The sequence below is a fragment of the Gymnoscopelus braueri genome, assembly GCF_963280865.1.
Source record: "Gymnoscopelus braueri genome assembly, contig: SCAFFOLD_170, whole genome shotgun sequence".
Lineage (NCBI taxonomy): Eukaryota > Metazoa > Chordata > Actinopteri > Myctophiformes > Myctophidae > Gymnoscopelus > Gymnoscopelus braueri.
In genome coordinates this window covers 63,828-135,916 of record NW_027660629.1, presented here as the reverse complement: position 1 = coordinate 135,916, position 72,089 = coordinate 63,828, and the positions used below count along the sequence as shown (strand labels likewise).

Genomic DNA, 72,089 nt, shown 5'->3' with positions numbered 1-72,089 from the left:
TCCTGTACAGTATTTGTCATTCCTGTACACTCCGGAGGACAGCGAGGCATTGCCAAATACAGAGAATAAAGAGGTCACCTAGATCACCATACTGATATTCATTACAATGGGGGTGACATCTAGTATTGAGGGTTCTATCTACAATAGACTTATAACCCTTGTGAATACTGTAATTGATCAATATACAAAGTCCGGTGATATTGTATACCCACCAGAGGGATATGATATTTTTAGAAGTCATATTCATTATGTAAAAACTAGGAATACTACATATAAAGAGCTAATATCAGGGTACCATGGTCATAATAGGCGTGTCATTAATGATAGAAACGTGAGGGCCGTAGTTGATAGTTTTTATGATGAAAAACAAGGAGACTCAAAAGGAGTATGTCATGTGATGGTCCTGTGTACATATATCATTGATATGTGCGTCTTAAAGTATCAGCAAGGTATACGTGATTGGTCTATGCGTAATGTTGTGTATGTTATACAGAGAATGATTGATTTAGATGAAACCTCATGTTTGTTGTATATGAATATAATTGATAATGGTATATGTTTTTAATAATAATCATGTAAATAAAAACTGTGTATGCCATATAATCTATTCATCGATGTTCACGGTGTCATGATGGAAAGGAGCTTTACAGAAGATCTATTACGTTGCGGATGATAAAAATCGAAATGTGACCAAATTTAGCTGTTTCATGAATACACGTACAGCAATGATATTATGCCCACTATAATCGCATTGTGGTATATTCCCCAATCATTCATTTTCTCAGAGTTTTCTTTCACTGCTGAGGAAGATGTATTGTAGTTTTATACATCCTAGTTATAAGGGTTAGTCAGCTTGATAAAATGTCTTCTTAACAACTAATAAATAGGAATGAGTACTCAGATATCCACTATTGGGGCCCAAATCAACATACATTCAAAACCCCACCTTCTCTCATTGGTCCATGTATGTGAGGGGTGTAATTACCCATCATGCATTGGGGTGACACTAAATAATTGTTTTTTCTAAGGCTATGTATACAGTAAATAAGTTAGTTTGAAAATATATATTTATTAGGAGATGTTTGGTGTAACATTAAGCTTTATCTAACCTAGACTTCAAAATTATAATTTAGATTTTTGAAAACCGTGGATTAAAAAGAGTACATGGCTGAATAATGAGCAGCCTGTCATCTGTTTACAGGTTAACTTTAATCCTGGCTAACCTTCCCCTGAGATTAATATGTTAAAAAACACATTAATAGCTCAAGAACTAATTTCCAGTTTAAATCATCAATTTATCACACATTATATAATATAAATATATTTAGTTTAAAACAATCTAGGGTAAACTAATAGTATTTAACAAAATCAGTGACTTACAATAAGTAATACAGATCTTAGTTTCAAGAAATGTTATTTGGAAACATGTACATAATACAAAATATTTGACCTATTGGGAGAGAACATATTACATGTTCAATAGAATGAACACAATACGGTACACCCCTGTGCTTGTCTCTGCATACTATTAATAAAAGTATTCAAAAACACATAAAAACACTATACAAGACATAAGACAGATAAAACATGAAGCTTTTAAAAGTGCGTAAATAACCACACTTTTGTCCTGGAAAAGAGGTGGGTGACACATTATTTTCAAAATGTTTCTAAAATAACTGATCAACTAGTTCATAAAATGTGTGTACGTTAACATAGTAGTGTGTGATTGAGCGTGTTGTATGAACCGTAAGTGTGACTTGTACGTGGGTTGGGTGCTTCCCTCCACGAATAGCGTGAGGAAGTTATACTTACCTGGCCGGGGGAGCCATCGTAACCAGATTCCTGGCTTTGTTACCTGGCAGGCTGGTGCGAAACTATGATCTAATGCACACAGTGTTTACTGACCCTCCCATTGGTTAAAAAATAATTACCCACCATGCATTGCATTATGGCCTGACATCCTGGCTTACTAAAGCTATGCATGTAGTAAATAGTTTATAAATGTTTAACATGGTGATAATTCCACAAATGTGGGAATTGTGTGAAAGTGGAGAAATGTTTTTAAAGATGACATTTTGAGAGATACAATGTGAGTAACCTGATATAGACATGGGTGACACATTATGTTATAAAAGGTTTCTAAAATAGCTTAAAATAGCTTCCAAAAACAATGCATAATACAAGTCTATTTCCTTCCAATCCCAACATTCAACAGCTATCATCACCTAGCTTCATAAAATGTGTGTACGTTAACATAGTAGTGTGTGTGATTGAGTGTGTGTTGTATGAACCGTAAGTGTGACTTGTACGTGGGGTGGGTGCTTCCCTCCACGAATAGCGTGAGGAGGTTATACTTACCTGGCAGGCATGCGGGAGACCATGATCCAATGTACTCTGTTAATTACTAATTCACAATAGGCCTACGGAGGTTACTTCTTCTGGGTTTAATATAGAAATGGTGTAGTGTTTCAGCCAAAAACATTGAATTCATTTTCAGAAAATATGTTTCTTCACCAAACTCTTGTTAATATGGAGTTTGAGTATGTAGATATAGCATTGTATAGATAGCTTAGCACCTTTATGTATACATTTTTTAGGTAAAAGTAATACACAGAGAGAAGAAATATATACTACATGATACTGCAAGCAAAAAAAACTAACAAACAGTGAGACACTATGATCCTCTGAGACGGTGAGTAAGAAGTAAAAAATAAAAAAATACCCAGCATGCATTGTGGTAACTTTTAAATACTTGCTTACTACAAGCTATTGCAATAAAAAAGATATAAATGTCTTATGTGGTAAGGTGGTTAGGGGTTTGTCTTGTGTCACATCTTAAAAGATGCAGTAAGTTAGTTAGAAAATATATATTGGCTGGGGGTCAGTAAGTTAATCTACTCTTTTGTTTAGTAGTAAGACATAAAAAGTGTCTTAAAACAAAATGAAAGTGAAACAGTTACTGTGTAAGCTCTCCAAAGATGGATCAACCACATCAAAGCTCAGCTATTGGTTAAAAATAATTACCCAGCATGCACTGCGGTAAATTCTGAATACTTGCATGCTATGGCTGTATATGCAGTACTAAGTTAGAACATGTTTTTGTATGATGTTGTTCAGTGTTGTGTCACATTAAGGTTAAGCTACCGTTGCTTTAAATTTTTTTAAAAAAAAGATTTTTATTTTAATCAAACCGTCAGTGAAAAGGTTAGAGACTAGAGCCAGTTGCCAGCCTGTCTCCCTTTTAAAGTGCAACCTGAGTCCTATCATTACATTAATCATATCAAGTTGCACTCCACTTGTAAAAAAAAAAGTTATAAATGTTTAATATGGTGATATTGTTAGGGTTGTCTTTGTGTCACATTAAGGTTTAGCTACCATTAGCCTTTTAAAATTTAATTTATATATATACATTTTTAAAACCTGCAGTGAAAGGACTAGAAACTAGACAGTGGTACCAAACCTGTTAGACTTTCAATGTATCCTCTATCCTGATGTGTTAACATCTTTTAGAATCACATTCAAAGTGTTCAAACCTTTTTGTTAAAGGACTGTGTACTTTAGGGAATTAAAAGAGTAGCGAGTAAATGCAGCTTTAAACACAATACATAGGTTGTGTCAATGGTGCATTCTACTTGTTTACACTGTATAATAACACCCTGTGAGTGGGGCATTTTCAACCATCTATGTCACTAGGGGCCCCCTCCCATTGGTTGAAATAATTACCCAGCATGCACTGGGGGTATTTTTAAATACTTGTTTTTCTAAAGCTGTGTATGCAGTAAAAAAAAAGTTATAAATGTTTAACATGGTGATGTTGTTAGGGTTGTATTGTGTCACATTAAGGTTTAGCTACCGTTGCTTTAAAAAAAAAAGATTTTTATTTTAATCAAACCGTCTGTGAAAAGACTAGACTAAAGAACCACTTGCCAGCCTGTTACACTCTTAATGCACCTTGATTCCTTTGCATGTTCCCCCAGTTTAACTACAAGGGAGTAAGGAATACTGTTAGAAAATAAAACCCTGCTACGGCATATGTTCTAAAGTCATTATAGGTATTAAAGTTATTATACCCTTTAAGAATAATTTATAAAAGAGTGATTTTTCTGAAATAAGACTATAATGTGCCCTAAGTCAATCAAAGTTACATTTTAAACAACCACTTGAAGCCTGTAAATCTCAAGCGACATTGTAGCAGTCAATTACACGCAAACATTTGATCAAAGAATAACAATTCTTATTCTTTAAGAATAAAACAAAACAGAAACCCCACTAGCCTTTTTGAGTGTATTCAATTATCACTGTCTAGGTTACCCAACCACATCCCCCTACACCCCCCACTCCCTTCACCTTTCAATACACGTTATCCTGTCTGGGACACACCCACTCAGACACAGTAATTGAATTAACCCCCCTCCTACTTCATCCCCTCCCCAGCAGGGGACGCCAAACCCCCCTCCACTCCCCCCCTCCACACAGCAGGGGGGTCAGACATGTCCGGGCATGCTTGGGCACGCCCCCTAATGATGACGTCACTAAAAACAAAATGGCGGATGCTAACATAATTAGCATGTTAGCATGTTGTTAGCTTAGCATTTAGCTACCGAAGTGCCCATTACTACTACTCATGTGATATGTTGTTGTTGTGTTTGGTGCGAAACAATGACACGGGAAAAATGATGACGGACATCTCTCCAACGTAATAATAGATATACAAAATAGGTATACAAATGAAAATAGCAGATCTACAAGCTCACAATGTATCGCTTTGTGAAGCGTTGTGAACTTGTATATCTGCTATTTTCAAATATCCAAAGTATAGGCCTGAAGTGGTTAATGTATATTTTGTAATAATAATCTAAATCTACAAAGTAACTAGTAAGGGACCAGTCGAAATTTACAGAAGGGGGTCCTTGGAGGAAAATAGGGGAGGGTCATGCCTTTCTAATTTTAGTCCAAGGGAGGGTCAGCTAAATTTACTATGAATCCAAGGGATTTTGAATTGATAAAATAATCCGTTTTTTATATACCTTTTTTTGTCAATCGTGGATCGGTGCTTGATGTAACAGGCAAGGTAAAGAACATTAACCCTTATAAACTGTGTCTGATAAAATGTTACCTTATATTACACTGACACATGATACACTACACTCTGTACCTGTATGTCAACATAGTGAGTTGTTAAATGGTAACATATTATTTTGTATTGACTTTTATGATGTTGTATTGTCATCTAGAATGGTGCTTGGATGTGGAGTGACGGTCGCCCAATGACCTTCACAGACTGGGGGAGGGGAGAACCCAACAACGCTGGAGGACAACAGAACTGCATGGTTATGAACTGGGCCAGTAAGTACCTTTAATAAAATGTTTGTTTTAACAACCAAAAAGTATAATAATAATACAAATTATCACACAAGTGGAAGTTACAAACAGGAAGTTACCTCACTAACATACACTGCATGCAATTGTGTACAGACAGAAAACAAAGATAGACTCACCCTTTCGTGGTCACACTTCCTTTTATGCCAGCGGAGGCATTCATTGTCCTGACTCAATTCCTCTTTCTCCATCCTCAGACTCACCTTCTATTTTAATCTTCTTAGTTGTATACTTATGATTTGGCTTCCTATGATTTGAAGCACCAGGACCAAAGAGGACACACACACACGCACACACACACACGCACAAGCACGTGCATGCGCACGTGCACGCACACGCACACACACAGATACAAATTCAAGTTCAGCTGGGTTCAACTTCCAGATACAAAGATACAAAACTACAACTGTAGCTCCGATGCACGCACGCTTGATGACGTCAACGACCGTGTTGAGCATCACAGATACAAAGCGATAGAGCGACAAATATGCTGTGTGTCGTCTTTGTATCTGCTCGTGTGAACGCAGCATGCAGCATGCGTCCATGCATGTGTGTGTGTTTTTTTTTGCAGAAAGAAGTTCATCTGAAATGGCAGCACTGATCATATGGAGTTTGCAACATATCTATCTCCACATCATCCCAAAGGTGTTGACCCTGCTATATAAATAGAAAGATAAAGCATCTAAATGGTTTAAAGACCACATTAATTCAAGTCATATTGAGTTGTTACTTAGAGGTAATGTTAGTGATGTGTTGAGTTGAAGTCTTGAAAACAGAAACAACAGTTCAAATACATATATCAAGATGCAGAGAGAATTCACATGAGCAGGAAATATCAATGTTCTTCCTTGTGTTTCTAATCATGATAACATTTGACATATTTGAAAACTTTCCAAGAGCTTACAGTATAATATGCAAAACCTTGACTTATTATCTTGGTGGTGTTTCCCCATGAAAACCCCACTCTGACATTAGTACCTTGTCACCTCTACCTATGAATGATTGAATTAAATCTTTAATTTGAACCAGTTAAAATGTTAAGCGGTTGACAATGGATGGATGTTAAAATTAGACAACAAAGTAAAAAAAACAATATAATACAAATATAAAACAAATCAAAAACTGCCGGTTTCAGACTGGATCCGTTTGAATCGAAGCGTTCCCGAGTACGCTTGGCTTCTCCCAGCTGGTCAGCATTCACACTGGCCAAAATCCTTTCGTACTCGACCATTTAATTTAGCAGTAATGGTAAATATGTGCCTCATGGGGGCGCTGTTGACTATGGGGCTTTGGAAGAGAGAATGTCATTCTCAGAAGAAAAGTCACTCTAGAGTGAATAATAAAGTTTGACTGTGTTCCTGACGATGTCTTGAGTTATAATAACAACAGATCAACAATACACAACCAAAGCAGTGTGTGCACTGGTCTTTGAAACCTCGAAATGTAACGTTGTCTGTTAATATGATATTGGCGTCACGGACGCATCCTTGGTATGACGTCACAGACTAACCCTTGGTGTATTTATCCTTATAAATACGTTCGCCACACATGTGTTTTTTGTTTATTATTTTTCACGGCTCGTGCTACTCAAACACTAGCGGGATTATTATTTCTTGTCAACATTCAAGTAGAACAATGAGAAGGTATAACCCAGCTAAAATAATGCGTCATTATAACAAATATAAAAATGATATATGATTAGCAGTCCAGTCTGTCCACTTCCTTCTCTTGGTACGGATGGATTCACACTGCCGCGTTCCGTTCCCGACTCCGCAGCAATCGGACCCGAGACTACCTCCCCAGGTGGTTTCGAGTACGGTACGGTGATGCGTTACGGGGAACGGTTCGCTACGTTCACACTACCACAACATCTGCCATGTGGTCTGGAGTGCGCACCCGGGACCCGAGTGTGAAACGGCTCCAACAAAATACTAAATGTTCTAAAAAGGAGTAGGATGAAGTATAAAACGTATTCAATCCTACCCCTTTGTTCCTCTTACTTCAGCGTCATTGCTTGACATCTATATGTGTACATATACCAACATGGTATACATTGAAATAAACCAAATCTTTCACCACAGACAAATTAAACAGATAATTGAATAATTTAATGTCTGTCGGTCCGTGTGTCTGTCTGTATTTATACATTTTATTATTACATGTATCAACAATTTCAATGATTTCCCTCTCCACTACTGCTGTAAGAAACATTGAACAGGAATTATTTTCTACAGTATGATATTATCAGTGCATTCTTCAGATGTCACAGGATCAGAAATATTTTCAGCCAAGTTTGGTCCCACATTTACAAAGAAATTATGAAAACTATTAACAACATCCTCCATGTTATAATTATTAATATCATTATCAATAAAATATTGAGGATAATGTATATGTCCTGAGTCATTTCTAATAATACAATTTAATATATCCTTTAGTGACCCACAGTTGGTCTGTGTAATTTTGTTGTCTACTATATTGTTTTAGTGGACAATTCTTATCAAATAATATTTTGAATATCCTTAAGAATGTATCATAATGCACACTCAATATCATTTTCTGTATAAAGACTCCTAGTCTTGTGTTAATAAATCATACTTATTGCATTAATGGCTTCCTCTGTCCTTACTCTTCTGAATTTGAGTTTGCAGTCTGTCAGATTTCTCTTGCAATTACAGTCATAGACAGTAAAAACAGGTAGGTGATCACTGATATCATTAATTAAAAATCCGCTCATTGTTTTATTATCTATATCATTAGTGAATATATTAATGTATGGGATGTAATTTGGCTGGGTCTGGTAATGATTGGATGTAAACTCATACAATACATGGGGTTAATAAATTCCTCGGTCCTTCTATGATTGTTGTTGTTCTATGTTTTGCACCCTGTCCGTCCGTCCATGTGGACATGTGGACAGCTAATCTCCGGCACTGTTGGCTTGATCGTAGCGAAACTGTGCACACACACTCCCTGGGTGCCAAATCAGAAATTCTCTGCCCCAATTTTTTCAAATGGGCCTGTTATAGCGCCACCAGGAGGCCGCTTTTTACAAAACACATTTTTTGACAGAACTCCTGCAGTTTTTATCCAAACATCATGCAAATCGGTACACAGTATCTCTATAGTCATTAAACCAAAACCAAATTTTTCTGATTATTCATATTCCATCCTGATTGGCTAAGAAAGGCTTCCAAAGTTTGCAGGAGTGCTCCGTTTTGAACAAAATGCCTCAAATCATGAACACAGCATAACATTTCCATGAAATGTTGCACGCACATTCTCACTAGGCCGAGGAGGACATTTTACTTGATTTTGTTCAAATCAGCCTCATGGTGGCGCTATAACAGGCCAATTCGTGTTTTTACCTATAACTGCACCGATCTGTGTAAAACTTTGTATGTGCACTCACTAGAGGCCAAGGAAAAACCTTTGCCCTGCATTTTTCACATCTGCCTTTTACAGCGCCACCAGGAGGCAGACTGTACAGATGTAAAACACATTTTTGGATATTACTCCTTCAGATTGGATCCAAATTTCATGCAAATCGGTACACATGATCTCTATAGTCATGTGCGCAAGGTGGATCTGTTTGATTTTTTATATTCCATCCTGATTCAATAAGATTGACATCTAAAGTTTGCAGGAGTGGCCCGTTTTGAACAAAATGCCGCAAATCATGAACACAGCGTCCGATTGCGGTTAAACCTTGCACACACATTCGCACTACGTTGAGGAATAAATGCCACCCTTTCAACATTGCCTCATTATAGCCCCACCAGGAGGCAGATTTTTGCAAAAACAAAAATCAAATCACGCAAATCGGTACATATTATCCCTTTAGTCAAGTGATCAAGACGGATCCGTCCGATCCATCCGATTTTTCACATTCCAGCCTGATTGGCGAATTCCGAACATTGCTGGTCCACACTAACCTACCTGACCTGGTGGAGACCTGTGCTCCGAGAAGCACTTTTTCTAGTTTGATTTCAAAAGATCAATATTGGTATCCCCACAGATTAAAAGTACTCTTTGGGTTATTTAATGTATAAATCTCTTCTATCCAGTCATCAACATTCTACTAAGTTATCAATCATAGGTGTCATGCTTTCTACCACCATATAGTTCAAAGTACTATAGTTAAATTCATATCCAGCCAGCTCAAAATCCACTCCGCTGTCAACGGATGTTGTCTATGAAGTTGGATGGGGTTAAACAGGTTTTCACCCTGTTTCATTATGATATTGTGTCACATTGTGTCATACCATTGTGATATTGTATCTACAGTGTCATTTAGAGCACTCATTCTTAACAAGAATTTGTCATAGTTCTGTAGTGCAGTAGTTTTCAAACTGTGGACCATGACCCTTACGTGGGTCACAGAAAGGGGGTCAGGTGGGTCGCATTTTTTTTCTTTCTTTTTTTAAATACAAAAATAAAATGAACTTTTGTATGGATGCGTATTCTTTCAGTGAGTACTGTAAGCTGAATGGAAACATTTACCCCCAACTCTATATGTATATGGCAGCGGACCTCCATCTGTCACGGTGCGAGGCAGAGATGTAGGACCCAAGCGCAGGACAAAGGCAGAGGACGAGGCAGACACAGGGCGGATCGAATGCAAGGGGGTTTATTAACCAAAAACAGAGGAACAGGAATAATACACAGGAAAACGAGGGTACTAGGAAAACGTCACAGGCTAGGAACAAGGCTATGACAAAACAGTGACTTACTTTTACGAACGAACAAGGGACTGAACAAACAGGGGAGTATATATTATAGACACAACACAACTGGTGGACACAGGTAAAACTAACTGACAATCAACACAGGGATAGGCTAGGACACAGGTGCAAGACAGAGTTAATCAGAGGACTGGTGAGACAAGACAGGAAACAGAAAACAAGGCAGACAGGAAACAATACTACAAAACAAGAGTACGGAAAACCAGGGCAAAGGCAACAGAGTACAATACAAGATCAATGCAGAACAAAATGAACAACGGCCTAAACAGGCCTAAAAAACAGCCCTTAGGAGTCCAAACCCAAATAAGGGCACAGTCCACGGCCCGAGGAGCGGACCGTGACAGTACCCCCCCTCCAAGGGACGGAATCCCAGACGTCCACATAACAACCAAACAAGGGCGGGTGGTGGGGGCCAGGAGGAGGGAGCCAGAGGCAGGGAAGCGAGGGCCGAAAAAGGGCAAGGGAACAAAAACAAAACTGGCAGGGGCAGTGCAAAAACACGGGGCCAGCTGAACGGTACAGGGCAGGACGGTACTGCGTTAGGGAAGGGCAAAAAACACTGACTGGTTTGGGGCGGGGCAGAAACACTGGACAGAGCAAAAGGGGAAAAGACAGACAGGCAACAACTACACAATCAAAAGACATGCATATTCAAACCAGACGAAGAGACAGAAAGAAAGCCAACAGACAGCACGCAGACTAGCTGACAGGCAGACAACTAGCTGTAAAGCTGACAACCGGGCAGAAAAAACAAGGAAAAAACAGGCAGACATACTAGAGGGAAACAGTAAATATACACAGAGAGAAAACTACACGGAATCACACAGAAAGACAGGAGGGCAGACACACAGACATACATGCAGACAAGCAGACAGGCAGAAGGTGTGACAACCCGAGAGACATACAGACCAACTGACAGACAGCCATGCAGGCGGACCAACATGAGGTTAGACACAGCAGGCGGGTAAAAGGGGCGAAAGTGGTGGACTGGGGACTAGACAGACGGACAAGCAGCGTAGCAGACAAACTAGCAGACATAAAGGTAGGGAGACAGGCAGACAAACAGATGGGGAGAGCAGCTAAGGAGACCTGAGGAGAACCGGGACCAAGTGGCTGAAGAGCAGTCTCGGGGTCCAGTGGCTGGAGTGCAAGCCCAGGGTCTGGCAACTGGAGAGCCAGCCTTGGGGCCAGCGGCTGGAGTGCAGGCCCGAGGCCCTGCTGCTGTAGTGCAAGCCCGGGTTCTGACAGCTGAAGGTCAGGCTCGGGGTCCGGCAGCATGAGTGCTAGGTCAGCCTCGGCAGTGACAACAGAGGACAGTTCGTAAAGTTCGCAAGAGTTGTCAGGAGGGAAGGCTGACAAGGGCACCGAGAACAACGACAGTTCATCGGAGATGGCTGACAAGGGTTCAGGGGGGAAGTCGGCGGGGACAGCCGACAAGGACTCATGTGGGGAAGATGGAACGTCGGCGGGGACAGCCGACGAGGACTCAGGTGGGACGGCGGCGTGGACAGCTGACGAGGGCGTAGAGGGCACACGCAGGTCGTCGACGGCTGGCGAGGGCTCTGGCAAGTCGTCGGGTGACGAGGGCGCAGAGGGCGCAGGCAGATTGTCGACGTAGACGGCTGGCGAGGGCTCAGGCAGGACGTCTATGTAGACAACTGGCGAGGGCTCAGGCGGGTCATCAGCTGGATGTCAGCGGAGACGGCCGACAAGGCATCAGACAGGGCGTCGGCAGGGACAGCCGACCTGGACTTTGTAGAGCTGAGCAGCGGAGGGCTGGGCAGCGGAGGGCTGGGCAGCGGAAAGCTGGGCAGCGGAGAGCTGGTCAGCGGAGTGCTGGTCAGCGGAGAGCTGGGCAGCGGAGAGCTGAGCAGCGGAGGGCTGGGCAGCGGAGTGCTGGGCAGCGGAGAGCTGGGCAGCGGAGAGCTGGGCAGCGGAGAGCTGGGCAGCGGAGAGCCGGGCAGCGGAGAGCCGGGCAGCGGAGTGCCGGTCAGCGGAGAGCTGGGCAAAGGAGAGCTGGCCAGCGGAGAGCTGGGCAGCGGAGTGCTGGTCAGCGGAGAGCGGTGGTGCATGCTTGTCGCCGAGCGGTGGTGCACGCTGGTAGCTGGGCTGCAGTGGAGGCTCACCGTCGCTGGTAAGCAGTGGAGCCTCACCGTCGCTGGAAAGCAGTGGAGCCTCACCATCGCAGGTCAGCAGTGGAGTGTTGAGCAGCAGAGTGTTGGGCAGCCAAGAGCGTTGCCGCGAGCGATGACGATGGCGCCCCCTCGCCCGGTTCCCCTTGACGAGGGCCACGCGAGACCCAGCCCAAGGATTTAGGGCTGACACAGTCTCACCGTAGGGTGGCTCAGGGAACGAGGGGTCAACAGGGGCGAGAGCAGAGCACACAAACCCAAGGCTGACTGACTGGGGTGCAGGCTGGTGAGCAGGCTTGAGAGCAGGCTGGGAAGCAGGCTGATGGCTAGCAGGCCGACGGTTAGCAGGCTGGAGATGAGGTGGGGAAGCAGGTCGAAGGCTATCAGCTCGAAGGCCAGCCGGCGCGTTGCCCATGGCCGCCCACAAACCCTTTATTGCCCCCTTCAGCTTGCCTGCTAGGTCAGGCCTGGAGTAGGCCAAGCGGAGAGCCCGTTTCAGGGATTCAATCTTCAGCTCTGCGCTGGTGGACGGATGAAGGCAGTCCTCCATTATGGCACTCAAGGACAGCAGCATGTTTGTGAAATCGTCCACCTCTGCCTTGTCCGCTGGGTCCATTATTGGTTCGTTCGTACTGTCACGGTGCGAGGCAGAGATGTAGGACCCAAGCGCAGGACAAAGGCAGAGGACGAGGCAGACACAGGGCGGATCGAATGCAAGGGGGTTTATTAACCAAAAACAGAGGAACAGGAATAATACACAGGAAAACGAGGGTACTAGGCAAACGTCACAGGCTAGGAACAAGGCTATGACAAAACAGTGACTTACTTTTACGAACGAACAAGGGACTGAACAAACAGGGGAGTATATATTATAGACACATGGTTAACTGGACACAGGTGAAACTAACTGACAATCAACACAGGGATAGGCTAGGACACAGGTGCAAAACAGAGTTAATCAGAGGACTGGTGAGACAAGACAGGAAACAGAAAACAAGGCAGACAGGAAACAATACTACAAAACAAGAGTACGGAAAACCAGGGCAAAGGCAACAGAGTACAATACAAGACCAATGCAGAACATAATGAACAACGGCCTAAACAGGCCTAAAGAACAGCCCTTAGGAGTCCAAACCCAAATAACGGCATTCAAGGTCCAAATAATAAGGGCACAGTCCGCGGCCCGAGGAGCGGACCGTGACACCATCTGAAAAGAGTTTGAGCCTGGGGCCTCCTTAAGAGAGTTATTTTCAAGATTCTTCTAAATGTTTTGAAAGATCTACAAGTGCATGTTGCATCACAAGCTTATACTGTAGATTGTCTATTGTCGAATAGCCTAAGTACACAATAGGGTTAATAGTGGTTAAACTGATTAGATCCTGACCGATCCAGTCGGTGTGGATGGAGATTTTAATGATCAATGAAGTTACACTGCCGTAACTCGTGTGAAAATGTGCATTGTGCCTTAAAGGGTAAGACCACTTTAGTAGAGGTTTGGGTTGTGTAGTTACCTTGCCATGATGTAACTCCAAAGGTGGGCAAGAAATCAAAAATAATTGTTCCATTGATTAGAAATTGATAATTCAAAATATGCTCCTCATTGACTTACATTGTACGGTAAAACAGCTCTCAAAGTCACTCTTTTAGCACATAAATGAACCCAAACATAGCTGATTCAGACAATATAGAGCATCACCAAACCCAGTACTGTTTGTTTTTTTAATAAAAATGTCAACTTCCTGTTGATTTTAATATTTGAAGATCTGGATCCGGATCCGCCGATCCAGTCCGGGTTTTCTACTTATTAAAAATGGCAAAATCAACAGGAAGTTGAAATGTTTATTTAAAAACAAAAACAGTACTGGGTTTGGTGATGTTCTATATTGTCTGAATCAACTTTGTTTGCGTTCGTTTTTGTGCTAAAAGAGTGACTTTGAGAGTTTTATCCTTAATGTAAGTCAATGAGGAGCATATTTTGAATTATCAATTTCTAATCAATGGAGCAATTATTTTTTATTTCTTGCCCACCTTTGGAGTTACATCATGGCAAGGTAACTACACAACCCAAACCTCTACTAAAGTGGTCTTGCCCTTTAAATGAGTTGTTGTAGGTGGACATGACAGCGGACCAGCATAAAAGCAGAGGTACGCTCTGAATGACTCCGACTGAATTATTTCAGTGATGATTTATTTGTTCTTTTATTGATGCCGGAAAATACATTAAAACAAGGTATGTGCTGCCTAAAACCATCCATTCCATTCCATTCATGTTCCTCTCATTATCATCACGTTATCATTAAGACCTGATGCCACTGTTAACGTCACCAAAACACCGGATGTCACCACAAGACCTGATGTTGCTATTAATGTCACCACAACACGTGTTCTTCCTCGTGTGCTGTGTTAAACACAAGAAAGAACATGTCCTGCGCATCTGCATTCTCTCTGCATCTTGATGAAAGTGTGTCCATTTACACACCCACATAAAGTGTATATAAGAGAGCTAGAGGTTACGTAGGTAACCCCGGTGCTTTTAGTTTAGGAGTGAGACACTCACTATGGGAAACAGCGCCATCTGGCGATGCAACAGAGCTACACAATACGCTCCCGGGGCCCCTTTATTTGGCAAGAGGGTATGTCACGTCACCGGCTGTCCCTTCCCCTTTCCGGAAGGACATATAAGGCACAGTCGTGACGTAATACTTCCTCTTAACACAGTTCCTCTGTTCGCAGTGGCGAAACAAAAGGGGTGTTTGGTGAGTGTCTCACTCCTAAACTAAAAGAACCAGGGTTACCTACGTAACCTCTAGTTCTTTGTCGTTTTGAGTCGTGAGACACTCACTATGGGATCTATAAACCCCCCGGAAGCGTTAAAACCGTTCAATCCCTGAAAAAAACGCACATGCCCCCTCCGGCCCTGGGGCCTGCACACTGCGGGGCCCCAACCTCTGGGGCGCCCAGACCCTCCGGGCCCGGACGCGGCATAAGGGATAAGAAAAGAAGGCCCTGACAGACCGCAGTCTGCCCTATTCAGCTAATAGACATACAAAGTCTGCAGTCTACTAACCCTGTAGCCAGGGGAACAGCGCCCCCTACTCCTGAGACAAACTGATCGTTGGTCCCAAGGATCATTTCAGGAGGAGAAAACCTCAAGTAGATGAGGCCGCTACACCTAGGACTGCGTGCGCCACCGAGGACGCCGCCACGTCCAGGCCATAAAAGGCTGCAAAGGTCGAAGGTGACGACCAATCAGCGGCCGTGCAAATCTCCTGACCCGAAGCCCCCTAGAGAGGGCCCAGGACGCAGCCACCCCTCCAGTAGAGTGAGCCTTCAGTCCACTTAGGTACTGGGGCTTACTTACTTACTTAATCCTCTTCGTCCCTAGTGGGACATAAGGCTTTAACGATCTGCCTCCATCGGGACCTGTCTTGTGCTGCATGTTGTGCCTCGCCCCATGTCAGGTTCATCTCCTTTAGCTCGGCAGTCACGGTTCGTCGCCAGGTTGTTTTGGGCCGACCTTTCTTCCTTTTCCCTGCAGGAGTCCATCCTAAAGCGACCTTAGGTACTGGGGCTCCACCACTAGTATAGGCGAGCCCTACAGCCTCAACGATCCACCTGGAGAGCGTCGCTCTGGCGATCGCTTTCCTCTGGTTACCGCGGCCACAGGAGACAAAGAGCTGCGTAGACGACCTGCTGGCCGCCGTCTTCTGACAATAGAGCTTTAAAGCCCTCACTGGGTAGAGACAGCGCAACCGCTTATCCTCCGCCGATGCGAAAGGAGGTAGATGGAAAGCCACCAACTCAACAGGAGCTGGTGCCACCACCCCGGTCTTGGTAACAAATGCCAGGTTCGGTTTCAAAAGAAACCTCCTGTCGTTATTAGAGAAACTCAAGCACTCCGAACTCACCGGGAGTGCGTATAGGTCACTAACTCCTTTAGCCGTAGACAGGGCCACCAAGAGGACCGTCTTAAGACTAACTAATTTCAGGTCTGCAGCCTTGAAAGGCCCAAAGGGAAAGCGGCAGAGTGCACCCAGCACCACTGCCAGATCCCCAGCTGGGAACAGAAGCCTTGTAGGCGGCCTAGCTTGTCTGGCGCCGCCCCCCCCTGAATGGTATCCACCAGATCAGGAGGCAAGCCACATGAGTCTAAGGTAGCCCTCTCAGGGGCCAGACCCACCGGTCTAGGTCCCGGGGCGGTCGATCTCGTTCCCTGCCAACCGCAGCCGGTCCGTGATCGGAGGGAGAGGTCATGGCCTGGCGTGAAGGAGAGGAGTCACCTCTGATCTCCACACACCCAAAACCGGCGCCACCAACAGCGCAGACAAATCGACCTGTGGTCGGCCAAACCTGGCGCAACAGCAGATCCGTTCCGCTGTTCAGGAGGCCCGGAACATGAGCCGCACAAATCGATGCGAGGCGTGAGTCGCACAACGTCGTCAGCTCGCATGCTAGTCTGTCTAACACTCGGGGGCCCAAGCCTCCCTGTTTATTGACATAACACATGGTTGTAGTGTTGACTGTCCTGATCAGGACAAGTCAACCGCTGATACGAGCCTCAAGGTGTCTGAGTGCGAGAAAGACTGCCATCAGCTCCAGGTAGTTGGTGTGGGCCGACTGTAGACTGAGGTCCCACACCCCCCTGGCCACGCGGCCCTCGTGGACGGCGCCCCAGCCTATGAGGCTGGCGTCCGTCGCGATGACCCTCCGTGAGATCACAGCACTTATACTGACACCCTCTGACAGAGAAAGTGCGCGTGACCACAGCCTGAGTGAATCCATGCAAAGTGGAGACACCAGACCCTGTCGAGGCTCCCTGGTAGGCGGTATCCTGAGAGCCCGCATCCACCTTTGAAAGGTCTCAAAATAGCCTACGTAGGCGGATCAGGTGTATGGCCGAAGCCATGAGACCCGCCACATGCAAGCACAGCCTGTAAGTGACTTTATTTCCTACGCGGAAAGACCTCACACAGGACAGTAAGCCGTCTATCCTCTCCTGGGACAGACGTGCTGCGAGCGTGGTCGAGTCCAGTGAGATCTATATAAGGGAGGTCTGCCGAGACGGAACCAAAACGCTCCCTTGGAAATTGACGGTAAAACCCCAACAGTAACCCCCTCAGGTCTATGTTGGTCCACCTGTCCCCCTGCAAAACCGTGCGCAGGAGCGCCACGGTCGTCAGCATCGAAACTTGAAATTCGTAAGAGACTTGTTGAGACCCCTTAATCCAGAATGGGTCGCATATCCTCCCCCTTCTTTTTTGACCAGAAAATATTTCGAAGAAAACCAGCCGGTTCCGATTCGTAGATAGTTTTCTGATAGTGCCCTTGCTCAGTAGAGAGAGACCCTCTCTCCCAGAGACATTCAATTCAATTCAATTCAATTTTATTAAAGTGTCAAATCACAACAAGTTGTCTCAAGACACTTTACATGTAGAGAAGAGACCCGACATCCCACCCTGAGCAAGCAATTTTGCGACAGTGGCAACGAAAAACTCCCTCTTAACTGGAAGAAACGTCAGGCAGACCCTAGGCTCTAGGGTGGCGGCCTTCTGCCTCGACCGTGTCGGGGGAAAGAAGAGAGAGAGAGGGAGAGACAGACAGAGGAGAGACAGAAAGAGATACAGTGCAAGTAGTAACAATAACAATAGCAGCAAATATAATAGTGTAACATAGTATATGCTAATATAATATAGTACAGCAATAGTGTGTATGCAGTATATAATGGTATAATAAGAGAATGTTAAGATAATATACAGTATAGTGTAGTGGTATAGTGTAATGTAGTAGAAATCCACGGTCGTGCTCCATGGAGAGGCCCGGTCCGCAGTCACAGTATTGAGCCGCAGCTGGGGGTCCATGGACCTGCGACGTGGGAAATAAAAGAAACTCCGGGGAGCAGGTCCCCGGTTGTAGAATTAGTGGCAGGCCTTACTAGAGCGTGAATCCGTACAGGGTTAATTACGATTGTACCAATGGGACACAAACCCACACAACCAAAGGGAGGACGAGAAAAGAGAGGACGAGAGGAGAGAGACATGGCTGCATTACCTCTCCGCATGAGAGAAACAACATTGTGTCTGACATAGGAGGTATGTAAAAGGCACATGGAAAACCACATCAGTGCAACCGCAGTGTGTTGTTGTTGTTGTCCAGGGGAGCTGACCAGTACAACCACAGTGTGTTACTGCTGTACTGAGCCTGACCAGTACAAACACAGTGTAACACTGACGTACCTGCTGTAATAAGCAACACTGTGTTGTTGTGAGTGAGGCTAGTTAGCCACTAAGTGAAACAACAGTAGCCTGACTGGGGGCTATAATAGCATAGAACTAGTCAAAGGCTGACTCACCATGAGCGAGGAGACGTTGAAATCCATTTCCAAGGGGATCGGTGACGTCGTCACGTGATCCAGCGGGTCTGCACGCGCGGTACTCGTCAGAGGTCGTGGAACGGTAGCGATGGTAGGAGCCCACCGCGGTGTTGCCTCAGCGGCTGTCTATGCGCTGCACTTAGAGAAACCACAATGCTATGTGTCGTTGCGAGTGAGGGCAGTTAGCCGCTAAGTGAAACCTGGGAGAACAATACCCTGTCCGTATGGTGTGGAGACGGGTTGCAAGCTTTCCACTGCGTTAAGCATCGAGCTAGAGGGTTGGGGAGGGCTGCTGGCGTCATTCGTCCCACAAACCGTTCGGTCGTTACCATGGAAACTAGTGACGTGGCCGATCGCTCCGGTGAGACCACACGTGTGGTGCCCACTAGAGACAGTATATGCTTTATATGACTGACTGGGAGATTCAAGGAAGTCACGTGACCCCGCACGCGATGCCTCCCTGATGTCAACATCCGGTCTGAACAGGTTGTCGCCATCTTGCCTACCTTCCGTGCGGTCATCTTGTGAAACCCTTTTACTACCGTGGCGTTTTGGCGCCCTCTCTTGGATGGGAGATCAAAACCGGCATGACCCCTGTGCCAAGGTGCAAAGGCGCCCTCTGGCGGACAGAGGTGATACTGGTTTCACTACCTGCACAGGTGTTATTAAATTCAGTGTGGCAAACACATTGGCATAATGGCGAGCATTATATAACAATATATTGATACAATCATAGGCATTATATTTGGTATCCCAGCAGTGTTTGGGAAGCCGAGAAACCGGCTCTTTCCCAAGCACTGTGGGCTTATTTAGACAGGGTTTGAATAATGCAAAGTGTGGTAAAAGTAACGACATAATGGCACAATGACAAGCAATATATAACAATATATTGACACAGTGATAGGCATTATGTGTTGTATACCAACAGTATATGGAAAGCCGAGCACTGGCCCTTTTCCAAGTACTTTTGGGCTTATTTCAACAGGGTTTGAAAAATGCAAGGTGTGGCAAGTGTAACAGACATATTGGCACAATGACAAGCATTATACAATATATTGACACAGTGATGGCATTATATGTTGTATCCAGCAGTGTTTGGAAGGCGAGCACCGGCCCTTTTCCTAGCATTGTGGACTTATTTCTACAGAGTTTGAATAATGCAAGGTTTGGTTCTTTGTAACAAATTTATTGGCACAAAAAACAGGCATTATATTTTGTACCGACCTCACAGAAAAGTGCAAAAATACCCTATTTTTCTTGATTGTAGAGGAGTGGTCCCTGACCCTGTCCTCTGAGTCCAGTGAGGGTCCCTGTCTTTTCCCCAACCTCCTCCTCTCCGCCCGAATATTCCTCGTCCGAGTAATAAACGTCCTCCTGGGGCTGGAACCTGCCGTCTGGAAGGACCGCTTGGGGGCGGGGGAGAGGGGGGGGAAGGGCCGCTGTTGTGTTGTTCCAGAAGAGAACCATCAGGAACAAAAACGGCGGATGGTGCCTGGCCGTGGCAGAGCTGGGAGTAGTGAATATCAATACTCACAGCGGCGGTGGTCGGGTGCTGGTTTCTGTGGCTCTGTGGGAGGCTAATGCTGCGTTCCACAGGGCCCGTGGCAGATAGTGGTGGGGTCCCAAGGTGCTGCGAGCGATGAGAACCGCCGCTCGTGGCTACTGGGGTCGAGGGGGGGAGGTGGGAGTGCCGTTGCGGCGCGTCGCGAGAGTCGCTAACGCCACTAGCATCCAAGGCCTCAGCGTCTCCGCGGTGCAAGGGGCCGGTGATGGCGGGCGACTCACCGCTGCTGCTGTCTCCGGCGATCAGGGCCGAGCAGTCTGGGAGTCCACATCGCCGTGATGGTAGGGGGCCATCGTAGGCGGAGACGCTGCTAGCGTTGGCCATCGTGAGAGGCGGTCGTAAGCTAGGCTAACAGCTCTATACGGGGAGGTAGCCTAAGGCAACGAGGTGCTAGCGGAAGCTGTGGCTGTAGTCTAGCAGCTAAAGTGGCTAGTTAGCAGCTAAGTTAGCGGCTAAGGTAGCTAGTTAGCAGCTAAAGGTGGCTAGTTAGCCAACTCGCCACGAGGTAGAAATAAGCTGTAAAGATGTTTTCCGAGGCGAGAGAAAACCTGTGGGTGATTGATCCTAATCTCCGCTTTTAGGGTTAGAGCTGGTTTCTCTCGTGAAGACTGGAAATCGAAGATTTTGAGTAGTTTTGAAGTTGTTTTCAGTTTTTATAAGCGTGTAGCCTAGATGCATCTGCGAACAGAGGAACTGAAGAGGAAGTATTACGTCACGACCGGGCCTTATATGTCCTTCCGGAAAGGGGAAGGGACAGCCGGTGACGTGACATACCCTCTTGCCCAATAAATGGGCCCCGGGAGCGTATTGTGTAGCTCTGTTGCATCGCCAGATGGCGCTGTTTCCCATAGTGAGTGTCTCACGACTCAAAACGACAAAGAACTGCTGTTTCTGATATTCAACACAGGACGAACCACAACACATCATTCTATTGAAGGTTTGACATGACTCCTCGTCTCCTCTGTCCTTGTTGTTACTTCTCTGACTTTCAGAGGTATCTCTAACATGTCTGTTTCTTTCTAGAAGGAAATCATCTTCATCTCCGTCATTATCATCATCATCATCATCATCATCATGACCATGAGGATGCTGAGTGTGCTTCTACTTCTCTGCGCTGTGATGGTCTTGACCACTGCTGCTGCTGCTCCTGCTGCAGTTGTGTGTGTGTGTGAGTGTGTGTGTGTGTGTGTGTGTGTGTGCGTGTGCGTGTGCGTGTGCGTGTGTGCCAGCGAGGGGATTGCTGAGTTCTATACCTAAAGCAATTTGTGTTAAATTAAGTTATCTTTTCCCAAATTATTAAATTCTACTATAAAATGAAAAGATATGCCCATCCATCCGTCTGTCTATCCTTCGGTCTATTCATCACCTTTGTTCTCCTTAGTAGGATGACCAATCAATCTGAGCTTGCACATGGGCATTGACTTTTCCCATATATACGCTGTTTATTAGTGTTTTCACCACAGGGTCTGTAGTCGCAATCCCATAGCTTGGATGAAAGGCAAAGCTAAGCAGATCTAACCTCCATGAAGAACCTCTCACTCCGCTATACAGCTCCGAGATGAGGTTCAATGTGGATGTCACCCAGAATCGGTAGAACGTCCGCCAAGGCTCCGCTGTTTACCCTTTTGTATACATCATGTCCAAAAAACTAATGGTAGATTCCAACGCGTACAGATGTTTAAGGTTTGGTTGGCTGGAAAATATTTTCGGTTGGGGCACGAATTAACTAAATCGCTTATTTAGTCAGCCTGTGGCCATGTTTCCCATTCAACCCGGAAAACCCCCCTACGTCCGCTGCCAGTACTGCTCCCGGTTTGGCTACAATGGGAAACATGGCCACAGGCATACTCTCCTGAAAATACAACAGACACTTGAAGTCAACCGCTTGAAAGCAACAACAACAACAACAACAACAACAACAACACATAAACTAACAAAATCAGAAAATCCTAAAACAAACTAATATGCAAGGAGGTAGTAATGAGCCAGTTTCAACAGTTACTATTAACCAGTGGTTGAAAAATTACTAACATTTCTTAGTTATTTACTTTGGTTAAAATAAATGTTAAATATCTCTATATTCTGATAGTATTCATTGCTATAGAGTGTTTGTTCAGTAAAAGGAGTCTCTCCAGCTCTCTATTAAACATAAAATGCTTTTTCAGTGCTCTCTCCTGATTGGCTTAAAATGTGTCACCTACCTGCAAATGTACTATATTCTGTTTATAGTAGTGCAGATTAACTGGGAATTACAGGCGAATCGTTCACTTCTGGATACAAGCACCACAATTGGCACACATACTCCTTAGGTAGTGCTCTTTTGATAAAACCTGTTAGCCACTTAAAAAATCAAGATGGCTGCCATTTTTTTCAAGATGGCCACCACCTTAGTGGAGCAGCTAGTGATATAATCTTTTAGGTTGTGATACAAGAATGAAATTTGGCACATATAGTCTGTAAGGGACACTCTTATAGAAAAGGGCGCTAGCCACTCAAAAATCCAATATGGTGACCATTTTTTTCAAGATTGCCACCTTGGCTGAGCAGTTGGTGATTTAATCTTTCAGGTTGTGATACAAGGATGAAATTTGGCACACATACTCTAAGGGCCACTGTTATGGAAAAAAGCACTGGCCACTCAAAAATCCAAGATGGCAACCATTTGTTTCAAGATGGCCGCCACCTTAGCAAAGCAGGGGGTGATATAATCTTTCAGGTCATGATACAAGCATGGAAATTGGGAGGAACAGTCTCCAAAAGTCATTTGACAATAAAACAATCACAAGCACATGTAATGTGAAGATGGTGACCATTTTCCAAGATGCTGTTTTTGCCCAATTAGTTTTACTCACATTTGCAACTTCACAGTGCTGTGCAGACAAAAACCCAATTTGAAGCATTTGCACCTTCCACTGCACCCTTTTTGGCAGCCACATTTGGTGAGTTCTCTCTGCAAGTGGTGAATTGGCTGTCCAGAAGACCTGCCATTCTTCACCAAATTTCTTCCATCCCCATTCGGCTGGACTTTCTGATTCTCGCTGACGCTGGGTGGACTGACCCCATATGCAGCCTGCCTGACAGTTTTGTCAATAGTTTGCCATCATTTAGTGTCTGGGCACATTCATGTAGTCTGTTGTTCAGGCTCATTGTCATTACCTGTCTTAGGTCAGATTCAGGGGATATTTTATCACAAAATATGCAAGCCAGACTATCATGACTGGTTCTACGGCGGTTTGTGTGGTCTTCATCTATTTCACTACTTTGAGCATCTGACTGTCGCTTCCTCACACCATCTAATTTGGTGTTGTTGAACATTTTTTGACAACTTGTGTGATACTTGGCCTGGTTTCTTCTCAAAGTAGCTTCTATGCCACCACCTTCATCCAGCCTTGCTGGGTTCAGGATCATTGCCATTTGATTGATCTCACGAAAGAGTGGAACATTGGTGGAAATTGGTGGTGATACTAGGGCACCAATAGTTGAAGACAACATTTCTTCCAATCAGTTTGCCTGTTGGCTAACATTGGATTTGAGTTTGCCATTTTTTGGTGGATTGATTTCTGAATAAGGCCGAGGGGCTATCCTTTTACCAACTTAATCAAAGTGATACCGCACATTCAGGTAAGGGATACAACTAGGTTCGGGTGACCTATACCTAGCCCGATCATTCATCCAGTGCCATTTAAGTCCTGTGTGATCTGTACACCTTCCGGGTAAGTATACATGCACAAGTCATGAATAGCCCCGCTTATCCTTGGCTCGGCTCTCCCGCGCTGGCACACCCAGTCAATTCAGGCACGGCTATCTAACTACATCTACTAACTATTACTAGCTAATTGACCTGGGCTGTTAGACAGCATTTGGGACACTGTTAAGATATACTATTACTACAGTATTAGTAAAAACTAGATCAGCAGACACTGAACCCCATGCTGAGTTACACAGCAGTGATGCCACCATTGTGCCCTGGATGTGCAATGACATTCACTCTATTATAATAAGCTATATAAGACATAATGTTACAACTCCTGGAAGTCATCTTGGAAAATGTCAGCCATTTTGAATTGTTTGGGTGGCCTGCTCCCCTTTTCACAAGAGTGGACCATGAAGAGTATTTGTGCCAAATATCATCCTTGTATCACAACCTGAAAGATTATATCACCATCTGCTCCGCTAAGGTGATGGCCATCTTGAAAAAAATAGTCGCCATCTTGGATTTTTACACAGGTTTCATCAAAAGAGCAATACCCAAAGAGTGTGTGTGCCAATTTTGGTGCATATCTATGACATTTTATTGTGAAATTACTGCACATTACTGTATATTCAATGGTGGCCATCTTGAAAAATGGCCACCATCTTAAAATCTTTGGGTGGCTAACATGTTTTTTATCAAAAGAGCAATACCCAGGGAGTATGTTTGCCAATTTTGGCGCTTGTATCTATTTGATTTTGTTGGGAAATGTAATATTACTGTATATTCAATGGCGGCCATCTTGAAAAATGGCCGCCATCTTGAATTTTCAGGTGGCTAACGGGTTTTATCAAAACAGTACTACCCAAGGAGTATGTGTACAAATTTTGGCGCTTGTATCCGGAAGTGAACGATTACTCCCCTTAACTGCCCCATGCACTATTACTAAAGCGCTGGAGATATCCCTGTGACCGAACAAACGCTCTGTTGCAATGATTACTATCAGAATATAGTACTTTAACATGTTTAACAAAAAAAGAAATCTACCAAAAAATATCACTTACCCTACCTTTAAGTTAAAGTATCAATTCTGCAATATAGAAATACTCTGTTACAAGTAAAAGTCCGGAATTCACAATGTACTTAAGTAAAAGTACAAAAGTATTGGCATCATAATGTACTTTAAGTACCAAAAGTAAAAGTGCTCATTAGGCAGAATGTCCCATTTCAAGTTTTCAAATGTATAAAACATCTTTTGAAAATAGCTACAAGAAAATAATCTACAAGATCAGAATGCGTCGCGATGCGACGCATTGTGAGCTTGTAGATTTGTTATTTTCAAATGGCCGAAATGAATATAGGGCTGTTTGTTAATGTTTGTTTTGTAATAATAATCAAAATCCTCAAAGTAACTAACTCAAGTTTTCAAATAATTGTAGTGGAGTAAAAGTATAATAGTTGCCTCTGAGATGTACAGTAGTGGAGTAGAAGTGAGTAATACTTAAGTAAAGTACAAACACCTCAAAACATCTGTTATAAATGTAGCTTTAAAAAAAAATGTTTTTGTGTTGTTGTATTCCAAGATACTAGTCCATACATGTATTTCCACCTGCCATCCAGCCAAGCTATAGGACTGTAACTACATATCCCATAGATCTGCTTGGCTTTGCCACTCATCCAAGCTATGGGATTGCGACTACAGACCCTGTGGTGAAAACGCTAATAAACAGCGTATATATGGGAAAAGTCAATGCCCATGCGCAAGCTCAGATTGATTGGCCATCCTACTAAGGAGAAAAAAAGGATGAGGATGGACAGACCGAAGGATAGACAGACGAATGGATGGGAAGATTTGTTCATTTTATAGTAGAATTTAATAATTTGGGAAACGATAGCTTAATTTAAAACAAATTTGCTTTAGCTATGGAACTCAGTAATACCTTCATAGGCACACACACACACACACACACACACACACACACACACACACACAGACAGACACACAGACACACGCACGCACAGACACACACACACACACACACACACACACAAGCACACGCGCACGCACGCACGCACGCACGCACGCACACACACACACACACACACACACACACACACACATTATTGGTTTCTAAACCAAGTCGGCAACATTGGGATGATGAATATTGCATTTTCAGATTTGCTTCTGTCAGCACAAATAAATCACAACCAGTGTGAAGAGAGTGGTGCCTTTCATGAGTTCATTTCATTAAGCTATGCTTTAAAATAACTTTATATTGGTAGAAACATCTTTTAAATATTTTAACTCACTTAAGTTACTTTTAAGTATACTTAAAGTATGTTAACTCAAATTGTAGATTGGTCTTTTTAGGCTGGACGGACGGAAGGACAGACACACAGACAAAGCCAGTCCTGGAGTGGCTAGCACCACTCAAAAATACACACGCGCACGGACACACACATACTATTACGCATTATTACTACTATTACTTGACACAAATGTCACATGAAATCATGTGGGTGTTTGCGTGCGTGCGTGCGTGCGTGCGTGCGTGCGTGCATGCGTGCGTGCGTCAGTGGCGCCGGCGCCTGTTTAATTAAAAGACACTGTGTCCCCCCACAATTTAGTACAGCTGGGTCCCCCCTATACTATATTACTATATTACTATATTATATTACTATATTATTGCATAGTTAATTAAACAGGAGTCCATTTGGTTACAGCTGACTTTTGGGATGAAGAAAAAAGAAAAAACCTGACATCTACACTTCATGGAGTACATTTTAACCAAATTTACCGAAATACCAAAATATTAACAAAACCACCCGGAGAAAAAAAATGAACTTTTCGCACGGACGGCATGCACGCGCGCGCATGAGTCCCCTGATGTGTCCCCCCACCTATTTTTCCATTCCAGCGCCCCTGGCGTGTGTGCGTGTGTGCGTGTGTGCGTGCGTGCGTGCGTGCGTGCATGCGTGCATACTATTACACATTACTTGACACAAATGCAACTAAGTAGATTAAAATAGAAGGTGTGTTTAAGGATAGAGAAAGAGGAATTGAGGACAGAACAATGAATGCCTCCGCTGGCAGCTGAGGAGGGCCTATAAAAGGAAGTGTGACCACGAAAGGATGAGTCTTCATTTTCTGTCTGTACAAAATATTATGCAGTGTATGTTAGTGAGGTAACTTCCTGACGTCAGGTATATTGTAAACACTGAGAAGAATAGCAAAACAAAAGGAAGCAGTGCACCACCTTGTGGTACCAACTGGCATTGCATATGCCTACTGACTGTTACAAGCTGCCTAATCTAATCTGCATTATGGATATTTCATCAGATAAAACCACCATATTAACATCTACCACCTGCACCCCCCCCTCCCAACTACAACAGTTGCATCTTAGATCATCTCTGTCTGTGACCTTGTCACAGTCAAATAAGGGAATGAAGGGGAAACAAGGTGTCAAATTGCAGCACCTGAGTGACATTCACTGAGGAAAGAGAGGGTGACGGCTTCAGCCTGTAAGGAGGTAAGCCATGTTAGAGGGCCGAGTGCAGCTTGGATGGGCTGGCTATGACCCACTTGAGAGACCATCATTTGGGTTGGTTGAAATTAATGCCCAAATACACAAAGCTATATTGACTGCAAGTACCTCAGAGTTGCACCATGCCAATAATACACATGCTCTCCTTCAAGTTGTGTGTGCCAAGTGCAGGGGCAGATGCTGATTATGGGTATGGAATGGTGTGATTTGTTGTTTATGCCCATGATGACTTGTTTGTGCAGTATAATTACAGAGACACGACTGTGTTAAACACCCTAAAACAGACGTGTGACTTGTTTTTCTTGTACACATATCCGACAAAATATCTCTCTATGCATCAGTAACTGAAGAGCCTCAATGCTGTGGAATTGAAACATCCATGCAATACATCATTTAAGTAATTTATAAGTGACCACTGTTCCTAATAGGATGAGTATATACAGTGGACATATTTCATGTACTGTATGTGCAAATGTACATTCCTTAAAGACATTTTAGTTACTAGTACGGTCACATATTAAACAAAACCAATGAGTAAAAACAGCAGAAATACATATATAAAGTTATCAGTTCTCTTTCCAACAGACATTGGGCCTCATGCAGCAATAAGTTCCTAATGTTTCCTCTTACATATCTTCCTAAGTGAATTCCTAAGAGAAGTTGAGTCAGATTCATGAAACGTTCTTAAAAGGCAGAATTGTTCGTAACTATGTTCTTGATGATGATGAATCCCAATCCTCGTAACTTGAAGGGGTGTGCCAGTTCATCCTAATTACCATAGGGAGCCGCCCCACCAATCCCCATATAAGGCATGACTGCATGGCTCTGCCTGCAGTCACACCTGTGTGTGATTGCTGCACACAGAAATCACAGGAAATCACACACAGAAATAAAATTGAGAGAATGAAGTAAAGAATACCTAAACTGTGGTGGAACACCAGACTCCAAACATATAAATAAATTAATTAATAGTTATGTGGACGTACTTCTGAAGTGAACAGCAAATTATTTTATTTAATTAATGAATGTATTTTATTATTTCTCTCACATTAATCAACATATCACCACTAGACATCAATGTACATTTGCTGAAATTAGCTGTTAAAAATGTTATCCATATTTCATGTTCAGGAGTAGCGTTAGTAGTGGATATAAAACATTGTATTACTGAAAGCTGGTGGGTGGATATGGAGGGTCTTTAAGGTAGCAGCTGCTTGGTATGTAATGGGGTGGAAATAGGGGTGTGGTGGGTGATATGGTGGTGCAAGGAGGGGTGTAGGGGGCTATGTGGGGGGTATGGGGATGGGTATGACGGGTGGGTATAGGGGGGCTTTCAGGTAGGAAGGGGACTGGAAAATGGGGGTGTGGCGAATGTCGGGGATATGGGGGTGGGGGTATGGGGGGTGATGAGGTGGGGTGGGTGGGGGGTTATGGGGTAGGTATGGGACTTGGGCTTCAACTCAACCGGGTCCGTTTGGGTTAGATTGTAATTTCAGACCTGTCTCAAACATTTTCATGTCAAGGACCCCCAAATTGACATGCATTTGGCTGCAGACCCCCACCTGAAAATATTTTCTGCCAGGGAAAATGTTTCAAGATTTATTAAAATGTCTCGAAAATAGCCGATCTACAAGCTCAAAATGGCCAGTAATGGGACGTGTTGTGAGCTTGTAGATCGGCTATTTTTAAACAAAGTATAAAATAGGGTTAAAGTGATTAAACTGTTCTTCGTTTGCTGTGGACCCCCTGAAACTCCCTGAAGGACCCCTGGGGGTCCCCAGACCACACTTTGAGAACCACTGCTCTAAAGATATGATAAAAATATTATTGTAATTTAAATCCTATATTATACAACTGTAGAATTGAAGAAACTTCGAGAATTAATTATTTTTGCACAAATATGTCACACTTAAGAACTCAAAGGCCAGCCTAAGAGTGCTCATCAGTGTGTGTAGATTCTGTTCTTACCTGAGAACAGATCACAGCTAAGAAAACATTGGAGTATACCAAAATCTTCTTAAAAACCTCTTAAATGAGTCTAAGAAAAAAAAATCCTCTTAAGAAAGTGTGCGTAGATTCTGTTCTTACCTAAGAACAGATCACAGCTAAGAAAACATTGGAGAATACCAAAATCTTCTTAAAAACTTCTTAAGTGGGTTTAAGAAGAAATATCCTCTTAAGTACTGAATGAGGCCCATTGGCTGTCAGTGACCCTCTCCCTGTGGAGGTGGAGCTGTGGTAGGACAACGCCCACCTCCAACCAATCAACACCCTTCACTGAATTGATCTTGGTCTCTTCAGTGGGGAAATACACAATGATCAGGATACAATGGATTATGACAATAATTACATTGAATTAACAGGTGCACCTTTTACTGTCATGTCCGGATTATACTGATTTAATAATGTACGTGCCTCACTACGGCCCTCAGTCATTATAACATAGGCCTACTCTGTAAACTGCAACTTCTAGTGGCTTATTGCTTTATCTACCTATATAAAGGAGAAAGCTACTTCCGCCGCTGACGCCACACTCACTCCATGCATTTGGACCTCTCACCGCTGACGCCATACCCACAGCATTGATTTGGACTAAACACAACAACTACATATGACATCTCACCACAACACCAGCCACAACGTGCGCGCTGAATTTACGGGTGGCGTAGGGTACTTCTCATTGCTCACTACACATTTGCCTCAACGGAACATAATTCATTCCACTCACCACATTACGACCACAACGGACGGGGAAACACTTTCGCACCGTTTACCGTGCGCACCACCGAACGCCGACGGCCACAGCCGAAGCAACACGACGCGGCGGCCATTGAAATCTCTGCATCGCCACAACAACAACAACAGAAGCGCGTCCGTCGCTTCAACCCCCGCTCTTGCTTACCTTTTTGTTTGACCCACGCCGTTGCTTTCACTTTAGTCATGTCTCTATCACACCACACTAACGGTAATATGTCCGTCATTCACGTGCCATGTACATCCCAAAGACAACCAACACCACATCTGCGACCAGCTAATTTCTGGCAACATTTTTCACATGGGCCTGTTGTAGCGCCACCAGGAGGCTAATTTGTGCAAAACCCATTTTTTTATATTACTCCTACAGATTGTATCCAAACGCAAATCGGTAGGCTATACACACTATCTTTATAGTCATGTGATCAACACGGATCTGTCCGATTTCCCATATTCCATCCTCATTGGCTAAGATTGGCTTCCAAAGTTTGCACGATTGGTCCGTTTTGAACAAAATGCCTCAAATTATGCACACAGCATGCAATTTACATGAACTTTCACACGCACATTCCCACTAGGCTGAGGAAGAAATGCCCCCCTTTTCACATTGGCATGTTATAGGACCACCAGCAGGTCTCATTTGCCTCAAATCATGAATGCAGTGTCTGATTGCTGTGAAAGGCCTAAGAACAAATGGCACCCTTTTCACATTGGCCTATTATAGCGCCATCAGGAGGCCACAATAACGTACCTGACCTGGCGGAGACCTGTGCTCTTTTTTCTAGTTTTTCTGTAAAGTTGCTTGTAAATATTGGTAGTTGCGGGTTGCGTTTTTTTGGTCTTGTTTCTAAAGTGTAGTTGCTTATTTGGGCTTGCTTGAAAGCTTTTAATTATTATTTAAACCAATGGTTCTCAAATATGTTCATGTCATGGACCCCCAAATTAAGATGTCTTTGTCCCTATAACCTTCATCTGAAAATGCTTTGTACCAGGGAGCCCCACATACAAGATTTGTGCTGTTAGAATGTAAAAACAATCTTCCAAATATTCCAGTTATTGTTTTAAATAGCAGATCTACAAGGTCACAACGTGTCGACGTGTTGTGAGCTTGTAGATCGGCTATTTTCAAATAGCCGATGTATACAGTATAGGCTATATGCTCATGTCTGTAATTACCGAAGGAGTTTTCTCAGGTTTAGAGCCAGGATACAGTATAGTTATCATCTATCATCTAAAAAATAAACTGGATACACTGTGTTCTGAGTGTAAACAATAATGACTGTTATTCATCAACACCTTTGGGACTAAACAATGAGGCTGATACATAATACTGTAACAGAGCTCTGGTCTATTCTCTGTCTCTCATCCGATCCTGAATAATTCTCTGCCTCTAGTACTGACTGCCTCTAGTACTGACAACTAATCTAGACAACTCATAACCTATTATGAGTTGTGTTGTTCACACCTAGAATTGGAGAAGCATAATGATGCGAGAAATCCTTTGTGCCTCTTTCCCAAAAACGCACAAGTTGTTGCTATCACCATAGAAACCATAGAAAGCCTGGCCCAGATTTCCGGAAGGGGGATGGTTTACCAGGCTAATAGAAACTATGATCACTCCAACCATCTCTGTGCCGTAGACAGACTGTCAAAGGCCAGTTTTCCTTGTGAGAACTTGTGAGCCAAAGGGAGGCCAGTATAAAACACTCGGCGATCAAAACTGCTGGTGGAAACCTCATTATGTCCAAAACTGTTACTTTTCAGGATTCAAATTCAAAAGTCGCAGATCTACAAGCTCAAAACGCGAGCCACGTTTCGAGCTTGTGGATCTGCTATACTTTTGATGCTTTCGTGTGACGCTGTAGGATGATCAAGTACGGCGTTCATTTACAAAAAAAAACTCAAAAAGGAAGAATATGGAGATAAGAGGTTTCTGCCCGACAGCGACAATTTCAAGTTTTCATGCTCAATTTTTGACAGTTATTAGAAGTCACTGTACATTGTATTGTAAGAAGTGGGATACATTCTGAGATGAATAATACACCTGCCTGCCCAGACAACTCTACCAGTGATAGAATAGTATGAATATGCTAGGGATTACTTGGCTCACATGTAGCCCCATGCCCGCACGCTAAACATGTCATGTTACATGTAACTATAGAAAGAGATTGTCAGACATACATCACTACCTGAGGCAACTGTGTGGACAGACCAGTCAACTGGAACCCATTCAGTGTTGCCATGTCTGCTTATTTTTAGAGACTTTGCGCTTGTTTTTCTGCCAAGTGGCTTGTAAATATTGATTTCTGCTTTTTTGGTCTAAAGTATGGTTGCTTATTTGTGCTCGTTTCCTACGTTGTTTAAACAAGTGGTTCTCAAACATTTTCATGTTTGAGAACCACGTTTGAGACCCCCAAATGAATATGTAATATTATGTGTATCGCCATCATAACACATTTCGTGCCAGGGAACCCCGAACTAGATTTGTAATTGTTTGTAATTTGTAATTTTTTCACAAGTTCTTTTTGAAAATAGCAGATCTACAAGTAAATTAGTCGCTTCTTTTGGGCTTGTTTTCATAGACCTGGTTGCTTGTTTCTCTCGAAAAATCTGTTAACCCTGAACCCATACAGTAGACTATCGTGTCACCGCACAAACATGGAGGCTAATTCAGCTGATTAGGGCATACATGTAATTAAACTAGAGTGGTTCCGATGGCGATACCAGTATCGGAAAAGCTGCCGATACTGCCTAAAATGCTGGTATTGGTGAGTATGCCGGTTGTTTTGTTTCAAACTTTTCTCCTCTAATGACATACCCCAAAATCTGGATAAATTATTGGTTGATTATTTTATTATATTAATAAAGAGCTGGAGAGACATGGAGACTCCTGTTACTGAACAAACACTATAGCAATGATAAACAGAAAATGCATTTTCAGGTCGGGATATCAATTTTATCCAATCAGGATAGAGAACACAGTCAGGATACAGATTAAACAAGTGAATTGGAAGTGATGACACAAATACATGAGCAGACTAAATTGGAACTGGAACACTATAAAAACAATTAAGCTGATAAATGGGTACTCTCTCCTTATTGTCTGGATATTTAAATTATAAATGAAGTTACACTGCCGTGCCTTGTGTTAAAATGTGCATTGTGCCTTAAAGATGTTGTTGTAGCGGACAGGGGACCAGTATAAAAGCAAAGGTCCGTGTTTCGCTCTTCGTTCTTGATGCCATGAAATACATTAAACCAAGTTATGTGCTAATAAAAAAATACCATCCATTTCATTCCATTTCATTCCATTTATGTTCCTCTCATTATCACCACATTATCATTAAGACCTGATGTCGCTGTTAATGTAAACACCTGAGAGTCAGTGTCCATCTGCTGTTAATGTCACTTTTCCCTGCATTCCTTCAGTAGCGTTACAGCAATAGTGCCCTAAAAAGCCAAAGTGTATTAACTACCTTTTCACTATTAAGAGACCACACCTTCTGCTTAAGTTAACGGATTTTATTGAACGAAAATTGGTGGATGTGTGTGGAACCCGGGTAGGGCGAGACTCAGGGTGGGGGGAGTATGTCTCGGGAGCGAACGGCCACCGGGGCTCGATCGGGTAAGGTCGTCTTCGCTCGGGATACTGCCTCCCCCGGGTTCCTGGAAGAGAGGAAAGGAAGCAAGGTTAGTATTGAGGCGGCGGAGGTAGATGGGGTGGACGGGGGGAGCGTTCGAGACCACGTAAGTAGTAGGAACGCGGAGCAAAGGCTCGCAGCTGAATTTATGCTCATCTACTGAGGTGATTGTGACGTGAGATTGGCTGGCTGATAATGGAAGGCAGGTGTAGCTGATAAGGTGATGGCAAGCGGGGAGTTGCCGTGTTAAGCAGAGGGAGGTCTCCACTCCTGAACTTACGTTGTATACAACTGCATTTCACTAGTAAGAGACCACACCTTCTGCTTAAGTTAACAGATTTTATTCAACGAAAATGGGTGGATGTGTGTGGATGTGGAACCCGGGTAGGGCGAGACTCAGGGTGGGGGGAGTATGTCTCGGGAGCGGACGGCCACCGGGGCTCGATCGGGTAGCGTCGTCTTCGCTCGGGATACTGCCCCCAAAGAGCAAGGAGATGGAAAGCGGAGTCTAGGGACGGAGGGGGAGCGAGTGTGGGGACCCCATCGGGGGAAAGCGGAGCGACAGGTTACGTTCGACCCAGGTGAAGATGGGCATTTCAGACGTCCTGGATGTTACTCCTAATGTAGGAGTGGTAGGCCTGGGAGGACCAGCGGCCGAGGATGCGGATAAGGTGGTCCGAGAGACCCTGTTTAGAGGCGGTGGAAGCGGCGCCGATGCGGAGGGAGTGGCCCGAGTAGAGCTGGGAAGGAAGGCCGGACAGGGTTAGAATTTGGCAGAAGTGGCGGTGGAACCAGAAACGAGTGGCTATGGTACCGGTCTCTGAGGTAAACAGGGGGTCTAGTGGTGTAGCGTCGAGAGATAGTCTCAAGGCGACGTAACGAGAAATGGGTTCGTAGGGACTGAGTGGAGTACCGGTTTTGAACAGGTGAATGACTGAGGAACGCCCTAGCTGGTCGGTTTTGCTACGCCTGAGTGTGAAGGTGAGGGAATCAGTGGAATGGAAAGCGAGGTCGGAGAGGCTAGGGTGACGTGAGGGGTTGAATTGGGAGGACGAGGACGTGAAATCGGAGCAGCGTAGGAACCCGAAGAGCAGGAGCATGCATTCGAGGGTGAGGTCGATCAGGGGGGAGTGGTAGCCGGAACGGAGGGTAACCAGGCAGCTGAGGAGCAGGTCGGAGGTGAGTGGGTGGCGTCGGGAAGGAACCGGAGTCTCGCTGCGCGCGAGGCCTCGGAGCAGCATAGAGACGTGGGGGTGCGTAATGGCCGGGCAGGGGGAACCGTGTATTAGTTTTAGGAAAAAGTTGATGCCGCTCAGATAGACGTGCAAGGTGGAGGTGCGGAGTTGGAGTCGGGAGTGAGCGTGAGTGACGAAGGCGGCAATGATTGAGACGTGTGTGGAGGGGAAGGGGACGCCTGCGGAGGCGTGGAACTTTTTGAAGGCGTTCCAGGCGGTGAGGTAGCTGGTGAGGGTTCCGGGTGAATATCCGTTGAGGACGTGGTGACGGGCTTGGACGAGGAGGTGTTGAAGCTGAGGGGTCAATGGAAGACTGTCTCCGAAAATGGAGGAACGGGAGTGGGGTCCAGGTCTGCATCCGGGGCTAACTGCCGAAATCTCTGAAATGAGAAGCGGGAGAGGGAATCGGCGATTAGGTTAAGGTGACCGGGGATGTGCGCTGCGCGGATTATGAACTGGTGGGTGACGGAGGACCAGGTAAGACGGCGGAGTAGGGGCGAAATGTCGGGGGAGTTTGATCGGCCTCTGTTAATGATGTCGACCGTGGCGGTGTCGGAGTGGATGAGGATGCTCCTTCGGAACCATTCGTGGCCCCAAAGAAACGACCGGGTATAGCTCGTGGAGGGCGGAGGAAGGGTGGGTGGCGGAGTGGGTGAGGGTGGCGAATTCGGGGGGCCAGGCGGAGGCGAACCAGCGGCCCTGATCGTACCCGCCGTAGCCGACGGAGGGGGCGGCGTCCGTGAACAGCTGAAGGTCGTCGGGGTAGGTGATGAGGGAGTCGTAAAAGAAAGTGATGCCATTCCAGTTGGAAAGGAGATGGAACCAGAGGCGGAGGTCGGTGCGGCATGAGTCGTCGATGAGGACGTGCTCGTGCAGGGAGTGTGCGGTGTGGGCGGTGATGAGGAGGTGGGAAATGAAGGGGCGGCCTTGGTTGATGATACGCAGGGCGAAATTAATGTGGCCGAGGAGGGCGAGGAGCTGGCGTTTGGTGCAACGGGGAGTGATTAGGTAATTTTGGATGAGGAGGGTGATCCGGTTCAGTTTGTCCTGGGGGAGGGAGGCTTTGAACGCCACAGTATCAAGTGTGATACCGAGGAATTCGATGGAGGTGGCGGGGCCGACGGTCTTCTCCTCGGAGAGAGGGACCCCGAGTTCGGAGAAGACCGACCTGAGGATGGACAGGCCGTGTGCCGGGGGGGGGGAGGGGGGCTCGACTAGGAGGAAGTCGTCCAGGAGGTGTACGAGGTGGGGTATCGGGTGGTTGTTGGTGAGGATCCAGCATAGCGCTTCTGACAGGGAGTTGAACATTTTGGGGCTGCTCTTGCAACCGAAGGTCAGGCGGACGGCAAAGTAGTAGTTGCCCTTCCAACGGACTCCGAAGAAGGGCCAGAAGTCGGGGTGAATGGGGAGGACTTTAAACGCGTTAGTGATGTCGGCTTTGGATAAGAGAGATCCGCGGCCGGTGAGGTGGATGAGGTTGATGGCGTGAGTGACGGTGGAATAGTGCATGGAGAAGTCGTGACTGGGAATGAGGCTATTGATGCTGGGGGTGGGTGTGTTGTGGGGTGAGGAGAGGTCCACGATGAGGCGCTTCTTCCCTGAGTACTTCCTGGTTGCAATGCCAATGGGGCTGATGCGGAACACAGGGAAGGGAGGTGTTTTGAAAGGCCCCATCATGAACCCCTCCTTGACCTCCTTGGCGATGAGGGTGTCAACTGCCTCGGGGTCGTGCACTGCTGAAAGGAGGTTGTGACAGGTGTGTGAAGTGGTGGGGGTGGCTAGCATGCCGGGGTGGAAGCCATTGGTGAAGCCATTGACTAAAAAGTGGACGAAAAGGTGACGGGGGCACTAGGCACCCGCCGTGCTTGAGAGGGAGGGGGGAAGGCAGAGAGGGGGGGGACGTAGACGTTGGAGGGAGGCGAAGCGGGTGAAGCCTGCCGGGAGGGGGGAGGCGGGGGGGGAGGGGGAACAGGGGTGGCGGGGCACTAGGCACCCGCCGTGCTCGAGAGGTAGAAGGGGGAGGATGGGGGGGGGGGGACGTGGACGTTGGAGGGAGGCGAGGCGGGGGAAGCCTGCCGGGGGGGGAAGAGGAGGGGGGGGTTGGAGGTGGTTGGGGCACTAGGCACCCGCCCACGTGCTCGTGAGGGAGGAAGGGGGGGGGGTTGGAGGCAGGCGAAGCGCACACCGGTCCACGTGTAAGTGAGGGGCGGGGGGGATGGAAATGGGCCGTGCGCGTGTCTGCTGGAGAGGTGTTGTTGAGGACGCCAGCTGGGCGGTGGCGTCCGAGCGTGTGGCCCGGGTGGGCGGGGCCGCTCGAGGTGCGTCTGGAACTACGGCACGGCGGTGCGCGAGATAGGCACAAAACAAGGCGGCCTTGCGATCCGTGCGAAGAAACGGAACGCCGTTCGCCGCTAGCACCCGGTGCAAGCCGGGGACCGTTATCTCGGAGTAGGTTAGCTGAGGCGACACGAGCTCTGGGCCGCCGGCGTCGGGTGCGTAGCGGCGAGAGGCGGTGGAACGAGACGAGCGATCCGAGCCGCTGTTTCGAGCGGGAGGAGGCGGCGGAGGCTGATTCTGCCTCGGCTGGGCTGGTGGGATTTGCAGCGAACTCCGACGGCTCCGGGAGTCCGAGCCGGACGGGCCGGTGTCGGGGACGACGCCCTGGCTGCCCGGCGAGGAGAATAGGTCCTCGGCTCCTGATGGTCCATGGCTGCGGAGCGCCGGTGGAAAGAAAGGCTGGAGAGAGACGGCGCAGCGGGCAGCGAGTAGTTTTTTGTTTTGTTTTTGTTTTTTGGCTGTCTATCTGTGGCTGTGGATGAAAAAAGGTAAGCCAATGCTTTACTATGCTCACTGATTAAACTGGACTGAAGCAATTCGGGATAGAGTATGAGCTTTAACGAACTTTGCGCGGACTGTGCGTTCGAGACCACGTAAGTAGTAGGAACGCGGAGCAAAGGCTCGCAGCTGAATTTATGCTCATCTACTGAGGTGATTGTGACGCTGGCTGATAATGGAAGGCAGGTGTAGGTGATAAGGTGATGGCGAGCGGGGAGTTACCATGTTAAGCAGAGGGAGGTCTCCACTCCTGAACTTACATTGTATACAACTGCATTTTGGACACATTGAATTGTTTATTTGTCTTCAAGCTCAAATCAGTCTTCATGATTTTGGGGGATAAACAATTACCTCAAGAACAGGTATGCAATTAGTGCAATATCATTGATACACTGAATAACCAATTGAACACTTATAGACTTTTAATTAGTTTGAGTCTTTGCATAGTTACTGCACTTTGGCTTTGCAGGGCATAGATAGATAGATAAGGAGTCACACACACACACACACACACACACACACACACACACACACACACACACACACACACACACACACACACACACACGTGCTGACAGAAGCAATTCTGAAAGGACAATTTTAATCATCCGAAAGGTGCTGACTTACAGTATATAAACAGAAAGATAAAGTTGTGCATTAGCATTGGTAAAAGACCACATAAAGTCTCATATTGAGTTGTTAGAGGTGCTGTTAGTGATGTGTTGTGGTTCTTCCTGAGTTGAAGTGTTGAATAACAGTTTCTAAAGCGGGGCGCATGCTACCATTTTCGGTGGTCACCCTATCACCGTGCACCGGCTTCGAATGCTATCAATGAATTGAATGGGAGATTATCACGTTTTATCAGACCTTTGAATGGGCGAGTAGGCGACGTGTCAGAACCACACAGGCTCACAACTGGGGTTCCCCAAGGCTCGGTTCTGGGTCCTCTTCTTTTCTCTCTCTACACTACATCTCTTGGTGCTGTCACCCACTCCCATGGCTTTTCCTACCACTGCTATGCCGATGACACCCAGCTGATCCTCTCATTCCCCCCCTCTGATACCCAAGTGGAGGCACGCATTGCTGCTTGTCTGGCTGACATCTCGGAGTGGATGTCGACAAACCACCTGAAGCTCTACCTGGACAAGACCGAGCTGATGTTCCTCCCGGGGAAGGGCTGTCCGCACCGAGACATGGCCATCACCATTGATAATGCTGTGGTGACCTCAACTCGGACTGCGAAGAATCTGGGTGTGACCCTGGACGATCAACTGACGTTCTCGCCAAACATTGCATCAGTGACAAGGTCCTGCAGATTCCTCCTCTACAACATCAGGAGGATTCGCCCCTTCCTCACGGAGAAGGCAGCCCAGGTGCTCATCCAGGCTCTTGTCATCTCCCGCCTGGACTACTGCAACTCCCTCCTTGCTGGTGCTCCGGCATCTGCCATCAGACCTCTGGAGCTTGTTCAGAAAGCTGCGGCTCGTCTGGTGTTCAACCGCCCCAAGTTCTCCCACACAACCATCCTTCTCCGTTCTCTACACTGGCTCCCCGTAGCGGCTCACATCCAGTTCAAAACCCTGGTGCTAGCCTATAGGGCAGTGAAAGGAACAGCTCCTTCTTACCTCCGGGCTATGGTCGATGCTTACACCCCTGCCCGACCACTTCGGTCTGCCACCTCGGGGCGACTGATTGCCTCGTCACTCAAGGATCCTTCTGGCCGATCCACACGGTCACGACTCTTTTCTGTTCTGGCCCCACAGTGGTGGAATGAACTTCCCACTGATGTTAGGACAGCAGAGTAACTGCCCATATTTCGCCGCAGGCTGAAAACCCACCTCTTCAGGAAACACTACCCTTCCTCTCTGCCTGACCTACTTGTTGTTAACTAGTTGTACGAACGCTTGTTTTCTATTGTTGTATTGTTTATCGGATCTTGTTTAGTCGATACACTTATTTGTTTTAGCTCATGCTCATTTGATTTAGCTATTTTGTCTCATCTGTTTAAGGAAATAGGTAGCTGATATATTGCACTTTTACCTTAGCGCTCGGTATACTCTTGGTTGCTTGTTTTTGCAGAAAATGCACTAAAGACTTCTGGTGATTAGTAGTTTTCGTTCCCTACCTATGTTGAATACACTTATTGTAAGTCGCTTTGGATAAAAGCGTCTGCTAAATGACTGTAATGTAATGTAATGTAATGAGTAGGCGCGATTTAGACCTACCCGCGATTTGTCAGACCATTCATGGGGCGTAATCAGGAGCTACTGACCTACTTGGAGGCGGAGCAGTCCCCACAACAATATTTACGATTCTCTGCCTATCGGTACATAACTCGAACGGCGCTGAGTAGGCACAGGCGAACGTCACACCGTTCAAGACGGCAACTCGGTCGCTTTAGCTCCCTCGGTGGTCCTTCACGGGGTGACAGTTCGCCTGTGACTGCGCGCCTCCGTCATGGTCCGAAACCAAAACCAAAACCAAAACTGAACTATTTAAGTCATCTCCGTTGGTAGGTCAGTATGTCTTGATAGCACCCAATGAATGGTCTGATAAATCGCGGGTAGGTCAGTATGTCGCCTATTTCGCCCATTCAAAGGTCTAATAAGAGGTGATAATGTCCCATTCAATGCATTGATAGCATCCGAATCAGGTGCACCGTGGTGGTTTGAAAACTACAACATGACGTCACTGAGCCACGGTGATAAGCGACTCACCACTCATCTCTCTGCTTTTACTGACAGACATCACCCTATATCACTGCTGGCTCGACCCACGGTCCCGGAGCAGTGGACATTTTCGGATGAAAAACGCAGATCTACATGGCCGAAAAAAAAGTATTTTTTTTCCCGGTTATCACCCTATCACCCTATCACGTAAACGGTGATAGGTCGATCACCTCTTTTGGTAGCATGCAGGGACCTTAACAGTTCTAATATACAGTTTGTGTGTGGAAATGTACACACTTTCATCAGAGTGCAGGAGGAAATATCAATTTAATTCAATTCAAAGTAGCGTTTACATTGCCAAAGAAAGTGTCAAAACATAATAAAAACAATTTGAGAAAAAAATGGGCCTAAGTATGTGTTGTTGGAGGGGTTACATTATTGTGTTAAACAGAGCTAAGTCACATTGTAACATTATACATGTTGGCAAGGTACTATAAAGCGTTTTGAAACAAATAGCAGAAATCACTTTTGGGACAATTAACAGCATTTCCGCCAAAACTATTTAAAATAGTATACAAAAAGCTTCAGATTTCAAATGTGAAGGTAGCAGCTCCGTTTATATGTGCAGTAGGTCTATGTCAGAGGTCCACTCGGTACAGATAGTGGTTTTGATTGATTGAATATTTTATTAGACAGAAATGTAAAAACAGCACATGTACAGTCAAACACTGTCTAAAAGGATAACACCAAAAAAGTATTTTTTCTATTGGGGTCCTAGGTATTCAATTCATCAACACAGGTCTCCGCCAGGTTAGGTAGGTTAGTGTGGGCCAGCAATGTTCGGAATTCACCAATCGGCGAGAATGTGAAAAATCGGTCGGGTCGGACGAATGCGTCTTGATCACAAGAGATGATATGTACCGATTTGTGTGATGTTTGGACAACATTTGTGGGAGTTATATAAAAAAATACGTTTTGCAAAAATTGGTCTCCTGGTGGCGCTATAATTGGACAATGTTGAAAGGGTGGCATTTGTTCCTAAACGTAGTGCAAAAATGTGTTTAAGGTTTCACCACAAACGGGCACTCCGTTTATGATTTGCAGCATTTTGTTAAAAACAGCCAGTCCTGCAAACTTTAGATGTCAATTATAACCATTCAGGATGGAATATGAAAAATCAAACAGATCCGTCTTGATCACATGACTATAGAGATCATGTGTACCGATTTGCGTGAAATTTGGATACAATCTGAAGGAGTAATATCCAAACACGTGTTTTACATAAGTCGGCCTGCTGGTGGCGCTATAAAAGGCCCATGTGAAAAATGTGGGGCAGAGGTTGTGAATTGGCATCCAGGGAGTGTGTGTGCACAGTTTGGCTGCGATCAAGCCAACAGCGCCGGAGATTAGCTGTCCACAGACGGAGGGGTCTCGACCATGCCTTACGGCCTGGCGGAGACAATAACACCAAACATTCAATATCATCACAAGTATAAAACACTATGTATGTAGAGTAGGAAAAAAAGGGGGGGGGGGGAAGAAAAAAAAGACTGTGCCGGCCTCTTTGTGTGTGGAGGAGAGGAGAGGAGAGGAGAGGAGAGGAGAGGAGAGGATTTCAAAATGTTTGTATATAATTAAATATATATATTTGCCGAATGATAGATTTATGGTGCGTCCATTGAATAGAACAAAGTACATTTGGTCTAAAGCAGTGGTTCCCATGGTCCACCGAATTCGGGGGTGGCAGCACCCGGAACGATCCCCGTTTGATTCCCGGCTGGGTATTAGTGTTGAAAGTGTCGTTGAGCAAGGCACTGAACCCCTAACTGCTCCTGATGAGCAGGTGCCTTGCATGGTTTCCTCTGCCTTCAGTGTGTGAATGGATGAATGTAAAGCAATTTGGATCATTTTGCACCATTTTACATTTACAAGAGTACAGGTGTACCTGGGATTTTGTGACAACCAAGAATTATACATACTGTACATACAAATACAACCTTTTTTATTACTATATCAGTACACTAATTTGCCAATACAAAGACAAATATATCAATATTGTAAACTGTTTTGGGGCATTTTTTACACTGCACCACTGTTTGGAAATCACTGCTTTACACCAAACTGTCATTGTTCTATTCAATGGGCACTGCTTTAACACATTCAACCTACTTTGTCATTATGCTGGTGGCAAACACATTTAATTTACAATCTACAAGATCTGTGAGTGTGTACGTAGATTGGCTATTTAATTATTCATCATATGACTTGAGTGGTTAAATGCTATCAAAATAGATTCCAAACTATATGGCCATCAAATGATTTTCTTTTTGAGTGTCAGCCGATCTGAAATGGTTCAAATTGTAATGAAAATGTAAAACGCAATCTACTAGAAATGTACTGCAGACGTAATCAGATCCAGTCATGAAAAGGTTTATGTTTATATCCACATCACACTCTTTATTCACCAACTTAAAAACAGAACTACATCCACACCTCACATATGCAGAGGTGACAAGGAACTATAATGGCAGAGTGTAGTTTTCATGGGAAAACACGACCAAGGTTTTGCAGATATCAGGTTTTGCATATATCATATATCTTGGAAGGTTTTGCAGATATCAGGTTTTGCATATATCATATATCTTGGAAGGTTTTCAAATATGCATGGCAAATGTTTTCATGGTTATAATTACAAGGAAGTACTTTGACATTTCCTGCTCATCTGCAATGCATTTCCACACCCACATACAGTATATAAGAGCTGCTGTTTCTGATATTCAACACTTCAACACAAGACGAATCACAACACATCATTCTACTGAAGGTTTGACATGACTCCTCGTCTCCTCTGTCCTTGTTGTTACTTCTCTGACTTTCAGAGGTATCTCTAACATGTCTGTTTCTTTCTAGAAGGAAATCATCTTCATCTCCATCATTATCATCATCATCATGACCATGAGGATGCTGAGTGTGCCTCTACTTCTCTGCGCTGTGATGGTCTGGACTACTGCTGCTGCTGCTGCAGGTGTGTGTGTGTGTGTGTGTGTGTGTGTCTGTGTGTGTGTGTGTGTGTGTGTGTGTGTGTGTGTGTGTGTGTGTGTGTGTGTGTGTGTGTGTGTGTGTGCGTGCGTGCGTGCGTGCGTGCGTGCGTGCGTGCGTGCGTGCGTGCGTGCGTGCGTGTGTGTGCGTGCGTGTGCGTGCGTGCGTGTGCGCCTGCGAGGGTGTTACTGAGTTCTATAGCTAAAGTAATTTGTTTTATATTAAATTATCTTTTCACAAATTATTAAATTCTACTATAAAATGAACAAAGCTGCCCATCCATCCGTCTGTCTATCCTTCGGTCTGTCCATCCTCATCCTTTTGTTCTCCTTAATAGGATGACAAATCAAACTGAGCTTGCACATGGGCATTGACCTTTCCCATATATACGCTGTTTATTATTGTTTTCACCACAGGGTCTGTAGTCGCAATTTGGATGAATGGAAAAGCCATGCAGGTCTATGGGATCTGTAGTTACAGTCCTATAGCTCGGATGGATGGCAGGTGGAAATACATGTATGGACTGGTATCATGGAATGGTACAATAACCCAAAAAAAAGCTAAATTGATAACAGCTGTGTTTCTGTTTACAGTAACTGTTGAAACTGGCTCATTACTACCTTGCAGATTATGTTTGTTTTAGGATTTCCTGATTTTGTTAGTTTAGGTGTTGTTGTTGTTGTTGTTGTTGTTGTTGTTGTTGGTGCTTTCAAGCGGTTGACTTCAAGTGTCTGTTGTATTTTCAGGAGAGCATGCAGTTGTCAAGAGGTGTCCAAATGACTGGATTGAATGGAATGGACACTGTTACATACTTGAAAAGGCTGTGATGGCTTGGGCTGATGCAGAGGTAAAATATACGAACACATGATTGCATCTTTTACTGTATTTCTATATGCATCAATGTTATTATGTTATTTGAATAATATTCTATTGTTCTGTAGAAAACCTGTGTGTCTCAGGGTGGAAACCTAGCTTCCATTCACTACAAAAGAGAAACCACATTCATTCAAGACCTGCTACCTTCCAGTACTGGACTAGCGTGGATCGGTGGCTATGATGCAACAGGCACGGTAAGGAGCATTAACCCTTTTAAACTGTGTCTGATAAAACGTTACCTTATATTACACTGACAAATGCTACACTACACTCTCTACCTGTATGTCAACATAGTGAGTTGTGAAATGGTAACATATTATATTGTATTGACATTTATGATGTTGTATTGTCATCTAGAATGGTGCTTGGCTGTGGAGTGACGGTAGCCCAATGACCTTCACAGACTGGAACATTGGACAACCCAACAACAATGGAGGACAACAGAACTGCATGGCTATACGCCCTCGTAAGTCACAACATTTTAACAAAATGTTTGTTTTAACAACAAAAAAGTATAATATTAATAATAATCAATAACAGCTCCTTTAAGTAATAACACGATATGAGACTTAATGTGGTCTTTATGTTCAACTTTGTCTTTCTCTTTATATAACAGGTTCCCTGTGGGATGATACGGCCTGCAAAAAAACAGCTGTCTCTGTCTGCAAAAAAAGAGCTGAGAGCGCTGAATAACGTGGAGATTATGCACGCACGCACGCACACACGCACGAACGCACGCACGGATGCACGCACGCATGCAAACTTTAACCACATCAAATCATTGTGTGTGTTTTTAAAAGTCTTTAAAGTGCTTCAATTGGTCAGTCATATGGGTTATCTGTATATAAAGTGATATTGCACTAATTGTATATCCGTTCATCAGATAATTGTTAATTCCCAAAAACCATGAAGACTGATTTGACCTTTGAGAAAAATAAATAAGTCAATCTGTCAATGTGTCCAAAAGTATAGTTACTGCACTCTTGCTTTACAAATTCTAACGCTACTGAAGGAATGAAGAGACAAGTGACATTAACAGCAGATGGACAGTGACTCTCAGGTGTTGTGGTGATAATGAGAGGAACATTAATGGAATGGATGGTTTGCTTTAAGCAGCATATAACTCATAAAAATAATTAAAAAATAATTTAAATAATTCAGTGTGAGTCATTCAGAGAGAACCTCTGCTTTTATGCTGCTCCACTGTCATGTCCTCCTACAACAACATACAGTATGCTGCTCTTTAACCCATTAACCTGAGGCCCAATTTAAAAATGTCTTCTAAATCCTTTACAGTTTTCTGAAAAATGTTGTTATATCAGTGGTTCTCATTGGTTCTCAAACTTTTTCATGTCATGGATCTAATGTTAATGAATGTGGTCAAAGTGGGGTCCTTGAGGTGGTTCCAGTAAAATGTGTTAATATAGCATTATAACAATCTGTTCTACCACTTTAATGCTATTTTATACTTTGGCTATTCAAAAATAAAAAGGGCTTCCATTTAGCAGTGGTGGAAGAAGAACTTAAGTACTTAAGTAAAAGTATCAATATCACAATGTAGAAATACTCTGTTACAAGTACAAGTCTGGTATTCTAAATTTACTTGAGTAAAAGTGTAAAAGTATTGGCATCAAAATATACTTACAGTGCTAAAAACAAAAGTACTCACTATGCAGAATGTTCCATTTCACAAGTTTTCAAATGTATAAAATGTTTACAAATCTTTTGACAATAGTAGATCTACAAGCTCAAAACTAGTCGCTTTGCGAAGCGGTGTGAGCTTGTACATCTGCTATTTTCAAATAGCCAAAGTATTATATAGGACTGAAGTGGTTAATATATGTTTTGTAATAATAATCTAAATCTACAAAGTAACTAGTAACTAAAGTTTTCAAATAATTGTAGTGGAGTAAAAGTACAACATTTGCCTCAGAGATGTAGTGGAGTAAGTAAAAATATTTGAAAGCTGGAAATACTCCAGTTGAGTAAAACATACCTCAAAATTGTACTTAAGTACAGTACTTGAGTACTCCACCACTGCCATTTAGCCTACAAACAAGTCTTTATGATTTTCTTCTTAACGCCTACTGCCCCCATGAGTGTGTTTAGCAGGACCACTGTTGCTGAATACACTAGAAAACAGCAGAGTAACTCATTCTGTATCTGCTAACATCAAGTGGATGAAGAAAACAGCTGCAGGCAGCAGTGTAATTCTGTGTGTATCTGCTGACCTCATGTGGAAAAAGACAAGAACTGCGAACATCAATGTATTTCCCAGAGATACATCATGGCAATATGACAATTTTTGCCAGTGATACAATTAAAAAGGATTGATATTGTTTGCCTATATATATATATATCCACTGGGAGAATTTAAAATATGAATACATTAATTATTAACCCTTCCCACTCAATCCTGTAGTCTTTATTTTCATCCAAATGTATTGAGGGTTAAAAAAAGAGAGGGTGTCCATTTAGATTAAATTAAATTAAAAACAATTTATAAAAGGCAATCAGAAGTCTCTTGCACATCATCTGAATAAAACCTTTGGTACAGGTGTGTTGCTAGAGTGGTATTAAGAGTAACTCATAAAGGCTACTGTGTGCGCTTGTGTGAGTGTGTGTGTGGGTGTGTGCGCGTGCGTTCCTGCTTGCGTGACATGTGTGCGTGCATGCGTGTACATGTTTCAAATCATTGTCCTGCTGCTGGAATAAATACAATCAGCAACCCTTTTCAAATGAACATTCTTTAACCATTTATACCCTATTTCAAAATATAGCCAAAATAAAGCAATAAGCCACTAAAGGTTGCAGTTTACAGAGTATGTTATAATGACTGAGGGCCGTTGTGAGGCAGGTCAATGTCATTGTATTGTCATAATCCATTGCATCCTGGTCATTGTGTATTTCCCCACTGAAGAGACCAACATCAATTCAGTGAAGGGTGTTGATTGGTTGTTGGAGGTGGGCGTTGTCCTACCACAGCTCCACCTCCACAGGGAGAGGGTCACTGACAGCCAATGTCTGTGGGAAAGAGAACTGATAACTTTATAGAAAGTATAAATATGTATTGCTGCTCTTTTTACACACTGGTTTGCTTTAGGGTGACCACCCGTCCCACATCTCGTGTGTCCCGCACAAACGGAACAATGTCCCGCGAATCAAAGATATGAAAATAAAATTAAAAATAATAATCTTTGTTTGGGGCTAGTGAGAGGAGTTACAGTAAAGGCATCTATTATATTAATTTATTCATTTCCAATATATTAGCGTAGGCTATAGGATTATATCATATCCCCATAATATTATTCATATTATTTCCGCAATACTCATTGACGAGAAACGTCGGCGTTCTTGTATTCCATCCCGGCCACCACTACCTGGAAGCAACATGTGATTTCACTGGCTTGTTTACAAGTCGAATTTGGGGAAAGAAAATAATCAGGAGCTCAAAAACATAATGAGAGGATACAAGAGCTATCTGTGCTAGCTGCAAAGTGTGTATATTTAAGCAAGTATTTTAAAACAGTGAAAGCTACCGAGGAAAAATAAACAGAAAGGGATTAGACCCCCACGACTCAAACTAGCGACCATGGGAGTTATCATCAAATCCAAAGATTCGTTGTGAATAATTATAAACAAAAAACCTCCTGTTGCTTCCAAGTTGGGGGGAGTTTGACCAAAACCGAAGGTATTGAAGAGGAGGACACGGAGAATGTTGCGGTCATCAGAGATCAAAGGATTTAGCAGCTGCCATTGTGATAATCTCAGGAGCAATGGACCAGGCAACACTACGACCAGGTAGGGTCCAAGTGTTTCCAAATGGACTGCAGTCTGCACAGAACCCTATCCATCAGATCCAAAGTAGACTAGATATTTTCTTGCGACCAAAAAAACATGTATTATGTATATTAAGTACATAATGAAGTTGACCAAAGTTTCTCAGCTGCATTATATTTGTTATTAGTGTCTATATGTCCTCTGAAACAAAGGGGTTTATAGTGAGAACTTACTTAAGCTGCTTTATAAATAAAGCACTTTGTATTTATTAACCACAGATGCCATAGTATCAAAATATGTCCAAATAATATTATAATCTACAAAAATACAATTTCATTGCTAGAAAGGACAGGGTTAGCCTAAAAGTATTTGGACAATTTTGACATTGTTATGCATTAAAATAGAAATTAATAAGACAACTATTAAACACATGTATTGCATAGTCTTTAAAGCTGCTTCAGATTGGTCATGTCCTACTCTCTCTCTCTCTCCTCTCCCCCCTCACAGCCCCTCCCTACCCACATGATTTCCTCACGTCACAATCTTCGCTCACTTTCCTCCACTGATCTTTCCTCTTCTGTTCTCTCTGCTCTCCCTGCCCCTGAATCCTTTGCTCTTCTATCCCCTGATACCGCCACAGATCTTCTTTTCTCTACTCTATCCTCTTCTATCGACCATCTCTGTCCTCTCACCACCAGGCCTGCACGCCAAATTCCACCTGCCCCCTGGTTGTCGGACTCAGTGCGGACTGAGAGACGGAGCCTGAGAGCGGCTGAGCGCAAATGGAGAAATGGCAACCTCCTGGAGGACCTTCTCACCTTCCAATCTCTCATTTCTACTTTTTCCTCCTCTCTATCAGCTGCTAAAGCTGCTTTCTTCTGCACTAAAATTCAGGCTTCTGCTTCCAACCCTAAAAAACTCTTTGAAACTTTCTCCTCTCTCCTCCCTCCTCGTCCCTCCTCCCTGACGATTTCGCCAACTTCTTTGACAAGAAGGTGAACGATATCCGATCCTCCTTCCCTCCTCCCCCGGCTGGTGCCCTGCGCACTACCCACACCCGTCTGCCTGCCACCCCCCCCTCTCTACCTTCATCTACTCCTCTTCCCGTCTGCTAAATGACTGTAATGTAATGTAATGACTGTAATGTCATATTCATTGTCATGGCATCCATATAGATCCCACTACAGTTAGGGTCAGTGACATCATTCTTATCCTAACTAGCTTAAATGTAATAGCTCCCATCAAATGTGATTAAACCATTATAAAACATAGATACATTTAAAAAAAAACACCCCATGACTTTAAAAAAAAATCTGCCATCGGGAGACAACTAAAGGCCATAGCTGTCAGCTGTTTTCTAAATTACTTAAATGATGTAATGCATGGATGTTTAATTTCCGCAGCATTGTGGCTCTTCAGTTACTGGTGTAGAAAGGTATTTTGTCAGATATGTATACAATAAAAACAAGTCACACATTTTCATAGATATTTTATTTTTGCCACAGACATTCAAAATAAGTGATCAATATTTTGTTTTTACCAGGAATACATAATGAACTCCTAATGTGCCATAGTGTGTATGCCATACATGGGTAACTGGCGGGCCTGGGGGCCACATGTGACCTCCACCTTCACTTACTGCTGCCCACAGGTTAATATCGGAATACTGATATCTTATTGATTTCAGCTGTTACAATTCCAAACATGGAACATGACCCGCTTTAATTACTTAATTAGTAGCTTAATGACTAGTATTCATATTCTATTGTCTTTCTTATGTCCAATGTATTTGTAATTAAGTTCATAAAGTTAACATAAGTATAACTAAATGCATTTGAAATCAAATAAAAATGTTCCTTTTCAGGATTCCAATTCAAAAATAGCAAAAATAGCCGATCTACCAGCTTGTAGATCGGCTATTTTTGTACTTTTGTGCTTGATAGAATGGCGAAGTACGGCAAAAGTTAAAATACGGAGATAAGAGGTGTCTGCCCAACAGTATATGCAATGTGGCCCTCTGGAGTGAGTGTGGAAATATAGTGGCCCTCTCCATCATCAAAGTTGCCCACCCCTGGTCTACGCCTACGTGCTACACATTTTAAAATGATTTAACATTTTACAATAAGACAGGCATTCAATGTGGCATGGTGAAAGTGTATTCCATATTTGGGATTTCAATAATTGGGTCTTATTCAGTCTTAGTTAGTGCTTCCATTGCACGTTACAAGCGCAAAGGACCATTTAGGTGCAGAGTTGAGTGGGTGCGTGTCATATGGTTATTATAGAGATTGCTTGCTTTTCAGAGGACAGTGTTACGAGACTGTGTTGTTACAGTACTTGAGGTCAGGAGGAGATCAAGTTCTACCAGTTCCACCTCACCAAACCAAAACTATTTTTTTGTTTGGTGAGGTATCTTCGATAGTTGGTGACATCGAGATGAGAAATCTTCTATCATGATGAGAACATATTAGACCTTGCATGGTTGTGATGTTAGGTATGTGGAACAATAGAAAAAGAAAGGTTAGAGTCAAAAACACCTGCTGTGTGTACATGATGAGTGATTAGATAATGATAAAGGGCATGACATGATAAAGGAATGCAGTGTCACAACTAGTTTCATGCAAGGGCTCCTAACTTTGATTAGAGGTGAGCAAACTTCTAAGCTGGAGGTCTGATGGTGATTGTGGACCCCCAGGCTGCAGATTATGATTGTGGAGTGTTATTATAGTAATATATTTTTACTTTTGGACACTATGAAACACTTTTTCTCAACAGGGATAATATTTTTCAGCAATCTTGTCCAGTTCTGCCCTCCTTTGCTTTTGTAGCAAATAGATCCTTCTGAACAGATCTGTTTTTGAGCGTTTCCTGCACCATTATCCACTGTGGTCCTGTTGACTTTAATTGTTGAATTGTCTGACCAAACCACATATTAATCCATTGTCTTAAAAAAAAGTTTCAATTCCTCTTTCTCCATCCCCCACTCACCTTCTATTTTAATCTTCTTATTTGTACTTATGATTTGGCTTCCTATGATTTGAAGCACCAGGGCCAAAGAGGACATACACGGCAAAACAGTAATTGGCACGCACACACACACACACGCACACACACACACACACACACACACACACACACACACACACACACACACACACACACACACACACACACACACACACACACACACATAACGTTCACACAGGCAGATACAAAGATACAGGCTACCATTCACGTTCAGAGGAAGCCAGCGACATGAGGATACAAAGCGACATCCGAAGATAAGATTCAAAGCTGCAAATTCAAGTTGAGCAGGGTTCAACTTCCAGATACAAAGATACAGAACTACGACTGTAGCTCCGATGCACGCACACCTGATGACGTCAACGACCGTGTTGAGCAACACAGATAAAAAGTGACAGAGCGACAAACATGCTTTGTATCTTTGTATCTTTGTATCTTTGTATCTTTGTATCCATGCTCGTGTGAACGCAGCATACTGTATGTGTGCGTCCATGCATTTGTGTGTTTTTTTTGCAGACAGAAGTTAATCTGATATGGCAGCACTGATCATCCCAAAGGTGTTGACCTGTTATATAAATAAAAAGATAAAGCATCACATTGGTTTAAAGACCCCATTAATTCAACTCATATTGAGTTGTTACTTAGAGGTAATTAGTGATGTGTTGTGGTTCTTCCTGAGTTGAAGTCTTGAAAACAGAAACAACAGTTCAAATACATATATCAAGATGCAGCGAGAATGCAAATGAGCAGGAAATATCAATGTTCTTCCTTGTGTTTCTAATCATGATAACATTTGACATATTTGAAAACCTTCCAAGAGCTTACAGTTGTATGCAAAACCTTGACTTATTATCTTGGTGGTGTTTTCCCATGAAAACCCCACTCTGACATTAGTTCCTTGTCACCTCCGCATACAGACAGTGAATGAAGAGTTTGATGTGATAGTGATAAGCATTGGTTACCTTGTCACCTCTGCCTATGAATGATTGAATTAAAAATTGAGTGGTTGAAGATGGATGGATGTTAAAATTAGACAACAAAGTAAAAAAATCACACCCAGTGTGAAGTGGGCGGTGTGGTCACAGTGGTCATCACAGTGATGGAAGAAGTGATGGAAGAAAAGTAATATTGTGGACCAACCATTGTACACCCCTAACTTTAAAAAAAACATAAATGTGTTTTTTTTAAGTGCATAGTCCTATTTATAGGGCTATGCACATGTGTCATGTTTCACTAGCCAATCACAGTCCTGAATAGACTGTGATTGGCCAATCACGGTGCAGGGTTGGGGGGGTGCAATCGAATGTCGATGTCCAAACCACACATATAGGGGCGGTTTCACCGCCCAAAAATAATACTGAATGTTCTAAAAAGGAGTAGGATGAAGTATAAAACGTATTCAATCCTACCCCTTCGTTCCTCTTACTTCAGCGCCATCGCTTGACATATATTTTTGTACATAATACCAACATGGTATAATTAAATAATTGAATGTCCGTCGGTCCGTGTGTCTGTCTGTAATTATACATTTTATTATTACATTTATCAACAATTTCAATGATTTCCCTCTCCACTACTGCTGTAAGAAACATTGAACAGGAATTATTTTCTACAGTATGCTATTATCAGTGCATTCTTCAGATGTCACAGGATCAGAAATATTTTCAGCCAAGTTTGGTCCCACATTTACAAAGAAATTATGAAAACTATTAACAACATCCTCCCTGTTATAATTATTAATATCATTATCAACTAGAAAATGTGCTCCTCGGAGCACAGGTCTCCGCCAGTACTGTTCCTGATTAATCCTGTCTTACCTATTTATATTACATATTGTCACGTGTCACTTGACCAATGTTAGCTTGGCTGATGGAAGTTCACTTCAAAAAATATAAATGATTTTTTGAAGCACATTTGCTATTTATAGGTTTCTATGTCATCATGCGTCTCGCTAGCCAATCAGAGCATTGGTGACAACAATATTGTCACGTGTCACGTGAAGCTTGACCAATGTTGGCTTGGCTGAGACGGGGGGACACACGGAAGGACAAGAACGAAAACATACTCTCCACCTCTGGCGGAGACAATAAAATATTGAGGATAATGTATGTCCTGAGTCATTTCGAATAATACAATTTAATATATCCTTTAGTGACCCACAGTTAGTCTGTATAATTTTGTTTTCTACTATATTGTTTTAGTGGACAATTTGTATCAAATCATATTTTGAATATCCTTAAGAATGTGTCATATGCACAATCAATATCTTTTTCTGTATAAATACTCCCAGTCTTATAGTCTTCCTCTGTCCTTACTGTTCTGAATTTGAGTTTGCAGTCTGTCAGATTTCTCTTGCAATTACAGTCATAGACAGTAAAAACAGGTAATGTAGGTGATCACTTCACTGATATCATAATCCGCTCATTGTTTTATTATCTATATCATTAGTGAATATATTATCTATTAATGTAGCACTATGGGATGTAATTTGGCTGGGTCTGGTAATGATTGGATGGATGTAAACTCATACAATACATGGGGTTAACAAATTCCTCGGTCATTCTATGATTGTTGTCTTCGCCAGGCCGAAAGGCATGGCCGAGACTATGTTTTGCACCCTGTCCGTCCGTCCATGTGGACAGCTAATCTCCGGCACTGTTGGCTTGATCGCAGCGAAACTGTACACACACACTCCCTGGGTGCCAATTCAGAACCTCTGCCCCACATTTTTCACATGGGCTGTTGTAGTGCCACCAGGAGGCCGCTTTTTACAAAAAAAAATGTTTTGACAGTACTCCTACAGATTTTATCCAAACATCACGCAAATCGGTACAAAGTATCTCTATAGTCATTAAACCAAAAAAGTTTTTCTGATTTTTCATATTCCATCCTGATTGGCTAAGAATGGCTTCCAAAGTTTGCAGGAGTGCTCCGTTTTGAGCAAAATGTCTCAAATCATGAACACAGCATGCAATTTCCATGACATTTTGCACGCACATTCTCACTAGCCGAGGAAGACATATATTTTTTCAAATCAGCCTCATGGTGGCGCTATAACAGGCCGATTCGTGTTTTTACCTATAACTGCACCGATCTGTGTAAAACTTTGTGTACTATGTGCACTCGCTAGAGGCCAAGGGAAAACCTTTGCCCTGCATTTTTCACATCTGCCTTTTACAGCGCCACCAGGAGGCAGACTTATATGTAAAACGCATTTTTGGATATTACTCCTTCAGATTTTATCCAAATTTCACGCAAATTGGTACAAATGATCTCTATAGTCAAGTGATCAGGATGGATCTGTTTGATTTTTCATATTCCATCCTGATTAAATAAGATTGACATCTAAAGTTTGCAGGAGTGGCCCGTTTTGAACAAAATGCCGCAAATCATGAACGCAGCATCCGATGAGAGAACATTGCCATTGTGTGTGTGTGTGTGTGTGTGTGTGTGTGTGTGTGTGTGTGTGTGTGTGTGTGTGTGTGTGTGTTTGTGCATTTTAATCAGAGCATTGTCTACATTCCTGCACTCTGGCGCACTCTGGCGGCTGCCCATAGGCAGTGCACGCACACAGAGACACAGAGACACACACACACACACACAACCCGAGCACGGTTTCATAGTAAGCTGCACTTGGGCGGAGGCGCGGCTCCGCGCCTCCTTCCGCATTCGCAATCAAATCGGTACATATTATCTCTTTAGTCAAGTGATCAAGACGGATCCGTCCGATCCATTTGATTTTTCACATTCCATTGTGCATTGTGCCTTGAAGACGTTGTTGTAGGTGGACATGACAGCGGACCAGCCAAAAAAGCAGAGGTACGCTCTGAATGACTCAGGCTGAATTATTTCAGTGATGATTTATTCGTTCTTTTATTGATGCCAGTAAATACATTAAAACAAGGTATGTGCTTCTTAAAACCACCCATTCCATTCATGTTCCTCTCATTATCATCACGTTATCATTAAGACCTGATGTCACTGTTAACGTCACCACAACACCCGATGTTGCTATTAATGTCACCACAACACATGTTCTTCCCTGTGTGTTGTGTTAAACACAAGGAAGAACATTTCCTGCTCATCTGCATTTTCTCTGCATCTTGATGAAAGTGTGTCCATTTACACACCCACATAAAGTGTATATAAGAGAGCTGCTGTTTCTGATATTCAACACTTCAACACAGGACGAACCACAACACATCATTCTACTGAAGGTTTGACATGACTCCTCGTCTCCTCTGTCCTTGTTGTTACTTCTCTGACTTTCAGCGGTATCTCTAACATGTCTGTTTCCTTCTAGAAGGAAATCATCTTCATCTCCATCATCATTATCATCATCATCATGACCATGAGGATGCTGAGTGTGCTTCTACTTCTCTGCGCTGTGATGGTCTTGACCACTGCTGATGCTGCTCCTACTGCAGGTGTGTGTGTGTGTGTGTGTGTGTGTGTGTGTGTGTGTGTGTGTGTGTGTGTGTGTGTGTGTGTGTGTGTGTGTGTGTGTGTGTGTGTGCGTGCGTGCGTGCGTGCGTGCGTGCGTGCGTGTGTGTGTGTGTGTGTGTGTGTGTGTGTGTGTGTGTGTGTTCGTGTGTGTGTGTTAGGGTATTCACGAATAGTGATTTTTAGCATTTGACTTATTCGACCTATAAGTATTCGTATTTGATTAATCGATTTGATTATTAAAATTTTAAAAAAAAAGGAGAAATAATCGACTTTGATGTACAGTGGTCGCATATTGGTTTGATAGTCGAATATTCGAATATTCGAATATTCGATTATTCTGTTAATGCCCTAGTGTGTGTGTGTGTGCGTGCCAGCGAGGGTATTACTGAGTTCTATAGCTAAAGCAATTTGTTTTAAATTAAGTTCTCTTTTCCCAAATTATTAAATTCTATAAATGTACAAATCTGCCCATCCATCCGTCTGTCTATCCTTCGGTCTGTCCATCCTCATCCATTTTTCTCCTTAGTAGGATGACCAATCAATCTGAGCTTGCACATGGGCATTGACTTTTCCCATATACGCTGTTTATTAGTGTTTTCACCACAGGGTCTGTAGTCGCAATCCCATAGCTTGGATTAAAGGCAAAGCCAAGCAGATCTATGGGATCTGTAGTTACAGTCCTATAGCTCGAATGGATGGCAGGTGGAAATACATGTATGGACTAGTATCTTGGAATGGTACAACAACAAAAAATAAATTGATAAAAGATGTGTTTCTGTTTACAGTAACTGTTGAAACTGGCTCATTACTACCTTGCAGAATGTTTTATGATTTCCTGGTGTTGTTGTTGTTGTTGTTGTTTCTTTCATTCAGTCTGTTGACTTCAAGTGTCTGTTGTACTTTCAGGAGAGCATGCAGTTGTCAAGAGGTGCATGTGCAAAATGTCCAAATGAATGGAATGGACACTGTTACATATTTGAAGAGGCTAAGGTGGCTTGGGCTGATGCAGAGGTAAAATAAACAAACACATGATTGCATCTTGTACTGTGTTTCTATATGCATCTATCTGTTAAGTTATTTGAATAATATTCTTCTGTTTATATTGTTCTGTAGAAAACCTGTTTGTCTCAGGGTGGAAACCTAGCATCCATTAACAACAAAACAGAACACACCTGATACGTTCCAAAACTGGTGCAATGACTCGAGCGTGGATCGGTGGCTATGATGTAACAGGCACGGTAAGGAACATTAACCCTTATAAACTATGTCTGATAAAACCTTACCTTATATTATACTGACATGCTACACTACACACTGTACCTACTGTATGTCAACATAGTGAGTTGTTAAATGGTAACATATTATATTGCATTGACATTTATGATGTTGTATTGTCATCTAGAATGGTGCTTGGATGTGGAGTGACGGTCGCCCGATGACCTTCACAGACTGGGGGAAGGGACAACCTAAGAACTGGAAAGGAATAAAACAGAACTGCATGGCTATGAACTGGTCAGGTAAGTCACAACCTTTTAGCAAAATGTTTGTTTTAACAACAAAAAAGTATACCAATAATATTGATAAGCACTAACAGCTTCTTTAAGTAATGATGCAATATTAGACTTAATGGGGTCTTTATGTACTTTCTCTTTCTCTTTATATAACAGTTCCTGGATCTTTGAACCTGTGGAATGATGATTACTGCCATGTCAAATTTGCCTCTGTCTGCAAAAAAACAGCTGAGAGCACTTAATAGGGTGGAGATTATGCACGCATGCACGCATGCACGCACACACGCACGCACGCATGCAGACACGCAGGCACACACACTTTAACCACATACAATCATTGTTTGTGTGTGTGTGTGTGTGTGTGTGTGTGTGTGTGTGTGTGTGTGTGTGTGTGTGTATGGGGCTCCGTTAGTGCCACGAGGGGCGCATGACGCCTCCTGTGACCACATGATTTTTTCTTACGTGTGTGTGTGTGTGTGTACACGTTCGTTCTGCGCGTGCACTGCACAAAAGCACGCGTTACGCGCTGCAACGCGTCGTGTACATTTACGCGTAAGCTACATGCGCTACAACCTGTCACGTACATTCACACGTAAGCACGCGTTACGCGCTGCAACGCGTCGTGTACATTTACGCGTAAGCTACATGCGCTACAACCTGTCACGTACATTCACACGTAGTAATAATAATAAAAAATAAAATAATAATAATAATAATAAGGGTAATAATAATAAGGGTAATAATAATAGTAATAATAATAATAATAATAATAACAATAATAATCCTTTATTAAATAATGATACTGCCCAAGATATTGCCTTACTAATGTAATAACGCAATAAGGGTAATAGTGTAATAATGCAATAAGTGTAATAGGTGTAATAGTGTAATAGGTGTACTAATGTAATAGTGTAACAACGCAATAGGGGTAGTAGTGTAATAGGTGGAATAGTGTAATATTGCATTAAGTTTAATATGTAATAGGTGTAATAGTGTAATAGGTGTAATAGTGCAACGTGTGTAATAGTGTAATAGATGTAATAACGCAATGAGGGTAATACTCTAATAGTTGAACAGGTGTAATAGTGCAATAAGTTAATAAGTGTAAAAGTGTGATAGTGTTATAAGTGGTCACATTCACCCAATTCCGCCCACATCCACCCAAACCCCAACTACTTCACTACACTATAACACCTATTGCACTATTACCCTATTGCGTCATTACACTATTACACCTATTACACTTTTTACCCTTTCTACACTATTATACCTATTATACTATCACACATATTGCACTATTACACTATTAAACCTATTACACTGTTACCATTATTATGTTATTACACTATTACACTATTAAACTTGTTGCATTATTACACCATTACAATTATTACACTATTACACGTATTACAACATTACCCTTATTCCGTTAATATATCATATAGCAGTCACTGGGTACCGGCCACTGGGTGCCAGGCAACGGCCCCGGTCGACCCGCCAACAGCCTTTTGGTGAAGAACCTGGGCTCGGTCCACCTCTATATTTTCATGGTATGCAGAGACTGACTCACGCATAGGAAATACATTGCCTTTTTCTCCAAGTCCTCAAACCAGCCAGGATGTGGAGTTGCGAATGAGAGGAAAGTGTCTTCCTCCTCCTGCCACTGCCCCAGTTTAGGAGACACCTTCAGGCATGGGAAGACGTAGTCTATATCCTCCTCCCACAGGCCCTCTGTTGACCAGTTCTCCTCCAAGAAGGTGTTCAGGTGTGGAGGAAGACTCATTGACTTCCTTAACGATCTGCTTTAGCAGCCTAGGCCAAATGTGGACCCGCTGTTGTAGGGTCTCAAACGGCACCAGCAAGTGTCCCAGCTTAGTACAACCGGGTTCCCTGAGAAATTTTCTTATGCACACCGAGGACAGAGTTCCGACCCAACGCAAGCCACAGCCACATACCAGTTGTGGCATCAGTGTCTCTAGCAACTTTTAGGAGTCTCCAAGCCTCCAGAATGGACTCATGAATGGTGACAGCCCTGGCAGATATGCATTGTCTTCTGACGTTTCCCGATACAAATATTCAATTCATTGGTGAGAGTCAGTGTAATGTTTTTTTTATTTTACAGGAACACTGCAATTAAATTCTGGAATCGCATCTTCTCATAGGAATATGGAGAAATATAACACAACTGCTCTGGGATTTGATCTATAGGTCCAACATGAATCCAAGGATTTTAGTCAGCTAATTAAAGATGCTATTTCTCAGGGTGTCAAAAATGACAAAGGCTGATCAAACAAGTTGAAAATAATTTATTCACCAAATCAAATTTCACACAGGGAACTTTCTGACCGAAATTGAAATATAAATTAAGCAGATTCGTTTGAAAACAGTATCGGTGTAACAATTGAACATCATTCTACCATCCGGATTTGAACTAGAGGTGTCGGTTTCATGGTCCATCTCCTGTCATGGTGAGCTAAGCAATCGCAAGAACAATTTGTTTTGTCCGTATTTCAACAATCAAATCATTGACACTTAATAGAAGGGCGAAAGCAAAACGGAATGGAATGGAACACCTGGCGCGGGTCGGACCGAGAGAACCCCGCAATGCCACACACACACACACACACACACACACACACACACACACACACACACACACACACACACACACACACACACACACACACACACACACACGTTGTTTATGTAGGATGGACAATCATGTGATCCATGTTTTATATTAAAATACATTATTTTGATAATGATTTTATGATTTTCATTTTAAAATATGGACTGACAGTCCTATAGCTATAATGTCCATAGAGAATATGTCCCCACCTGAAAGATGCTTATTAAACTTTATAGCCTAACTTGCCTGGTACCATGCATGCTTCATCTTACCATCTAAAATTATATTCCTTGGCTTGCAAACAGCCAAAAAGTGTGTAGCCGATGAAACACAACGGCTTTGCATTGATGACACCAGGTATAAGAAACTCATGAGCACACTGGCCAATACAAACTAATAGGCGAGTGCGCTCTGGTGCGCAATTTCCGCACTGCTGCTGTCCAATGTGTCCAAATTCATCTTTAAATGCCCTGTTTTCAGCACTGTCACATATCTTTTACACATATCTTTTATACTCTTTATACCAGGAGTCTTCAACGTTTTCAGGCCAAGGACCCCCTAGCTGAGAGAGAGACGAAGCAGGGACCCCCTCTATATTGTATAAAATTGTGTTTCAGATTAAACTTTTTTTGTTTACTTGGTCTGCTCTTTTTCCCCCTCTACACCTATATATCTCTTTGCCAAAAATAGCCGATCTACAAGGCGTTGTGAGCTTGTAGATCTGCTATTTTTGGCTAAAGTTCTCCTCAGAAAAGGGATGCCAGGGTTCAAGTGGTTAAGGTAAAAAAAAAAAAAGATAACACACAAAGATTTGGTGGACCCCCTGTAGTAACTCTGAGGACCCCCTAGGGGTCCCGGACCCCCTGTTGAAGACCCCTGCTTTATACTTTTGGATAGTGTCATTTCTCTTGTTAACTAGCAGATTAATGTTTAGCGATCTCAAGCAGTCTGTCTCTCTCAAGTAGCAGCTGCAATCCATCCAGTAACGACCAATTTATGCTTCGACGTACAACGGTCAGTGCATGGTGGGAAAAGTACTCAGATATTTTACCTAAGTAAAAGTCTGGAATTCAAAATTGAGTAAAAGCACAAAAGTATTAGTATCAAAATGTACTTAAAGTACCAAAAGTAAAAGTACTAATATTTGAAAATAGCAGATCTACAAGCTCACAATGTGTTGCAATGCGATGCATTAGATTGGCTATTTTCAAATAGCCTATGTAGGCCTATAAAATAGGGCTAAAGTGGTTTTATAATATAATAATTGATAATAGCAAAGTAACTAGTAACTAAAGTTTTCAAATGATTGTAGTGGAGTAAAAGTACAATATTTGCCGTTGGGGTGTAGAAGTAGGCTAATACAATAGTAGGCCTACTGAAAATTGGCAATACTCCAGTAAAGTAAAAATACCTAAAATTTGTACTTAAGTGCAGTACTTGAGTACATGTACTTTGTTACTTTATGACAACGGTGTTGCGCCCCGAATATATTCAATCTGCGCTGCAGTGTGAGCTTGTGGATTTGCAAAGCGATCCTGATGAATCATGCTTAATAATGTGACGTTGCAGCCTACGTCTGGCATTGCGGGGTATAATGAGAATAAAAGTAAAATCATTCAAATTATTGAATGATTATGATGAGGACGGTAGGCTTTGCTACATGGTCAGTCTTGGAGGAGGGGGGGGGGAACCGCTGTTTACGGTTTATTATGCCACCTAATAGCTTACATTTTGATTCATTGTCTGTGACTGTGAGAGTATCACAAATGTGTGCCAAATATAAGGCGTTCTGTCTTGACTCTTGGAGTTCCATTACATTTGTTAACTATCCATTTCTTAAATTAGCCTTTCATTATGTTCTGGCCCGCCATCTAATGCTTTAGAAAAAAAACGTTCATGTTGGTGCACCCTTCATAGTTCTTAAATCCATGAATTTTGCAAAAATGTTGCAAGGGAAGTCTCTGTGCCAGCCAGGATTATTTTGTTCTTCGTCGCACAATGGTTTCGAGTGGTTAATGTTAATTAACATTATGCGATATTAGCTGTAGAATACAACTCTCGTAGACGTATTTACGATTCTGACGTTTTCAATCTACGAGAGTTGTAGGGTTCACCCCCCCGTGGACACAGGGACTTTCTGCACTATGCCCCGTAGACACTCCAAACATGTACAAATTGAAAATAAAGGTGCTTACCCCCACGCAGCAAATGTTAACTATCGCTACGGGGTAGTAGTTTAATGTAATAATCCATATCTTTCAATAAAGAAGTGTTTAATGCCGACTGTGGCTGATTCTGTCGGAAGTTCCCAATGGGCGGTAGTGACGTGCCCATCTGGTGAAACCCGGAATTACACTCAATGTAAACAGGAAGTAAGCGAGGGTGAAACAATGGCATTCGGCCATAGACGGCATTAAAACACTTCTTTATTGAAAGATATGGATTATTACATTAAACTACTACCCCGTAGCGAGAGTTAACATTTGGGGCATGGAAGCACCATTTTTTATTTGTACATGTTTGGAGTGTCTACGGGGTATAGTGCTGAAAGTCTCTGTGTCCATGGGGGGTGAACCCTACAACTCTCGTAGATTGAAAACGTCAGAATCATAAATACGTCTACGAGAGTTGTATTCTACAGCTAATGCGATATACAAGACCACAAGTAGCCTACCGCGAATGAGACGCGTTGTGAGCTTGTAGATCTGCTCTGATGCGGTGCACTGTGTGTGTGTGTGTGTGTGTGTGTGTGTGTGTGTGTGTGTGTGCGTGTGCGTGTGCGTGTGCGTGTGCGTGTGTGTGCGCGCGCGCTGCGCTGCTCAGGAGCGCAGCTGGCTGTTGGAGAAAAACACTGAATTGACATATGAAAATGTTGCCTTCAAAGATTGGTGTGGATAATGTGGGAAGGGTCTAATTATTTTATATTGATCTTTTTTGGGGTCACATTATTATATTTAGGCCTATCTTTTTTTAGGTCACATTATAGCTGAATATGGAACATGAACATCTCGCCATCAGATTGGATTGCCATGTCTGTCAGGCTGTCAGACTGTCTGTCTGTCTATCTCGAGACAGAAAAACAGAGAGACATGATAGTATTATAATTTTCGGGGAACCATGACTTCATCACAACCCATCAATCATCATTGAATGAATAGGCACGCAGAGAGAGAGAGAGAGAGAGAGAGAGAGAGAGAGACAAGTGCGTGTCAGATAAGTGGCAGGCCGGCAGCGGACCACGGACTAAACATCTAATAGGCCTATAGGCTACACATGAACATTTTGCAAGGGCTGTTCTGGTATATACTTTAATTCATCAACGTGATGAAAGCGACCAAATAGGCTATTTCCATGGTGGACACCAGCCTAGGGTTAGACTTGCACAGCAGTTCATTGTCTGTCCATTGTCTGAGAAGCGCAGTGCTGATCCAATAATACAACTCATAATGACTACAGGCGTCGAAATTAAAACCTGTCCCATCCATAGAAGCCAATCTATAATAACGCATAACAATGAAGTAACTGGAAATCTGATTTCCAGTTATATTTATTCCCATGATTTGCTCTTAGGATGAATTAAACCCCGTATTTAACCAGGTCAATCTAAATGAGATTAAAGTTTATTATCTATTACATTAACATTGTAAAACGCATATGAAAAACACACCAATGGGAGACAGATTCTATAACACTTTGAATTGTATCAAAATGTGTGAAATCGTTATCTAGACGAGCAGGTGAGATGTGGTTTCGCTACTTTTTTCTTTCTGTTTTTCCTCTCTCCTTTTTGAGAGAGAAGGATAATTGTTGCGCTCTGCAGTCATGTAACACAGAAGTAATACCTCTATGGCATAAACGCATATGTTTATTGTTGTTGGAAGGGAGCTTGGCGCATTTGGGGAGCATATAGGCATTTGAAAACATGGTCACAATTGGACCCGTTGGAAAGCCAGAGCGGCACCATTGATTTGACACCATAGGCTATACTGTACAGCTGTTTATTGCCTTGAAATAGAAGATTATTTAAGAGAAAATACTATAGCCTAGGGCTAGGCCTACATGTTACTGATGATAATATATTTGCAATGATGCTAAATGAAGCAAATTCGTGTCAGATCAAAGCCACGTACGGTGATGCCCTGCACCATGCACTCTGCTTAAAAGCCGCTGTTGCTATATTGCTTTATCAATGGATATTGATAGAATATACAGTGATGAGCTGTACACGAAACAAAAGCTAAGGTTCCAAAGAACTTAAAATTGATTTGATTTGAGAGAGCTCTAAGTGTTAGAAGACACCCACGACCGCCGAGTTTTTGGCACCGACCGCGCCGTGATTGCGTAATTCCTTGCGTAATTCATTCATATCAGGAAATAATGAAAGACTCCAGCCATGGGCCAGATAAACATACAAAGCTTAGATTTCACGGATTCTGGCGTTCTTTTTATTTTAATTTTTGGTTATGATCTGACTGAGTATTAGCTAATATAAAAATCGCCTCGAACCTCCGGAAAAAGACGAGAAGAGTGCATGGCGCGGTGATCAACCAAACCCGATGTTGGAATCATACTGTACAGTTTATAATTGCCTTGAAATAAAAGATTATTTGACAGAAATTAATACAGCCTATATGTTACTGATGACTTGGAATTAAATTTTATTGCAATCAATGCAATATTGATTGCAAAGGACAGGATTCAAGAATGGAGACTTGGAGAGGGACAGCGCACCTTCTGTGCGTAATTGCAGAAAGCCACTTCATAAATTGAATCACATATCAGGAGAGGTAACTGAATTAATTAATACAAATATTTTATTTTTTTTATTTTAAGACTTACACGTGCATATGAGGCGTTCTGTGCAGGGCAGAGTTATGTCACAAGGGCACACGATGCGTTATGTACAGAGCTCAGTTATGTCACACGGGTAGGTGAGGCGTTCCACGCAGCGCGCACCAAGGTGGCACAGCACCCACTCATCTCTCCGCGCCTCGCCTAGTCGCGTGACCAAATAAATCATGCGTGCGTTGACGCGTGCCTTTGCTACAGACGCATGAATCTACACGTAGACGTGTTACCCTGTAGGTCAAGATGCAGTGGTTGCACTGTTACGCGTGAACGCGCGCGTGCACGTGTTCCCATTGTGAGTCAATGGGAAAGTACACTACACGTCTATGCGGTTCTGTGCAACACACAAAAAAAAGTACACGATTACAGGACAGGGGGTGTGCTTACGTGGCACTAATGGAGCCCCATAGTATGGGTGTGTGTGTGTGTGTGTGTGTGTGTGTGTGTGTGTGTGTGTGTGTGTGACTCCTAATATCTATGCCCTGCAAAGCCAAAGTGCAGTAACTACACAAAATAATCAAACCAATAAAAAGTATTTAAAGTGCTTTATTTGGTCAGGCAAATGGGTTATCTGTATATAAAGTTATATCGCACTAATTGTATATCCGTTCATAAGGTAATTGTTTATCCCCCAAAAGCATGAAGACTGATTTGACCTTTGAGAAAAATAAATAAGCCTATGTGTCCAAAAATGTAGTTACTGCACAAATTCTAGCCACTGAAGGAATGAAGAGACAAGTGACATTAACAGCAGATGGACAGTGACTCTCAGGTGTTGTGGTGATAATGAGAGGAACATGAATGGAATGGATGGTTTGATTTAAGCAGCACATAACTTGCTTCAATGTCTTTACTTGCATCAATGAAAAAAATATATATATATTAAATAATTCAGTGTGAGTCATTCAGAGAGAACCTCTGCTTTTATGCTGCTGTTAATTGCTTTAATAATCAGCTCATTTGTGACACCTGTGGCAACTGTAATCTAATGGACTATTTTCTTTAGTGGAATTAAATCATTTTTAAATCAATACAAAAAATGCTGTTATATTTCCTGTCAAATTATTTGTTTATATTGTGTCAAGTTATTTTCTTATTTTTCTTCGTGTACTACAGTCATTATTGAGAAATAAACCCTAATAGGGTCATGCAGTATCCCAACACAAAGCTGTTCATTATCCCTAACATATTCTATTCTATGAAAACCATAATTTATTCAGGGAATTAGTTCCTTGGCCTGCTGGCAGCGTGCACAAGAAATATGATTATGCACGCACGCTGCACGCACGCACAGATAGAAGTGATTGCAAGAAAACAGTGTTAAGCAAAGTTAATGAATGAAAATCCTCAATCTTGTTTTTGACAACATTGAAATAATTTGCCCGGAAAAATGGGTTGTCATCAGAGACATGACACTGGTCTGGTTTCACCTCACTGACAGAGACTTTTTGATGGTAATTGGGGAGGCGGCATCCTCTCAGTTCCCCTTTTCCTGTGATGTATCCCAGAGATACATTTTGGGTCCTTTTATTGTTTTCAATTAGAATTTCATTTGGGTCATATTATTTGTAACCACAACAACAAAGCTTGTAGATCTGTTATTTTTGAAAAATCTGAATACTGTATATAAATTTTAAAGTAAACATTTTTAACTCAAATCTTTGCTTCTGGGGGTCCCTTGAACAAAATATTTTGAGATGGGCCAAATACATATAATTGTGGGGGTCCTTGATGTGAAAAAGTTTGAGAACCACATGATCTATAGCAACATACATTTTTCAGAGTTAGGATTTAGAAGAAATTTTTTAGAATGGGCCTCAGGTCTTAATGGGTTAAAGAGCAGCATACTGTATGTTGTTGTAGGAGGACATGACAGCGGAGCAGCATAAAAGCAGAGGTTCTCTCTGAATGACTCACACTGAATTATTGCAATGATTTTTATTGATGTATTTAATTGATGCAAGTAAAGACTTTGAAGCAAGTTATGTGCTGCTTAAAGCAAACCATCCATTCCATTCATGTTCCTCTCATTATCACCACAACACCTGAGAGTCACTGTCCATCTGCTGTTAATGTCACTTGTCTCTTCATTCCTTCAGTAGCGTTACAATTTGTAAAGCCAAAGTGCAGTTTTGGACACATTGACAGATTTACGTGCGTGCGTGCGTGCGTGCGTGCGTGCGTGCGTGCGTGCGTGCATAATCTCCACGTTATTCAGCGCTCTCAGCTCTTTTTTTGCAGACAGAGGCATATTTGAAAGAGCAGGCCGTATCATTCCACAGGTAACCTGCTATATAAACAGAAAGACAAAGTTGAACGTAAAGACCACATTAAGTCTCATATTGTGTTATTACTTAAAGGAGCTGTTATTGATTATTATTAATTAATATTATTTGTTTTTGTTGTTAAAACAAATATTTTGTTAAAATGTTGTGACTTACCATGGTACAGACGCATGCAGTTCTGTATTACTCCTCTACTGTTGTTGGGTTGTCCACTGTTCCAGTCTGTGAAGGTCATTGGGCTACCGTCACTCCACAGCCAACCACCATTCTAGATGACAATACAACATCATAAATGTCAATACAATATAATATTTTACCATTTAACAACTCACTATGTTGACATACAGGTATAGAGTGTAGTGTATCATGTGTCAGTGTAATATAAGGTAAAGTTTTATCAGACACAGTTTATACGGGTTAATGTTCCATACCGTGCCTGTTGCATCATAGCCACCGATCCACGCCCAAGTACTGGAAGGTATCAGGTCTTGAATGAATGTGGTTTCTCTTTTGTAGTGAATGGATGCTAGGTTTCCACCCTGAGACACACAGGTTTTCTACAGAACAATAGAATACTATTCAAATAACATAATAACATAGATGCATATAGAAATAAAGTACAAGATGCAATCATGTGTTTGTATATTTTACCTCTGCATCAGCCCAAGACATCACAGCCTTTTCAAGTATGTAACAGTGTTGATTCCATTCAATCCAGTCATTTGGACACCTCTTGACAACTGCATGCTCTCCTGAAAATACAACAGACACTTGAAGTCAACAACAACAACAACAACAACAACAACAACAACAACAACAACAACAACAAAAACACATAAACACACGTAAACTAACAAAATCAGGAAATCCTAAAACAAACATAATCTGCAAGGTAGTAATGAGCCAGTTTCAACAGTTACTGTAAACAGAAACACATCTGTTATCAATTTAGCTTTTTTTTGTTGTTGTTGTACCATTCCATGATACCAGTCCATACATGTATTTCCACCTGCCATCCATCCGAGCTATAGGACTGTAACTACAGATCCCATAGATTGCATGGCTTTGCCATTCATCCAAGCTATGGGATTGTGACTACAGACCCTGTGGTGAAAAAACTAATTAACAGCGTATATGGGAAGTCAATGCTCATGTGCAAGCTCAGATTGATTGGTCATCCTACTAAGGAGAAAAAAGGGATGAGGATGCACAGACCGAAGGACAGACAGACGAATGGATGGGCAGATTTGTTCATTTTATAGTAAAATGTAATAATTTGGGAAAAGAGAACTTAATTTAAAACTAATTGCTTTAGCTATAGAACTCAGTAATACCCTCGCAGGCACACACACACACACACACGCACACGCACACACACACACGCACGCACACACATACACACACACACACACACACACACACACACACACACACACACACACACACACACACACACACACACACACACACACACACACACACACACACACACACACACACACACCTGCAGTAGGAGCAGCAGTGGTCCAGACCATCACAGCGCAGAGAAGTAGAGGCACACTCAGCATCCTCATGGTCATGATGATGATGATAATGATGGAGATGAAGAGGATTTCCTTCTAGAAAGAAATAGACATGTTAGAGATACCTCTGAAAGTCAGAGAAGTAACAACAAGGACAGAGGAGACGAGGAGTCATGTCAAACCTTCAGTAGAATGATGTGTTGTGGTTCGTCCTGTGTTGAAGTGTTGAATATCAGAAACAGCAGTTCTTATATACACTTTATTTGGGGGTGTAAATGGACACTTTCACATGATCAGATTACAGAGACAATGCAGATAAGTAGGAACTGCAAAACCTGCACTTATTTCCTTAATGGTGTTGTTTTCCCATGAAAACCCACTCTGCCATTAGTTCCTTGTCACCTCTGCATATGGAGTTGTATGGAGTTCTGTTTTTAAGTTGGTGAATAAAGAGTTTGATGTGGATATAAACATAAACCCTAGTTCCATGACTGGATCTGATTACCTCTGCAGTACATTTCTAGTAGATTGCGTTTTACATTGTAATTACAATTTGAACTAATTCAGATTGGCTGACTTGAATGAAAATCCTCAATCTTGTATTTGACACTTACATTTTAATAATCAGAGACATGACACTGGTCTGGTTTATTTTCGATGGTAATTGGGGAGGTGGTATCCTCTCTTGTCCCCTTTTCCTGTGATGTACCCCAGAGATACATTTTGGGTTATTTTATTGTTTTCAATTAGAATGTCACTTGGGTCATATTATTTGTAACCACACCATAAGTTGAACCTGCGAGCGTTCCGGGTTCTCAAGCGGCCACACTACCCCCTGGACCACTGCCACCCCTGACTTATGTCACGGCGCACCATGGGAACCATTGCTTTAGACCAAATGTACTTTGTTCTATTCAATGGGCACACCTTAAACCTATCATTAGGCAAATAATAATAAATGTGAAATAAAAGCTTGGTCTCTCCTCTCCTCTCCTCTCCTCTCCTCTCCTCTCCGAGAGAGAGAGAGAGAGATAAGAGATTATATATATATATATATATATATATATATATATATATATATATATATATATATATATATATATATATATATATATATATATATATATATATATATATATACACATACACACACATATATATATATATATATATATATATATATATACTATATATATATATATATATATATATATATATATATATATATATATATATAGTGTTTGTTTCAGTAACAGGGGTTTCCCTGTCTTTCCAGCTCTTTAAAAAACAGGAAATACATTTTCAGGTATAGATGGCATTCCAGCCAATCAGGAGAGAGTACCCATTTATCAGCTTAATGTTTTTATAGTGTTCCAGTTCCAATTTAGTCTTTATTTGTGTCATCACTTCCAATTGCACTTGTTTAATCTGTATCCTGACTGTGTTCTTTATCCTGATTGGATAAAATTGATATCCCGACCTGAAAATGCATTTTCTGTTTATCATTGCTATAGTGTTTGTTCAGTAACAGGAGTCTCCATGTCTCTCCAGCTCTTTATTAATATAATAAAATAATCAATCAATAATTCATACATATTTTGGGGTATGTCATTACAGGAGAAAAGTTTACAACAAAACAACCGGCATACTCACCGATGCCAGTATTTTAGGCAGTATGGGCAGCTTTTCCGATACTGGTATCGCCATCGGAACCACTCTAGTTTAATTGCATGTATGCCCTAATCAGCTGAATTAGCCTCCATGTTTGTGCGGTGACACTATAGTCTACTGTATGGGTTCAGGAAACACTACCCTACCTCTTCGCCTTGCCTACTTGTTGTTAACTAGTTGTACAAACTCTTGTTTTACTGTTTTATTGGATCTTGTTTATTCGATACACTTATATGTTTTAGCTCTTGCTCAGTTGATTTTCCTATTTTTGTCTCATCTGTTTAAGTAGGTAGCTGATATACTGCACTTTTACTTTAGCGCTACTGTAGGTATACTCTTGGTTGCTTGTTTTAGAAGAGAATGCACTTAAATGCTACTGGTGATTAGTAGTTTTGTTCCCTACCTATGTTGAATGCACTTATTGTAAGTCGCTTTGGATAAAAGCGTCTGCTAAATGACTGTAATGTTCAGGGTTAACAGATTTTTCGAGAGAAACAAGCAACCAGGTCTATGAAAACAAGCCCAAAAGAAGCGACTAACACAATTTACCTGTAGATCTGCTATATTCTTTTTAAATGGGTCCCTGGCACGAAATGTTTTATGATGGGGATACACGGACAATTACATATTCATTTCTCAAACGTGGTTCTCAAGCTTGAAAAGGTTTGAGAACCACTGGTTTATAAGCAACCATACTTTAGAAACAAGACCCCAAAAACGCAACCCGCAGCTATCAATATTTACAAGCAACTTGGCAGAAAAACAAGCCCAAAGTCTCCTAAAATAAGCAGACATGGCAACACTGAATGGGTTCCAGTTGACTGGTCTGTCCACACAGTTGCCTCAGGTAGTGATGTATGTCTGACACTCTCTTTCTATAGTTTAGCGTGGATACATGGGTCTACATGTCAGCCATGTAAGTCCTATTAGCATATTCATACTATTCTATCACTGGTAGAGTTGTCTGGGCAGGCAGGTGTATTATTCATCTCAGAATGTATCCCACTTCTTACGATGAAAACTTGAAATCGTCACTGTCGGGCAGAAACCTCTTATCTCCATATTCTTCCTTTTTGTGTGTTTTTTTCGCAAATGAACGCCCTATTGATCATCCTACAGCGTCACACGAAAGCATCAAAAGTATAGCAGATCCACAAGCTTGAAACGTGGCTCGAAACACGTTTTGAGCTTGTAGATCTGCTACTTCTGCTACTTTTGAATTTTAATCCTGAAAAGTAACAGTTTTGGACATAATGAGGTTTCCACCCGCAGAGACTTGAAGGTGGACATACACTACGAGATAATCGGGCTAAAAAACAACCCTCACGAGTATCGGGGGGGCGTGTCTACCCCAGCCTAGATCGGGGGCGAATCTCGGCCATAAACATCGTCTAGTGTGAGGGTTCAAAGATCCAATCTGAACCCTCCCGAGTTGCTCACAAGACGATCGGGGCCACTCCGATCACGTTCAAAATAGTTTGATATTTCGAGTGAAACCCCCTCCCCTCGGGTGAACCCCCTCCCCCCTTTTTTTGTCATCATCAAAATCATTTTCAAAAATGTTTGGTATTTATCTGGATCGCTACTGTATGGAACACCTGCCGCGGGTCGGACCAAGAGAAATACGTCCGCTGTCGCTGTTCCAACACCGCAATGCCACACACACACACACACACACACACACACACACACACACACACACACACACACACACACACACACACACACACACACACACACGTTATTTGTGTAGGATGGACAATCATGTGCAGCTGCGGTGGATCCATGTTTTATATTAAAATACATTATTTTGATAATGATTATATTATTTTCATTTTAAAATAGTATAGACTGACAGTCCTAAAGCTATAATGTTCATAGAGAATATATCCCC

General features: G+C 42.9%; 2 long non-coding RNA genes across 5 annotated transcripts; one reads left to right on the top strand and one right to left on the bottom strand.

The window, feature by feature from the left end:
* The first annotated feature begins 21,088 nt into the window (after positions 1–21,088).
* LOC308081351 lies at positions 21,089–57,647 on the top strand. Of its 4 annotated transcripts, none has more exons than XR_013932832.1 (6): positions 21,089–21,127; positions 43,474–43,594; positions 44,352–44,449; positions 56,842–56,966; positions 57,131–57,245; positions 57,396–57,647. It is a non-coding gene; the product is annotated as an uncharacterized lncRNA (long non-coding RNA). The 4 variants fall into 4 exon arrangements; XR_013932833.1 differs by having other exon boundaries at positions 21,093–21,127; positions 43,477–43,594; XR_013932834.1 differs by lacking the exon at positions 21,089–21,127 and adding an exon at positions 43,314–43,387.
* A 9,551-nt stretch (positions 57,648–67,198) lies between these two features.
* Positions 67,199–68,760, bottom strand: LOC308081350. The gene is made up of 5 exons (XR_013932831.1): positions 68,707–68,760; positions 68,500–68,620; positions 67,653–67,750; positions 67,433–67,558; positions 67,199–67,269 (listed from the first exon to the last, which is right to left on the bottom strand). It is a non-coding gene; the product is annotated as an uncharacterized lncRNA (long non-coding RNA).
* Positions 68,761–72,089: the final 3,329 nt, after the last annotated feature.